The 72,089-nt window shown below is 40.7% G+C and overlaps 2 protein-coding genes across 3 annotated transcripts in view; both read right to left on the bottom strand.

Moving 5' to 3' along the window:
- Positions 1-14,363: 14,363 nt before the first annotated feature.
- ttbk1a (tau tubulin kinase 1a) lies at positions 14,364-64,468 on the bottom strand. The gene is given in 18 exon segments (XM_034087843.1): positions 14,364-15,750; positions 16,129-17,564; positions 30,209-30,387; positions 32,406-32,746; positions 33,677-33,846; positions 34,804-35,014; positions 36,451-36,605; positions 38,937-38,954; positions 38,956-39,006; positions 39,008-39,064; positions 39,675-39,766; positions 39,958-40,027; positions 46,930-47,034; positions 51,348-51,488; positions 52,695-52,768; positions 53,564-53,711; positions 56,703-56,861; positions 63,920-64,468. Coding segments are annotated over 17 exon segments (3,759 nt in total). The 5' UTR covers positions 56,811-56,861; positions 63,920-64,468; the 3' UTR covers positions 14,364-15,347.
- Positions 64,469-70,901: 6,433 nt separating this feature from the next.
- tpcn3 (two pore segment channel 3) overlaps positions 70,902-72,089 on the bottom strand; it is a 26,974-nt gene continuing 25,786 nt past the window's right edge. For both annotated transcript variants that reach the window (XM_034087824.2, XM_034087833.1), the window contains one exon: positions 70,902-71,174. In XM_034087824.2, the coding sequence (XP_033943715.1) occupies positions 71,053-71,174 (122 nt within the window). In that variant the 3' untranslated portion in view covers positions 70,902-71,052. The remainder of the gene's footprint in view (positions 71,175-72,089) is intronic.

Raw genomic sequence — 72,089 nt, 5'->3', positions numbered from 1 at the left:
GGTCACATGCCGTACAACCACTCTTAAACCCCTGGAATCATTATACAAACAAACAATTAAAATAGTAGATAAGAAGTCAGTTTATTCTCGTCATTGCCCAATACTCACACAATATAACTTGTTGAGCTGGAACATGTAATGAGATATGCAAATGCTTGCCTCATGTACAAAATAATACACGGCCTTACCTCACCTCCGCTCAGACATTTTATCACCATACGCACACCTGCAGGTCAACAAGAGCTGCAACAAGAGGAGACTGCATTGTTCAATTAAGGAAGAGTTCATTCAGCCAATCTTCTTTTTCTTTTAAAGCTGCAGTGGAACTCAATCCCGGTAAAGATTAGAGAACAAAACACCTGCAGTTTATTTAAATCTAATTTAAAAACATGGTTAGTGGAAAGTCAGCTCTGTCAACACTGACACAATCTGTACATGGCAACGCTCTGTTTATATGCCTTGACCTGTATCTGTCTGCTTTGTGAATTTGTATTTTAGTTTTTATGTATATGCTTGTATTTTTGTTTAGTTTTTATGTTTTTATATATGCTTGTATTTTAGTTTAGTTTTTATGTTTTTATATATGCTTTTATCATAATATAAGTATCTCTGTTGAATGTTGTTTTACTAATAGTATTTACCTGTTATTTGAAGTGAAATTTTGTTTTTAGGATGACTTTTAACATCTGTCCAGGGACTACAGACGAAAAATAGCCTGTTGGCTAACTCTGGCGCAGTTACAGAAATGTCAATTAATGTGCACTGTCCCTGTCAAATAAATATAAAAAAAAAAAAAAAAATAGTGAGTGTCTGCATTTTGGGGGGGGGGGGGCGCCAGCTAAAATCTTGCCTAGGGCGGCAAATTGGTCAGGGCCGGCCCTGCACACACACACACACACACACACACACACACACACACACACACACACACACACACACACACACACACACACACACACACACACACACACACACACACACACACACACCACACACACACACACACACACACACACACACACACACACACACACACACACACACACACACACACACACACACACACACACACACACACACACACACACACACACACACACACACACACACACACACACACACACACACACACACACACACACACACACACACACACACACTTGGCGGGACTTTGCGAGGCTCGCTGCTGCGAGGAGCGGGACACTGTGAGCTGGCTCACTGGTGTGGGGTCGGCGAGACACCGCGGAACTCAGCCTGGGAAGACACAAACTCCCAGCCAGGCTGCGGGTGTGTGTGTGTCTCAGGCTGGGTTTCGCTGTGTCTCGCTGTCTCACACAGACGGCCACTGGGCTCACATGGAGGGGGGGGGCAGGAGATCCAACAAGCCGTTTAGGACAGAGAGTGAATACACATACTATACAGAGATGCTGTATGAGAAACCAATGTGAGTTTGGAACATTGCACATTATAAATGTATTCTAGTAGACCTCAACAATGGAATTATGATCAGTATAAATGGCCATGACACAGGATCTTTAAAATAGTCTATCAAAAGGCCTACAGTTCCCTCTTCTAACCCAGTTTAACTTATACATCTTGACATATTTCAGCTATAAATCACCAAAACGGCATACAGTGAGGGGTGAAAGTTCACAATGTCAGAGGTAGTAACAGAGCTGTTAGCTGACACTTTTAACTAACATAAGCAAATATTAAGTGTTTCATGTTACACCTTAAATGTGCTACTCATCGTCTTTTCTCACACATTTAGTGCTGATGACTCCATACAAAAAACAAAACAAAAATACCCCTGGCTGGTTCTCCATAATCTATTGAAAGTAATATGATGCATACATTAAACTCAGCTAGATGTACTGTAGTCAGCAAGCCTTTATGAGACAAAAGATCAGTGTTAAAAAAGGTAGAAGATAAATGAACATGCAATGAGAATGTAAACCTTACAAGTGTATTCCCATTGGTATGGCCTAATGAAATATTTAAAGGGGACCTATCATGCAAAATGCACTCTTGTATGTCTTTTATACATGAATATGTGTCCCCGGTGTGTCAGGGAACTCACCAAGTGTCAGAAAATAAAATCCTCTCTCTTTTCCTCTATACCCAAATCTCTAAAAAAGGGGCTGTAACGGATCTGATACAGACTGATCCAGAATTGAATTCTTTTCTACGTCACAAAAGGGGTGCTCCGCTTAGTGGTCAATTCTCCACCTATCAGGGGAATGAGTGGTTGGGCCACGGCCGGCCATTGCGCTCGAAAGCGCTGGAGACGCTGGAGACGCTGTAGTACATATGCCAGGCCTGTAAGTGGCGCTGTAGTCTGCCACAAAAGCAGCGAAGAAGACTTCCCTTGCATGGTTGCCATGGTTGCCCTTCTGTTTATTCTCCGCTGTGGCTCTTTTTCTCCCTCCCCAAGGCAAGCGTTTGCGCCTCCTACTTTAAAACAAATGAATAATGACTCTATATAATCATATGTAAGGGATAATGTGCAGCGACGCGGTCATTATGGGGAAAAGAACACCGACAGGCTGATCAGGAGCCCGACACGAAGCGGAGGGATCTAGATCGGCATGAAGGCACATTATTATTACATGGCCACATTCTCAACAAAGTAACGATATGACTCCCAATATTAATTTAAATGCTTTTATGGATTTAGAAAATTATTGTATTGATTTAAAAAATAGTTGTATTGATTTAAATTGACATGCATCCGCTAAGAAAAATAGTCCGTTGTTACTGTTTGAGTTTGAATTAACGTAGCAACGGCAGGAACTGCTTCGATAGCGTTTTTGAGGAGCTTTTTGATTACAGATTTGAAAACATCGTTGCTTGCTTTAAAAGTAGCACAATTCATTATGTCAAACCTTGGAAAGTATCTAGATATCCCTGCCCTAATGCCAAAGTAACTGGCAACTGAATATGTGTCGCCGTTTGATGTCTATGTCTGGACCGCTGCGTAAAAAGGAGGGTTTCTGCCCCATCACTTCTCTTCTTACTTCTATAAGAATAAAACACGGAGGACGGAGATCTCTTTTTCTCCCCCTCTTCTGACAGCCCAGCAGCTGATCTCAAAGCACGCTCCCCTCTCCTGCAGGGGGGCGTGGTCAGCTGCAGCTCACAGAATCAGCCCTCTGCAAAAACAGCGCTGGAAAGAGCGAATAGAGCGAAATGAGGCATGGCTAAAATGCAGGATCTGTTTGGTATTTTGAAAACTATATTTATATACTTTATATAGGTATGGCCCTAAAATATATTGTTCAAATATAGCATGATATGTCCCCTTTAAATAAATAAAAAGCATCAAAATATAGTGTCAAATGTGAACAGTCAAATCAGCCCCTCCCTGAAACTATTTTAACAAATACTTGAAATATCAAGCCTTCATGAAAGTAGGATTTACTACAGGACTGTTGCACAGCACGGATTTTAGTTATGTGTAAACTATTACTGAGTTTATTTGATCTGTGTTGATAAAACAATAACAAGCTCCTCCAGCAGAGGGAGCCCCCATCTCTTCCCTTTGACAGAAATATAGTAATTTAACAAGGTACAAGTACATGTCCTGTATTCTCAAATATACTTAGCCTAAGTAAAAGTTTAAAGATGTAATCATTAGAAATAGTAACAAAAGTACTCATTATGAAGCCCATTTTAGATGGATATATATTATATTGTTGAATTATTACCCTCGTTATTATTGATGGATTCATGTAGGCCTACGTTATTTTTGAAATATGTGCATCAAATCTGTATGTAATGCTAGGACTTTATTAGTCCCTCACCCTGGAAACTAATAAAGTCCTAGACCAACTCATAATATTAGCCTAAATCATAACTTATTTGTTGATTATATTTTGTTCAAATAGTGAACTGAATCTGGTCAAATAGGATATAGTTTCTTACTATGCATAGAGAATTTACTTTTACTTATGAGAATTTACTTTGACTTATGTTCAAAAATCATTGAAAGGGTAGTTTTTGAATTGATTTCAAAATACTGCTGCTGGTTTATAAAGCGGGCTTAGGCCCAAAATACATTTCTGACTTTCTGCTAAATTATGAACCATCCAGATCTCTCAGGTCTTCAGGGACTGGTCAGCTTTCTGTCCCCAGAGTCAGAACTAAACATGGAGAAGCAGCGTTCAGTTATTATGCTCCAAACATCTGGAACAGACTCCCAGAAACCTGCCGGTCCATTGCAACTCTGAATACTTTTAAATCCAGGGTGAAGACTTTTATTTTTGCCGCTGCTTTTAATTGATATATTCATATCTTAAACACTGTACTTTTATTATTATATTTGCTTTTTAATGCCATTTTCTTAATGTCTTTCATTTTTGTAAAGCACTTTGAATTGCCTTGGAGTATGAGTTAAAGTCATTATTGGGGTTAAAGTCCCCTCGTAGGTGGTTAAAGTCCCCTACATGTGCCGTTTTGGTTTCAAGACCCTGGTTCGCGGAGGACACAAAAAAAGTCCTAGAAAGACAAGGTAAACTTAACTAGTGCATTTAAAAATAAGCAAGAGGAATAGTTTCGTTGAAACCTATGGTACCATGGGGTCAGATTATAATTTTCCAAAGGGGGGTTTGTTTAGCATGAAACACTTTAAATAACTAAAGGACAAGTTAAACAAGAAAGTAGAAAGAAAGGGAGGTGATAGAAAACAATTTCTGCTAAAAAGTTAGCAATGATTGAGAGTCAGACCTAAACATTTCAGATGTGTGTATCTCACTATGTAACTTTTATTCATGTATCTTTGCTTTTAAATTAGTGTTTTTAAATGTCATTTTATATCATTGCTTTTAAATGAGTGTTTTTAGATATCATTTTATAATTTAATGTCTTACATTTTTGTAAAGCACTTTGAATTACCTTGTGTTGAAATGTGTTATATCAATAAACTTGCCTTGCCTTGCCTTATGTTAAAGTACTATTACCACACTGTTGTTGACATATATACTTTGCAAGAAGAAAGAGGCCTTTTTGGCTATATTCAAATTAAGTAAGTATGGCATAAACATAAAACTATATTCTAGGTATACTCATAATACAGAATGGCCCATTTTAGTAATCTAATAACATTAGATTATATTTGATTATAATAATGAATGCAGTACACTTACTTTAATGTTGTAGCTTGTAAAGGTGGAGCTTTTAATTACACTAGAAATTGATGGATAGTTTAAACTATAATTATACCTCATTATAAATAATTAGTTGATTTATATTTTAATTAGGGCTGTCAAACGATTACATTTTTAATCAGATTAATCACAGCTTAAAAATTAATTAAAGATGATTAATCACCATTCGAACTATGTCCAAAATATGCCATTTATTTATGTATATTGTTGTGGGAATGGAAAGATAAATGGAAGAAGGCGGATATATCCATTTAACACAGTATCTATGTTTATTATAACATTTTTCTGCATGTCAAAATGAAAGACAGCCCACACACCTATCAATCATCAAACCGTGGGGTCTTAATTCATGACGTGTTGATTTCTATCAACGGGGGAGTACTTCAGGAAAGTCGACAGAGGGGGGGGCGGCTAGTGGAGTACTTCCGGCCCGTCCACACAGCGGCGTGCGTTGACGCTTCCCCATTCACTTTGAATGGGGTGACGTCACTTTTAGCCGAAATGCATCGTGGGAAGCGACGTGGAGCGTAGCTGGCGTGGCTCGCTGCAAAAGTTGAGCAATGTTCAACTTTTGACGCCTCGGCGAGGCGTCAGCCAATCGAATCATATGCCAGTACAAGCTCTAGCCAATCAAACCGCTGCTTGTGTGTCAGGGGCGGGAGATTCATGTGATTGGTTGTTGGTCGAGTTTCAGACACGCCCGCCGGCAATCGTCAGCGCACGCCGCTGTGTGGACGGGCCGTTCGTGACCACAGAGTGTGAACGTTGTGATCAGCTGTTTTAGCGCAGTTCTCCAGTGAAGGGGGGAGTCTCCCTCCGCAGCCGGTTGGCGTAGTTTTGGCACAGTTCCGTTGTACAGACGTTAACAGCAGCCCTGTCTGTGCACACGGAGACCGACTCTGTCGTCCGGTGATCTAACCGCTAGTGATGGCGCGATGAAGCCTTATGAAGCTTTGAAGCTTTCCAGCCAATTGGTTCGCAAAAGGGTTCATCTCATGAGGCTTCATCACGGGCTTCATCTGAACACAAACCCCCTGCTGGTCAAAGTGTGTAAAACAGGCAGATTGGACATCTCAACAGTGTGCTCTATCTCATTCCGAGTTCCCATTGAGTAAAGCCTTAGAATAACTCTAAACAACGAACATAAAATCATATTTTCATGTTAACAATATTGTTTTTATTCCAGTTGAATGATTGTGATTGAAAATCCTAAGGAGGCTGGTAAACATTGCAAAGAGGGATTTGTATTCCTTAATAATATTCTTAAACGTAACCATGTTGTAGCCGGAGAAAGGCTAAACCATACCAAAGAATACATTTATTAACTACATTATCTCATTTAGCTGTAGCTTTTATAAACAACAACAAATACGTATTGGGCAGTCATTGAACCAGGGACCCTGCGGTCATGAGTCAACTGCTTTCCAGCTGAGCCGCAGCACACACATTAAATCTTCCTGAAAACATTGACACACATGTATTCCTGTATTTATTCATTTATTTGTTTATGTTTTTATTCCTACATTTATTTATGCTTGCATCCATTTATAGGCTACTTATTGACATGTTCCAACCTATGTAAGTGAGGGTCTCTCTTGATTCCATCGTGTCACCGGGCCCGGGACAGGAAGGATAATGTGATTCTTATTATACATCCATGGGTATTATGAGTGTTGTGGTTCAACGGTTCAACCGATCTGAATCGCTTCCTGAAGCAGTCACGTGGTATCGACAGGCAGCGAGGCTTCGTTTGTCATCGATGACGTCACTGGCCCAAAACGATACAAGCCTCGATACATGCTTCACAAAAAGCTTCGGGGATTACTCGACACACGCTCCGAGGCCTCGGCGCAATACGTAACATCACTAGTTTTATGATTGTGGCAATAAATGTACGATCACAGTTTAGTGCCTACGTGTTGTGTATTTTTGTTTTATGTTTTGGACTGCCTCACGAGCCACTACTATTGAGTAGGGAGGCGGGTCGTAACATATGGGGGCTCGTCCGGGATCTGGGTGGAGATGAGGATAGGAGGGGAGTTTCTGCGCTTGGGGGACCTGGAGGGGCGTCGCTTGGCCACTGGAGAAGAGCGCTTTGGGGGAGAGCTAGACATTTTCCTCTTCTGTGGGGGCAAAGGTGAGGGGCTGTAGCAACGCTGGATAGGGGGAGAATATCGTCTGGGGGATGGAGAACGACGACGGGGAGGCGGGGAAGGGGACCTTTGTCTAGGAGGAGAAGGAGATCTGCGACGTCGTGGGGGAGACGGGAAGCGCCGTCTGCGTGGAGGAGATGGAGAGCATCTTTTCCTTGGGGAGGTATCTCTGTGTCTCCTCCGTGGTGACGGTGTTCGGCTGCGTCTCCTCCTCACATCCCCGTTTTTGGCTCCCGGCCCTGCTGTCGGCCTCTTGGGCCCCTCGTTTTCAGAGGAAGAAGATCCTGAATCTGAAGATGTCTGTCGGTTCTGCCTGCTTAAATTCTCTGAGAAAGTTACTGAAAAGATACACTTTTGTGTATAAAAGCAGACCACTACCATGAAGTGCTCTATTTGAGGAGATTTCGTTAGGATTCTGACTCTAAAAAGCAAGTTTTTTGATTTTAAGACTTTTTACAGACACTCGGCAGATTTATGTGTAAAGATTTCGTTAAGAATCTGACTCTTAACACACCATCCCCCCGAGAGCCAAACATACTCACCCCCTGCAGCAGCTCAGGTGTGAACCCCCCATACAGAATGTCAGTCACTGTGTAAAACTTTTTAGTGACACTCTGCAGATTTGTGTGTAATTCTCTCACAAAGGAACTGTAAGATACACTTTGTATGTATGCTAAAACCTTAAAACATTTCTGAAAATAAAATACTTTATCTGAATACATTTTCTTTAAAAGCACTTTTTTGAAATTATTTATTTATTATTTCATTGGAGCAATCCAGTTTTGTTGACATCAATGCTTTATTCTCTTTTCTTGTGTTACTAAGATACTTTTAGTTACACTTTAATGGATGCAAACCTTTTTAACCGGGTAAAATATTCATTAATTTGTAAGGAATTCGTTTTCTTTATGTCTCTCTAAAAGGCAAGTTTGTGATTTTAACACTGTTTCGATGAAACACAGCAGTCTTGATAACTTTACATGACTAACGTTACTTTTCTAAATATATTTTTTTAGAGGCGTTACTTTGATTTCTTTCATGTTATTTTAAACACAACATTACTTTTTTCATATTTTTTCAACATACTGTGATATTTTGTTTTTTTGTCTTTCTCTCCTTTTTCCATTATATTTTTTGAAAAACTACCTAGTGATTTCTAGCAAAATACAACATGCAACTAATACATTATACAATATTACGACTTTTGCGATATTTTCAACACAATATACTTGTACCTTTTAAAAAAAAAATGTATAGGGCTTCAAGATATTTTGCATGTCATGCATAAACACGGTGTCATCTTCCTTGAAACTGACGTGCTGTCCGTTTTACAAACAAGTTATGTTTTCTGCTTCTTCATCCTCTGAATTTTCCTCCCCGTCCCTCTTCCTTCTCATCTCACAGATAGTGTCCTAAATCAGCATACATTCCATGCTTATCTCTACCCCCACATCAAAAGGCCAACTCCAAACGTGTGTGTGTGTGTGTTAATTGTTCTTACAAGGCTAATTACTAGACTCTGAGGGCAGGGGTCAAATACCTTAACTCAAAGACACTATCTTAATCAATACATCAAAGGACTACGCCGTGGGGGTTTTCACTCCAATCTGATTACAAGGCTAATTACTCAACTCTGAGGGCAGGGGTCAAATAACTTAACTTCAAGAGACTATCTTAATCAATACATCAAAGAACTACGCCGGGGGGGGCTTTTCACTCCAATCTGATAACACACACATCAAATAATGGGAGGCGGGACAATTGGAGGCGGGACTTAGCTCATTGGCCAATGGGAGGCGGACTTAGCTCATTTGCATAATTATGGGCGTGTCCATCTGTCACTTTTTCGTGCATACTAATGAGACGAAAGCGGCATTAGTACTACTACTAACTACTACATAATAACTACGGTTAACATTTTTTTAATTAATGTGCATAATGACTCAGTAATGCAATGAAGAAAAAACAGCCTTTGCACACTGTGTAGTTGTGTTTGGCAGTGCGAGCTGTAGGGGAGCTGTGGCTCTGTTGTTCGGGCCTCACTCCTCGGCCTGTGGGTGAGAAGGGTTATTCACAGTGAGCTTTGTGACATTTAATCATCGCATGCTTGATGATCAGCATCTCTGGGGAAAACAACAGTAACAAGTGCCAAATGCAGGATCCCACACCATCACCTGGCCGTGGTGCACGCAATAGGCCACGGGAATCGGCACAAATCAGCTCCTGCGGCTCAGTGTGTTCACTCAGCCTGCACCGCACTGCAAAACTAAAATGAGCTCAGAGCCTGTGAAAATGGGATAACCTGGTTAATTTCTGTTTATCGACGCACTTTCAATATCTGCTGGTGACTGCAGGTGTATGGGAGGAAAACATTTTTTAAATAAACTATTTTTGTATCTGTTACCTTATCCTCCTTGTTAGAGGCGTGTAAAAAACAGAACATTGTTGCTGATATTCCTCTCAAATCTGGAAGTTTTATTAAAGGTCCCTTGTCATGGCCATTTCTACTGATCATAATTCCATTGTTGAGGTCTACTAGAATATATTTATACTGTGCAATTTTCCAAACTCACATTGGTTTCTCAAACAGCATCTCTGTATAGTCTGTGTATTCACTCTCTGTCCTACACGCCTTGTTGGAGCTCCTGCCCCCCCCGCCCTCCCTGTGAGCCCAGTGTGCTCTGATTGGTCAGCTCGCCCACTCTGTTCTGATGAGTCCACCACCGTTACAGCGGAACATCAGTGTTACAGCCGCTGGCTTCCTGGTGCTACTAACTCTGTTTGTGTGTGCATTAGTGCTTGGGGGAAACGATTATTTCGAAAACGATTATTTCGAAAACGATTAATCGGGCGATTATTTGATCAATTAGTCGACTAATCTAACCATTATTTTTCTGTTGTTCAATTAATAAAAAACGTAATGTAAAAAAAACGTAATGTAAAAAAGAAATTGTTCATGATACTGTGTCTCAGGGGATCTTAATATTTAAGAACCTATTAATGTGTTATACCAGATTAACGGGAATAATCTCAGCTAACTGACGATACAAACCATGTTTACCAAAACAAAACACAAGTCTCATAAGAAGCATCTAAATGACCAATGAGCGAAAAATGCTAACGGACATTGGCACAGAACTCAAGATAAAAGTACCCTTATTACTTATCGTAGCTGCACATACAAGATATCCGATTAAAGCTGAGACTCCACAGATTATGTAGGTATATAGTATCATCACTGAGTGATCCGGACTCGCGACAGGGGAAGCAAACACAGTCATCACAACACGTACCTTTACAGAGCTTCTAGGGAGATCGTCTCACCACCGTAGCTGTCAATCTGATCAAAAGACGTGTTCAATAGTATTAAAATGAGAAAAACGCGGCTGAATCGGTTAATCCATAGGTTTTTAACGTCTATGTATAAAAAAATGATTGAATTTATAATCCATAATTCCATTTGTATGTAAAAATCGGAGAGCAAATGCTAGCTGCTAATGGTAGCCACCACAGCTAGCTGCCGCTTTAAATGTTCCAACATAGCCGTTGTGCTTGTGTGATATGCCAACTCCATTAGGCAAAGACTACAAATGACAATATCTTTGCGTTTTGGACTAACTTTAAAATATTCCCATGCTTTTGAAGACCTAGGGCGAGATGTTTTCGTTTGAGGGCTTTGTGCGCAATCCTGTGAGGAGGAGGTGGTAGCCGTTTCAGTCTCCATTGTGTTTGAAGTGCGATTGCGAACTGCTTCTTGCTTTGGGTGACCCACGTGTGTGTAGCGACGCGTCGACGCGGAAATATATCGTCGCTACAGCACTAGTGTGCATAATGTAAATGAGCTGTGCGGTTCCCTCAACGTCATTGGCTGTCCCGCCCTCGTATCCGAAGAGGTGATTGGATCGACGTCCTCCAATCCCTGCCTGCATCCGGCCCATCTTCCGGGGGAGGAGTACAAAGGCCGTGGCCTGAGATCATTCGGGAGGCTCTGTGATTGGGACAGACGCCTCTAGCCTCGTGTTGCATTTTCTCGTATTTCTCGTGCTTCTGTACTTAGTGTGATATTGCTATATAATTGTGTGATTAGGAACCAGGGTAGCTTAGCGGTTAGCGCCTGTTGATGACTAGCAGCTGTGTTTTTGTACAGCCTTTTCCGTTTACTTATACCACTTTAGAAGTGAGGTTTCCTTTTGTGTATTATTCTGTACTGTGTATTAACTGTGAAACTCTCTTTTTCAGTGTTTGGCACTTTGTTTATGCCAGTCTGCACGCTTTATTATTTTGGTTGCCACTGTTTAATTATAATAGATACATACTATTTACCAATTCCAACTGGTGTGTGTTGTTCCTCTCTACCCCTAGACAGGGGCGTAACATACATGGGGGCTCATCCGGGATATTGACACAGAGGCAGGGGTGTGTGTGAAAATAACGGGGACAGAGCTGGGTTGCGTTCGGATAGTTTAAAAATCAGCTCCTAAGTTCTAACCCTATCGTCTATTCCTTGACCTCTGAGTGAAACGTCACAGGGTTAAGGGATAGTGGACAGGAGAATCCAAAAGGATTTAGGAGAAGAGACTGCGGTATTTTATAGAATCCGAATGCACTTTCACTATCCGACGTGTTTATGATGCGCCAGCGGACGTCATTGTGTGCGTCTGCTGCTGTGGGGAAACTATGGAAACTACAGTTTTCTATACAGCGGACTACAACATGGATGTTTAATAAGAACGACGGACTCATCTAGAGACTGCACCGTGCTCTGATGCTGTTGCTTTGCTTTATGAACAACAGAGAAACAGATTCTTCATGACCAAATTTGGAATGGAAATAAAAAAGTGAAACTTATGCTCGTCTCCCTCTCCCTCCGGTCTACATTAATACAAATGATCCCAATACTATGATTGTATGAACTATGAAAATATCTTAAATCAATACAGATGTATTTATTATAAACGTTAGTCCTTAACATCTATCACTGTGTATATCACCATTCAAACATATTTTAAAAGTTGAACAAACCCCACACAGCTCAGTGAAATGTTGACATTATTGGATCATTTCAGTAAAAACTAACGTTCATATTTCTCTTTTTGATTATAATACTGATGAATGTTCAAAACAAAGCACTTTGGCAACTTACCACATACGTTTTAAAATGCTTAATAAGCACCGTAACTTTCATGATATCATTTCTCCGTCATAATCGTTTGTGTCCGTGAACGGCCGACTGTTGAGTGACGGCAAATGCTGCGGCTGCAAGGCATTGTGGGACAGCATTTTCGCTTCTCCTGTTGGTTAGGGAGGTCCAGTGGTTCCTAAGCTAAAGGAGGTTATAAAGGAAGTTTGAAACCTCCTTTCCTTTCATTTGGAGAATTGGAACAGCACTTAACATGGCTGCCACTGAGGTACTTCCGGGTCATTTCACTCAGTTAGGAAGGTTCCTAAGCTAAATGGACTATTGGAATGCAGCCCTGCTGTCAGGCGATCAGCTGTGCAGCGTCATCACAAACGGACGTCACTTCACGTGAAGCTCCGGAGGAAAGGACGTCCCATTGCTCTTAAAACTCATTTCCCTAGAGGCTTCTCAATTCTTACATTTCCCCTCCTCGACTCCCCTCCTCGAGACTTAGTCCCGCCCACAGGAGATGCGGGCGGAGGACCGAGGGGAAGCAGCAGATGTTTAAAGAAATGAGAACTCCTCTCCTCTGAGCGGTCATATTAAAGCGACGTCTGTTCATTATTACGTGGCTGTCATTATCTGCTGTCGAGTGTTTTGTCATAGCGCTGTATTTTATAATCTCTGTTAGATCATCTGAACATTGTTCCCCCACATATTTACTTTGAATTCATTGAGAGTGCGGTATAATGAGACAATACCAGGCTACAGATGCGGACACACACACACAAATATATTTATATAAATATATAAAATGTAAAGTATGAGAGCACTCTCATAATAACGTAACACAATCAGAGACTGGATATATATCCCCCTCTTTCTCTGGTCGCTGAAATGGGGAATTGAAATTACGGGCCAAAAGTTGTATTTACAAGTATTAAAAGTAAGGACATCAAACCAACTGAGACCCGTCTGTCCGCCACATCTACACACTGTACAACACACACCTATATACTGCACCCACACACACACACACACACACACACACACACACACACACACACACACACACACACACACACACACACACACACACACACACACACACACACACACACACACACACACACACACACACACACACACACACACACACACACACACACACACACACACACACACACACACACACACACACACACACACACACACACACAGCTCCTCCTAATAACCACATTTGAAAAGTGGGGGGGACACAAACAGGACTTTGAAAGGTGGGGGGGACATGTCCCCCCTGTCCCCAGTGGAAATTACGCCCATGATGGTAGTAACACTGATATGTTGCTGTTACTGTATCTGATTACTACACTGGACCGATGTGTGGTTGTGTGACTCGATGAAGAGTACATCTTTAATGACTTTATCAGCCTGTATTCAAGGTTTTAGTGTATGAGCGTGATACTATACTTAAAGTACGAAAAGTAAAAATACTCATTACTCACTATGCAAAATGGATAATCTGAATATTATATATATATTGTCTGTAAATAAACTAAAGATGTTTTATGTTTTGATGTGGAGTAAAAAGCATGATATTTACCTCCAAAATGTTGTTGAGTAGAAGTAACCTTGTAAACCATAAGGTGGGGCAAAAAATGCTTATTGTAACAAATGACAATATTGGCAGAAAAGGGTGCATTTTCAAATTAACCCGTTTGACTTTGTATATTAAGAACTTGTAACAGTGTTTTTTTTCATTAGTCTTTAAAATGTTAAACAAATAAAAAACTGATCTTTAGTCATTTAAATGAAACTATGAAATACCAGGTACATGCTGATTCCAGACACCTAAAATTGGGATGTGTGTGTTTATGTGTGTGGGGTTGAGAAAATAAAGACAAGACGCCGGTCCATCCACATGACCAAGACTTTACTTCACAGCTCAGTGCCCATCAACCCCGTACAACATAACATGGGCTCCAACATCCAGCAAACCTTTGCACTGTCAGCAGAATCCAAGCAGGTATAATTTCCTCTCATGGTTAACCCTGTTTTTCTCATGCGTAAAAAACGGGCATAGTGCCAACACATTGGAACAGAAGGTTTAATTAAAGACTTGAAATGTACACTTTGCTTGGCAAGATAAAAAATAAAGATGTCTTTATGGGAAATGATTCTATTATATACAATTCAGAGCATAAATAAAAATAAAAACATCCAGAAAATAGAATGATTAAAGCATGCCCATTGTCACACCATGAGGAGGCGAGCGGCCGAGCTATTTATTTTGTGTTTACATCAAACTCTTCTCTTTATCCAAGATCATAATGAGTACAGGATATATTTAGGTATCTATAATCACATTAACATTATTTATTCAAACCAGTCCAATTTGGTCTCTTTTTTTGCCAGTTTACCCCAATAGGAAGGGAAGCACTATATCAAATAGTTTAAGGGTACACATTTTCGTTTTCCGTCTACAGATTGAATGTATTTGTGATATACTTCACCATGCAATGTGAACCAAGCAGGGTACTGTCAATAGAAGAGTAGTATAGCCGTGGACAAGCTGGGAGTACTGTGTAAATGAAGAGTTTCTGAAACTGGTCCTGTTGGAGGCAACGATTCCCAGCTCCAGAAACCAGTTAAATCAGGGTTTTGAACAAGGGAGCAGAAGACATATCCATAGCACCATGGCAGCCACGCTCCTGTACAACAGTTAGTGAATATTACTGGAAGCCCATGAAGATAGTAAGCTGTCCTTGGAAAAAAAACAAGTGTACTTTAAATGAATTGAAGTGATCGTAGCATCACAGTTTAATATGGAATCAGGTGAGAACCTTTGAGGCGTTGCTTGTCCGAAGACTGATTATACACAAACATGTTTCAGCTGTGAGTCTCTTTGTATTATCTAGCGGGCGCCACCTTCTCCCTGGCGTACAGCTTCCCCTTGGTGGTTGGTTTCGGCCTGGTTCTGGCGGGCACGGTGCCGGGGGAGGAGGTCTGTCCGGTGGTGTCCTGCGAGGCGCTGCGCCGCATGGTGGTTGTAGTCCTGGGCGGGAGCACGGGGACGGTCGGGGCTCGAACCGAGAGGGGCTGCCTGGACGGACAAACTCTCTGAGGGGACGGGCTGTCAGTCCTGCAGTGGTTTGAGCTAAGGCTGCGTCGGGTGCCGAACAGGACTCGAAGCGGCATCCGAGGGCTGCCTGAGGGTCCTGCAGACGGACGGGGACACAAGGAGGACGACCTGGGCGACATGGGTTTCGATTTTCGTTGAGTGCTGAGAGTGCTTAGTCCAATTTTCTGATTCCTGTGGAGATACAGTAAGAGAACATTGAACAGAGTATTTCATTAAGGTGTATTCAGATTCAGATCACTTGACCTATTACTATGACTATTGTCCATTCAATTGACATATAATGGAAATGTGGCTTTGGCACTAGCAATAGGATAAAATAAACCTCTAACAATACAACATACAATTCATGCACACAAAAAGTGTCTGTCTTAATAAAAGTGCAGAGTGGTTTGTTCTTCCACTGGCTTGGGTCCATTAAAATATCAGTTGTATTAAAAATAATGAATTTACAAGACATTCCTACTGGCCAACTTGATTTTGTTCCTTACAACCTCCTTACAACCTACCTACAAAACTTGCATCAACTAAGAGGGAAGACCAGAATCATACCCGTTAGTGAAGGACGCTGCTCCTTTGGTGGAGCTGGAGTCTGGTAGGGAGAGAGGAGAAGGAGCAGCGAGGCCAACAGCTGACGGCCTCTTTATGGGGGTAACAGGTCTGGGGATCCTGCTCCTGCATTCCTTGGAGCCTTGCTCTTCAGTCGTTTTGAGACGGGAGCTCCTCTTGGACTCGTCCGAGGTATGCGTGTCTTCCTCTGAGCCGGCAGTGGACAGAGTCTCCGAAACCCTCCGACGCTCATCGTCCCCGGAGGACAAGGACGAGGACGTCCCGGACAGCATCCTCCTCCTCATCCAGCGACCCTGTTGCTTCTGGACCAGAATTCGGGCTAAGTCCAGCTGCCGGGCTCTCTGCTGCAGCCGAGCCCGAGCTGAGAGGGAGGAGGACTGCTCTGAGCCCGAGTCCTCTTCCGATACAAGTATTGGGATTCGGCTTCGGATTCTGGGTTTTGTGCCGGGCGGGAGTTCTGATCCGGTTGACGGAAGCTTGGCATCGTCTTCACTGGACGATGGCTGTTTCTGAGGCTCCTGTGGTAGATCTGTAAGAGATAGAGACATGGCTTCTGGGACCGGCTCCAAAGACTGGGCCGGGATTGTCAACGGACCATTATCAGTGTTGCGTTGTTTGTCAACCGGTGCAGATTGTTCTGGCACAGCCTCATCCAGAAGCTCTTCCGTCATAGGTGCTCCCTCTTGCTCATCCTCTATGGCCGATGCCTTCATGATAGCCAAGACTTCCCGGTCACTTTCCTTGGAAGAGTGACCATTGGAAGACATGACATTGAGGTGTGATGTCTCTGCAATATGGATGAAAGTGCGCTCGACTTTGGTGAAGGGCGGCGATGCAGGAGCGATGGGAGTGGAAGGCCTTAAGTCTGACCTGAGAGCAGGCGACAAGCGTCCGGTCTCGGAGGGTTCGGGCTGAATCGCCTCCCCGACAATGAGGCGGTCGGCACTGAGAGCACACGGTGTGGCCAGCTCTCCCTCCAGAGCATGATCACACCCAGAGGGAGACTTACGAGTGTCTCCGGGGGAGAAGAGGACCAGGGTTTTGGAAGCGTCCTCCATGTCAGGGTCAGCATCGGCGGCCGAAGCGTGCTCCCTTTGGCCCCTCTGGTCCTCGGCCATAAGTGTCGAAGGCGCGGCATCCTGGCTTCGCTCAGTGCTCTTCTGACTGGCCTCGCTGTTCGACTCGCTCTTTGTGACGTCGTCATCCTTTGGCCCAGGAGTTTCTTCGACTTCCTCTTCTGGCGTGGCAAAGCTCCGGCGCTGAGGCAAAGTACCGGTGAGAATAACGGTGAGGAAGTCTGCCCTCTTGACCTGGAGCTGAGGAAGGATGTGGAAATGCTCCTTCTCGTCGTTCTGGCTCTTCGTCCGATAGTCTGGGGAAGTCGGAGAAGGGATGCTCTGCTCCGTGGGCGACAACACCTGGAAACAAAACAACAACATTCTTTATTAAAACGTAATCTAGTAAAAACAACACATCATGTTGGAGAGAGATCACTCATGAAATCCTAACACCTTTAAGCAGCTTACAGTCATGTGTTACCAGTGAAACCATACGAGTTGTGTAATAAAAACATGCTTCCAAATGTATGCATAATCACACACACAATGTCTTAGCACATCTGTAGGCTAGGAGCAATGACTCAGGAAGACTAGACCAATATATTCAGCCAAAAAAATACTGCCTCTGCACTCTCTCTGCTAATAATAATAATAATTAAACAAATTAAAACAGTGGATTTAGTGAAGTATCAGCCGGGGTAAGACAAGACAAACAACAGGAAATTGACTACAAAAGGACACAAAAGGACACAGGGTACAGATTATAGAGGGCAGGGTGTTCCAGAGTCTGGGAGCCGAGCAGCTGAAAGCTCGAGCACCCATGGTTTAATAGTGGACATAGATTGGGGATAGCTTGGTTAACAAAGGATATGAATGTGGGTCATTTGGAAAACAAAGGGGATGGCACACCCCTTAAATCTCTGTGTTGAGGTCAGAAAATCACAAAGAGTCTTGCAATGACCAACCAAGAACCGCATGCTAGTTAGCTTGCTAGCTCTTAGCTCGCCATGCAGTGAGGGAGAGAACGACGACGTCCCATGCCGGGATTCAAATCGGAATCCCAGCATGGTCATTCATTTGTTGCTACTTCTTCTTCTATTAGTACACACATTAATTTATTTTGATGTCACAATCATTACGCAAATAAAAGTGTGTAGCAATCTTCCTTGCTAACTGTTATTTTCCATGTAAGAAAGACAGCAACACTGATGTATTTCCCCCCAAAACCATTTTAATGTCATTTTGGTTGTACACAAGCTTTTCAAGATTGTCTAGATTACATACATTGATATAAAAGGCACAAAAAAATGCATTGCAGAATTTATCCTTAGACAGCACGCAGTCTGATAACAGGTGATTTTCAAGTGTTTCCCTTCATAAAGATTTAACATACAGCCTGTACATACATACTAAACCCCGCTAATTATCATGCTATTAGAGATTAACTGCAAACCTAATTACTTTCTACATTTCTGTATATATGTACACAGTTATCATTTGGATTTACAAAAAGTTTAAAATACATGCTTTACCTGTAAATTATACAAGCAGAACTGTACAATCATACAGTAAAGTGATAGAAAAGAAACGCCTATATGTACTGTAGCCTACAAGTGAAAGACACTCACGGATCATCACACTGAAAACACTGTGAGCTCTTCAGTCCACTTTAACTCGACAACAGAAACTCTGCTGTTATTGCAAAAACTTTAAAAGAAACATTCAGATATTTGTTTTGTTTTTGTCGTTCAAAGGGTCACCCAGCGAACTACTGGATGGATTGCTAACTAGCTTGATTGCTAACAAGCTCCCTGTACAGGTAGTAGCTAGGCTAGCAGTTCCCCCCTGCTTCCAGTCTTTGTGCTAAGCTAGGCTAAACACATTCTGAATATCCAGAAAAAACTACTTATTTCAGACTGACTAGGATTTATTAAAATATCTGAATGTTCCTTTGAGAATCAACTGTTAGTGACACACAAGTTTCACACTGATCTTATAAACAAACGGTTGAACTAAACATGGAGACGAGCTTTCACCTCTAAAGACGCAATGTGGTTGTGTTCTCTCTATAGACACATATCTGTACAATATCACCCTGTTATTCCATAAAGATCAGAACTATCATATCAAATATGCAATAAAATGGATGTGTACGAGGAGCAAAATACAGAGTGTGATTCATGAGGTATAAATGTTTTGTGGCTGACTCGATCCATGCTTAGTCTTCAGGAGAGTCTCCGGACATAAAGGCTTCAAAATCACAGAGTTGTTCATGTGATGAAAATGTTTTGTAGCATTTGATAAAACATTCAAAATGTTGATTTCTAAGGGGCTAATTCATAGTTTGACCACGGAGCATTACTACTGTTGTCGATCACATCTAAACTCTACTAAATATCAGGAATTTGGTACTCAAGTTAAAGTTTAATAATTGATTTAGCTTGAATCAACTGATACCAAATAAACATATATTTTTCACATTGTAACATAAGGATAAGTGGACACGACTTTCCAAACAAGATTACATTTGACGTGTTCTTTCAGCCATACAAGGTGTCCTTATACAAGAGAATGCTAACAGCACTATATTTAACAGTATGACAGCCTTTAGGAACACTTTTCTTAAAGAGTGTACTACTAGCTTTAAGTATTTTTGACTTGCACTACACAGGTTTGTTCTGAGATATTTATTAATCAGGGTTTTTCTGTTGCAAAGTTGAACCTTTGTAATGGATTGTTATCCTGCAAAGATGCTAGGCCAACAGGCCAGAATCTAGCTCTGCAAAATGTGCATACTTTAAACGGTGTATTATTTGAGGAAGATATTTAAAGTTCACATTGGTTGTAAAACTGTGTCTCTGCAGTGAAGTTGTAGAATCTGATCCCGTTAAGAATGATGTTAAAATCAGCAAAAATGTGAAGTAAAATGTGTTTTTACATTTTATGGGTAGACTCAAACAGCCACATATTGAGAGGAGATGTTTCAGCAGCATCATGCAGCATGACTTCCTCCACTAACAATGTATGTAAATGTTCACATCTCACAGCATAGTTAAAGATGTGATGATAAGAAAAGGCTCTTGCTGCTAGTCAGCTCCGGACTCCACAGCTCTGATCCGTGAGTATCTCCTTTAGTAGCGGTGTGAATTATTTACAAAAGAAATCACAGACGTTTTTCAGTCAGAGGTGTATATTCACTGGGTTTTAGTTGTAATTACAATACAGTGTTGTTTTTAGTCATTTTACAGTCAGAGGTGAGTGTCGTACAAACAGTAGATCTCATGCAAAGAGTGGTGACAGTCGGTAAACAGTCTCTTGGTACGACACACCGTCTTTAACGCTGCAGATCTTTTTTTATTAAAGTGTATCGTCAGCATAAGCACACTCAAAGCCTTCTGTTTCTAACTGAATGTGGCACCGCGCTCATCGTGACACAGGACAACACATCGACATGTATCAGTGACAATCTTGTACGGTAGGTGAATCATTTTGCAGACGTGCAAAATAAAGTTAGCAGCTAGTCCACTTCATACATTCTCTAAGTGGTTGTACTGTAACGATATGCTAAATATAAAACAGGCAGGACATCCTGAACTCAGCATGAAGCAGCATTAAATCAAACTCAAGTTTCTCCCCATCAGACCGGAGCCTCGGCACAGAGGGACATGCTCAGGCTGAGCAAATGTAAATGCCTCAAGCTCAATGAAACAGCAAGTGGTGCATGTTTACTTAATGTAGCCCTTAAACACATCGAGAAAGCAACCGATTCACTGCACAAAATGGCCGTCCCTAGCTAGTCTCATGTAGTGTACTCTTTAACGTTTTTGGAGGACACACAGCTCTGACTTTGAAGGATGTCTTCAAAGCAACAAACCACAGAGCGCTGCTTTGGTATGACGAAAGCAGCGGCCAAATATTAAACAGGGTTTCACAGCTCAACACTTTCAACCATCACCATGGATACACAAACAACTCACATGTTTGTAGAGCTTCTTAAAGTCTCAATTTCTCAGGATTGAACAAGCACTGATTCTTTTAAGGACAATATCGTTCTAGACATACTGGAGACGCTAACCATTTGATGTAAAAAATTAAGACTCTTGTGTAGATATTTTTAAGAGGGTAAACATGATAAATCTTCTCAAACCTGTCCATTCAACGTTGATCTTAGTTTTGATGACATTTCATTTCATGTAAGACATTTCTTTCACTGAAAAAGGGCAAACACTATGTAGCAGTTAAACCTAGCAAATCTAAAGGCTCTGAACAACTAAACAGACTTTTTAAACCTTCATTAAAACAAACTATTTATTGTTTTCCCCTCACGAAAAGCCTACTGGTCTAACATTTATGAAACTTGGTCAAATAGTTTAAGCATGGGCTAAAGGAAGAACCCATTACATTGTGAAGCATATCCGTTTAAGAATCAACTCAGGGCTGTTTCTGTTTTTGCAATGCACTTTTTTAGCTTTTATAAGAAAAGTACATTTTTAAGGACAAAGATCATTCTTTGTATAGGGTTAATTTATTATGACATGTTGGGATGTGTGTGAACGGTTTGATTCCCTAAACCAAGCACCATGACATGTGTGATCACTTACATGTATTCACATCAATCCTTGGATGTAAGATGTTTGCTGATTTGATTGCGTTTTGTCCTGACTGCTCCTCACACAATAAACCATCAAAATACACATTTTGACAATTTCTCTATAAGAAATGAACCAGGAAAGAAACGCTAAGTAACATATTCTCAAAAACCCAACAAACTTCCAGCTGGTTTCCAACACTGAAACAAACTCTGGCTACATTACCTAAGGGTGTCTTTACAATATAGTTGTTACTGACTGTAACGTTGCTCTGTCTAATTGCTTGTTAAATGCAGGATGTGGCGCACTGCGATGTGAAATAAGACTCTCCACTAGAGCGAGTATGTGTTTACAAACTTTAAAGTGGTGATTTATTTTTTCACATTAATTACTTTTCATTCCGCCTCGTCATTTTGTAAAATCTTCAATCAGATTGATTTCCTTGCTTTCAGGCAGCCATTTTTCTCATTTCTGTAGAAATCAACTTGCAATGTAATGCAGATCATTTATTATGTCTGACTTCTCTTTGATATAATCATGTTTTTAAAATGTCCTTTGATGCGAGTTCAAGGATGCTTCAAGTCTCTGCAAGTTGATTTTCACACAAATGACTGAAACCAATAACTGCCTGTAAGAAAGAGAGTTAATCGTTCCAATCGTGTTAACTTCTTTCTAACATCTTACATTTCACTTATTGCATCCGTGTTTTGCATCCATGTAGTGAGAGCCTCCGCCCGGCCTGACCGCCTGTCCGGTCAACTCAGTGATAAAGTGCAACAGTGAAATCCAGCGGTCAGAACAAAGTGATGGAAGAGGAAGCACGATGAAAGAGACCTCTGTGAAGTTATTTTCTGGTCAAACTCGCAGCCATTTGTGAAACAGATACAACCAGTCTGTGGTTGACCATCAACTTTACAACTCTTCATTACGTCAGCTGGCTCAAACAGAGACAGGCAGCCTTTAAATAAACCGTTATAACTGTCCAGGAAACACCAAACAGTAACTATCATCTCAAAGGAGCTCTCGGTCAACAATTACAATATGTCCACCAACAAAAACTCAACATTAACTATCAATGACATTTCTAATGGACCATCCTCCTGAAAGAAGCAGGATCCACATCATCCTCTGGAAGATCTGGATTGAACTCAAACACATCATCCACATGTGGAGCGATGCAGGTGACCAACACCAGGTGACACATGAAACATTGAATCTCCACAACAACCCTCTGAAGCCTCGACCATTCGGGGTTTCTGAAAGCTGGTTATCTTCCGATTATGACTTTAGTATCTCATTATCTCTAGATGTTGACATGCTGATGTTTAGCAGATATAATGTTTACCATGTTCACCATCTCAGTTTAGCCTGTTAGCATGCTAACATCAGCTAATTAGTAAAAACCAGGCTCAGCTAAGGCTTATATCAATGTCACAGGTTATGCAGGAATTTAGTGATAAACTAAAGATTTGGATGGATTAAAGCAGTGCTTCTCAAAGTGTGGTCCGCGGACCACTGGTGGTCCGTGAGCGCCCCCTAGTGGTCCGTATATTGGTAAAATTCCACATTTTAAATTAATTAATCTATTTAAGTTTTCCGCACTCTCGCGGGAATATCTCCGCAATGGAGCAAGGTTAAATTTCACTTTCAATTGCATGATATAGCCCAGCGCAACACCTTCATCACACATTTTGCCACATGTTTGTACCTTGTTCAGGCGATTTGTAAACTGTTCTAGAAAAACGATGTGTTTTTGGATATTTGTGGAGTTAGGTGGTCCGCGAGTGTTTTTTAATTGGTTAAGTGGTCCTTGGTATGAAAAAGTTTGAGAAACACTGGATTAAAGTAATCTAGACAAAAAGTCATGATCAGCAAAGTTATAACAAACCGTCCCGAGGGGATGATGACTTCTGCCAATCCATCCAACAATCCATATCGTTAGGATATTTCAATCAAAAACAAAATGTAAACCTTAATGACGGTGCTTGACAATCACCAACGTGAGAGGGATTATCCTGAGATCATGAATCAAATTTCATGACAATCCAAGTGATGTTAAGAAATGTTGTTTTCAGTTCTGGACCAATTACAGAGAAAACATTAAGTCATAATCTCGAAATAATACAATCACAGCTGCTTGAAGAAGAGATGCAACAATCATACGACAAACTAGGGCCAGATTCTCAAAAAGATCAACAACCAAAATGTTGTTTCTTTTCCCATGATGCTCTAGGCTAGGCCATGTTAAACTGCTAACCCCTTCATACACACTTAGCACTCCGCCTCCATCCGATCAATCATAATAAATTGAGCTCAACAAAGTGTCACATTGAACACAGGGTGCTTTAAATGCAAAGACAGCTCGTCTGCAGGTCATTCTGTGGCTTTCAACAGCAAAGTACAAAGGAATTTCTAAAAAAACAGTCCAAATAAATTGGAAACTAGCTAACTTAAATTAGCAAGTGCTACATTCAGCAAACATAATTGTGAGAGGTCGTCACAGAAGCTTATGTTTTATTCTTATGTGACTCGTATTTGTTTTGCAAGAATATGTTGTTTTCATTTCTTGTGATGAATGTAGTGTGTCCATTTTCTTTTCTTTCTACTTGTCGTGTTTTATAATTTGTATTTGAAACATTGATATATAAAATGTATAGGCCTACTGTGATGTCCTTTATTTTCCTTCTGCTATATTGTTGTGAATTAATTTGGTGAAATGAGGGGGTTTTATTTTAGGTTTTTTTATGAAAGTCATCGTGTATTCACTCTTGCTAATTTGTGTTTCTTCTGCGAAAACGTTTTTCGTTTTTTTCCTGTGAAATATTTGCACTTTTGGGCCACCGTACTTCCACCCAGTACAGTAACAGTTTGTGTCATAAAGGCTGAGTTTAGAGATCACACCTTCAGATAATCCTTTTCACAGAGAAAACTCACACTTTCTCTCTTCACACACATAACGTTTAATCATGGCATCAGAGCGAGACTTTCGGATCACTGGTTTTGTGTCGGTGAAGACGCGTGGCGAAGCGGTGTCGGTGTGTATTGCTCGGTGGACGGGATGATCGGAAGGGGAAGCGCCGACTCCAAAGTCTCGGTGCAAAAAACGTGATCGCCGGGACGACCTGCATTCCTCGACGATCGCTCCTTCATGTTTAAGCATAAAAAGCAGATAAAATAAATAATAAATAAATGCACCAATACTGTAAAGCTTAACAGTCTGTTAGCAGCCTCCGTTTCACTTTCCTCTTTTTTATCGGAAACAATAAGGAAATATTCAGTTTCACATAATTTCCTCCAGGTCTGCGGCATGTGCAACATCAGGTCAGCAGAGAGGCTTTTAGAGTTTATTGCATGGAAAATATTTCCCGTTGTCAGCACTTTTCTCCTCTTCTTCTGTTCCTCTACTTGAAAAGAAGTTAGTCGAGCTACGTGGATGTGTGTGTGTGCATGTGTTGTGTGTGTGTGTGTGTGTATGTGACAATACATGTGTTCCAGCCCAGTGGAGCTGCTGTGTTCAGTCATATGGCTTGTTCTGTTTAATTAAAATGTGCAGTTATTATCTGGCTTTCAGTAATCATTATGTGTTTGTGTATGCAGAGCCACCACAGAAAAACCTGCTCATTTTAAGTATAAGTTTACTTTTTGTAACTTTTTGTTTTTTAAAAAGGTGCATTCCTTGTGTTTTACAACAAAACACCCAAATTAGACACACATTAAAACATGATTTTAAGATTAAGTGGCACTTTAACTAAATCAGTGTATTCTTAATTAAAGATGTGTTCATGTCTTTAGTTACTTGGGATACTGGTTGAGCATTTTAAACCCCTTGTATTGGGTATGAAATCAAATACATTTCAAAGATTTCCCGATTTTTCGGCCCTTAAATGTCACCTCCTTCAGTACAAGATCTTCAGACTGTGCAAATTATAAAGACTTTATATTCTGGTGGGGGGTCAGAAGGCCGCAGGCCACAAAAACTGGTGTGACCGACTCTGCATATACAGTATATGTATGTCCATGTATTTATGTGTGTCCTTCATCAGTATACTTCACGTGTATGTGTTCGATGTAACATGTGTGTTTTCTGAGTCTGTCTCTCAGTCCTCTCAGCTGTTGTTGTTCTTGTTCATGAGCTTTGCTAACATCTGCTGCAGCTGCGTCCTCGACACGTTCAGGACCGAATGTCTGCTGCGCGGGCTGCCGGGCGTCGGCAGGGTGCCCGCTTGGCGCCGGCGTAAGGAGGCGTTGGCGGCAGTGATGTGGGCGGGGCTGCTCTCTGCCGAGCGGCTCCTCTGGATGAAGCTGCCTCCACCGTGGGGATACTGCTCCGTCTCCAGGGTGGAGGAGGAGAACACGTAGGAGGCCAGCCTCCTCAGCTGATTGGGCCGCGGTTGGTGTCTCTCCTCATCCAACTGCAAACAGACCAATCAGAGAGAGGGAGGGAGGTTAGCAAGCAGGCTGTTTATGAAAAATAAATGTATTTAAATGTTAACATTTTTCTACTAAGGCTACATCCCAACACTCAGATTTTACTTCCTGCCTTCGTCTCCTTCCCCTCCCTGACCAGGCGTTAGACAGGAGAGAGCTGATTGGTGCTCTCACACATCTAAAGCCTGCAGCTGATTGGTCAAAGGTTGCGAGGGGAGGGACTTGGGAGGGAAGCTGAGGGAGTGTTGGTGTAAATCTGGCACTACAGTTACAGCTATCAGATACTACGAAGAAGCTATACAAAAGTTAACAGAGAGCCAATAAGATTGTTAACTGTGTTGGGTTGCCAGATTGGTCAGACTAGCATCCCTCTAGCTTGGACAAATGGTGATGAAAATACTTTCCCCCACAAACAAGCACTTTAAAAAGGACACACCAGCACGAACACTGCACATACTGTAGCTCACTAGTCTACGACAGTTTGAGCCTGGACAACTGACACTTTGAGCTTTGGATTTCTGAAGGAAAAATTACCATTGGAGATGCAAAAAGAAAACGGGGAACACAAAAGAGAGATGGAGTCATCAAGCACACAAAACACAGACACACGACGGAGGAAAATAAAGGGAGGAAATATGTCTGAACAGAAGGAAAAAGGAAGAGGAGGAACAGAAAACTGAGTGAGAGAACAGAGGTAAAGGACTATTCCTAGACTGTGCTTACCCCGAAACATCACTTTATTTCTTCTTCTGTTGTCCCAATGGCACCCTCGCTCTTTTCTCTGTCTCCTCAGGTGAGTCAAACTCGACATACTGTGTACTTTTAAAGCGATAGGTTGGGGGGCAAAGGCATCAGTAGTTATGTGGAAGGGGGGAGGGAAGAATTGGAGAGGAGTAAAAAAGAGAATGGCGGTCCTCCATGGTTGGCGGCGGAGAGCTCGCTTTGAGTCTAGCGGTGACAATCGGCACGAGAAATAAAAGCAGAGCTCGCTAGAATATTTCACTAGTGGCGGGTTTGTGCACACGCTTCAGCACGGCCTTAAAGGATTAGGATGTTACGCTGCAGATAAAGGGAGATATCAGTGGTGATGGAATAACGTCCAGCCTGTAAACAGCAGACGCCAAAGTACGGAGGACCAAACCTGACTGATTAGTAAAAATAAAAAAAGGAGTGCATGAATAACTCAAATGGTCACATACATGTAGAAATGAACTGAAAAGCATAAATGGACAAGGAAAGTCAAGATATTCAAAAAACAAATAATAATCCTTAAGAATCAAATGAATGTGAAATTCAACGATTCCACATTCATTTTTCATGACATCAGCTTTGCATATTCAGACTCCCCAGAGGTTGAATCCTAATGACCCCCAGATATTTCCCTCCAGCGCCACCATCAGGACAACATTTCACAAGAAATACACAAGTGCACACACACATACAAAAAAATCAAAGAAATTGAATGTAATGAAATAATCTGGTTTCTGCTCCTCGAGTATTATCTCTTTAGATTTCAATAACCTGACGATCGTTCCTGAAGAGCTGGGCAATATATATTTTTTAATTTGTAAAATTAGTTAGGTTTGATTTTGGATAAAGTTGTCTTTTCCTGGTTTTACAGTACAGTGATGTATTTTTCTCAACATTCCTGCAGTATAAAATAAATATAATGCTGACTTTGCATTTATCACATTTCCTATTGAGTCAGGTTTGGTCATCCATAAGAAGGAGAATGCTTGTCCATTTGTTTTTACCTATTCATATTTAATCCTAAATTAACAATTAAAAGCTGTCAGTTTAACACAAACTCTCATTTAATTTAGTATTTCTTATTACCACTATTTTTTTGTCACAAAGGCCAGGAAGTCCCGAAAGATGATATATTTCTTATCTTGTGCACAAACCCTATCGGAAAGAAAAAAAGACTGTTTTGGGACCTCCTAAACATTATTATTAAAAGAGTTGTCTTTTTAGTAATTTGAGAAGATAACATTTTCACTTTCAGCTACTACACACAGATACTTTATTATATGACATGTTATTAGTTGCTAAGTGATGGAAAAGGAGTTTGGTCTGAAAACTAAGAGGAAGTTTTCCTGATTCACATTTTAAAATCGTTGGATCACCAAAACACACAAGAGAGTGTTCCTTGATGTAGCTGACCTGAACACCGTGGCTGTGCATGAACAAAAGTAACAGTAGCCATATGTTTGGAATCCTGACTTAATGCTAGTTAATATCTGACATGTATCTAACATTGAGAGAAAATAAATCGACCCAGAAAGAGAGCCGATGGACAGAACACACTACGACAATCGAGTTGAACCAATTCCTTTGTCAGCGCCAACACAAACAAAACATAATGATCTACTAACATTTCCCCAAATCAAGACACCAGAATATTCAATCTGATGTATCTTTTAACACATAACAAGAACGTCAGAACGGAATGTTTCACCAAACCTCAAAAAAACCTTTCAAGCCCAGTGTCAGTGTTTTTTGAGGTTCTCACTTATTAGCGGTTATTAAAAAAGTTATAGAAAGATTTGGTGTACGTATAAACTATACTCCAGTATGGTGTGTGTTACGGTAAGATTGTAGTGTGTGTGTGTGTGTGTGTGTGTGTGTGTGTGTGTGATACACTTTTTACACGTCAGAGAACATGAGGAACACAGCATAACAAAAGAAGATGAATAAACATCATCGGCATCCCGACATAGAAACATCATGACTCCGACAGGAAATGCTTTTTTTTCTTCTCATTCACTCCTTCAGAATAAAACCATGATCCAAAGCAAAAATCATGAGCAAAAGCAAAGAGATGGGAAACAGCTGGGCGTTGAGAAATGTGTTTGTGTGTCACAGACAGTCGAGGAAGAATCAAACCGTCAGCACCAAACAGTGACACGTGTAAACCAACACACCCGACCCGAACACCCGAAGGTCAATAAAGCAGACGTAGACAGGAAGAGTCAGCCGCCATTTCATCTTTTGTCGACACCTATGATTGTTGCTGAAATTGTCTGTCCATGTTTTAAGATAAATAGGACTATACTAAAGCACTGGATAGAAACACATTTTAACAATTTGAAGCAACCACAACTCGGCTTTGACAGAAGCTAAGACTCATGGGATATGGTTTTGTAAGCTTTGTTGCATTTGAAATAAGACACAATATGACTGCATGGCCTGAAGACAGTGTGCCAGTAAAACCTTAATACAATCAAAATCGTTTCTTTAAATGTTTCATGCAACACTAACACATTTAGCCTCTCTTAAACTGTTGTCAGTAAACATCAATGCTGCACCAATGACAGCTCCCCAACATGTTCTTTAACTGAGGACATAAGGCTAATAAGTTCACAATGTTTCCAGCTGTGGAGCAAAATAAATATCACAAGAAGAATGTCATCACCATCTCTCCATGCTGGAAGTCAGTAAATACTAAATCTAGGATATGTTGGCTGCTGCTGGTTCAACAGAATGACTGCATGTGACGGATGTTCAGCTGCAGACACACTGAGACACCTTTAAAGGACAAGTCCAACTTGAGTTCAGATAGTTTGCTCTTAGGAAACAGACTAACTGCACTGGCTGATGTTCTGTCAATGCTAATGCTAACTTAGCTCGGGATTTTAGGAGAAATCTACTGACGCCAGAAGCCAATGTTTGTACAACTAGTCATCTGTTGGCACCTGATTTATCCCGTGGATCCAGGGATTGACCTTGGGTTCTTGTTCTCCTAGTGAAGTAAAAAGCTGCTAAATCTTCAACAAGGATAAAAGCCAAAGAAGGGGGAATCTGAAAATGAGCTGATCCTCTGAACATGTTGGATTTGTCCTTTCAGATGCATGTTGACCGACAGATTAATGAAGTGGAGCAGCAGTCATCAGAGTGATGAGTCTGAACAGCAGCCGTCCACTTTCTCCTCTGTCCGTTAACATTGAGAGCCGAGCCCTCCTCTGATTGGCTGGCTGTGTCTCTTACCGGTCTTTGAGGTCCAATGGGCTCCGACTCTCTCCGGCGGGGGCGTCCTGACGGCAGCGAGTGACAGGGCGACTGGGCGGGGCTTCCTCCGCTCCTCCTCGACGCCTCCTCCTCCGTTAGCGTTAGCATCCCTCGGCTACTCTCCCTGGTGTGGGTCTTTGGACGGACCACCAGCTCCCCTGCAGACAAACAAAATGTTGACAAGAGACTGTTAAGTGCCCCGATAAACATTCCTGTTGTCATCTTGCAATATACTAATTTATATAAATAGTTATCACCGCAATAAACCGTATTTAATTTTGTTTTAATTTACATTATTTAATTTCATATTCTGTTCTTGTACATGAGATGAGAGTAACACATGCGTCACTTCCGGGCAAAAATTACGGCTCCGCCCACTTTTTGGGGGAAACAAAGCTGTCAGTTGAATGAATACAAATTCTGAAGTTTTTGCCAATCCGATCAGAAATGTAAGAAAACCGTGGATTTTTGGATCTTCAAAGAGCGGCAAACAATTACATGAAATCATTGGAAATCGACGAGCGGGCTCGATATATGGTTAAATATAGCAGTAGGTGATCGATGTCCAGATGAGAGTAACATAGACGTCACTTTACGGCCCCGCCCACTTTTGGGGGAAACAAAGCTGTCATTTGAATGGCGATCACGCCTGAAGCCACAGAGCTCTTCTGTTACTGTCCTTTCTTCTTAGAGGAAGTACAGAAACACTCTGGATTTGTTTTAATGTTTGAGGAGCAATAAACGACACAGCAGCTTTTTGGCATGATAACACAATTATTTTCCGCCTCGCTCATGAGAGTAACAGCCAGCGAAAATTATAGCCTAGCCTACTGATTTTAATTGAACCATATATCGAGCCCGATCGTCGATTTCCAATTATTTAATGTAATTGTTTGCCTGACTGGCCATCGTAATCGGGCTCTTTGAAGAAAAGTGGGCGGGGCCATAATTTTCACCCGGAAGTGACGAAGGTGTTACTCTCTTCTATTGACATGTATATACTGTATACTTTTTTTGCACTACTTTTTTTTTTGTATTTTATTATATATGTTGCATTGTTGGAGGGGCTCAAGTCAGAAGAATGTAATTGCCATTTCTACACTGTAGCTTTGTGCAAATGACGATACAACCTTTGAAAGTTAATACTGATGCAGACATTAAAGCACAATCATCTAATAGGTACATGTTGGGCATGTCATCCAACAAATACACATTCTATATGTAACATTAGTGAGCAGTATTTTTAGTGCTTTTTCACCTTGAATAAATTAGGGATGGTTTGTTGAGATGATGTACGAGCCAGAACAAATAGTCGAGGATTTATTTAGCGTAGCTTAGCACAAAGTTTGGATGCAGCGGGAAACTATTTATTGCCAAACTCTATCAAACAAATCCAACATCTCCCGGTCAGTCCCAGTTACACTTTTTATGAGATTTGTTGAACACTTGTGGAAATAGAAGGTTAACAAGGACACATTGTGATTTAAGCAGCAGTTAGCGAGACGTTTAGTAATTATAAGCTAACAAGACACAACAACTCTGTCTCAGTGTGTTGTGCTAAGCTAAGCTAACTATCATTGGACATACTGGTAGAAATCTGCCTTCCAGTCGATGAAAATATTGTCATTTAAGAAGCTACTTTTTTTAGGAGCTTTGATAGTTACGTTACTTTTGCTGCAAAATTGCACTTTGAAGGTCCGCCACACTCAGGATGTAATAGTAAATACTACATTCGAAAAAATGTCTTGTCCGGAAAGTTGCTACACTTCATAGTAACGCTTTACCTAAAACCTAGCTGTAAGGCTCTAAATTTAAAACAGTGCGGGTATCAACACAAAATGTTCAAAAGCCTGATTTTGGCACCATTTCTATGGTAATCTTGGTGAGTTTTAATTTATGGATAGTTACAACACAGACTGTATTATAATAAGACAACATTCTTGTAGAACTGTCAGTGATCAGACAACCTTTAACAAAATTAACTGATAGTTAATGATAGATAGGGTTATGAAAAACAAGTTTATCTTTCTCAAAGTACTGTTTTAGTACAACTAAGGTATCTTTTTGGTATTAAAAGCCATATCCAGAAGTGTTGGATCTAAATCCTTACTTTTTTTACCTCTAAAACGATATTTTTTATTATTTAAATCTCCCCAGTGTGTACAGGAGCTTCTACCTGCGGCCCGGAGCCTCCTCCTCTCCTCCTGCTCCTCCAGGGGCCGCAGCTCCTCCGGTTCCTCGTCCGTCGTTCCTGACGTTGTGGGCTGGAAGTCCCGCAGCTCTGTCTCTTTGTCGATGATCACCCACTCTTTGCTGTCGAAGTCCTCCTCCTCGGCCAATGGGACGGAGCGGATGAAAGCGTTGCTGTGCGCCTCCTGGTCCACCGACGCCACCGAGACCTCCTGCCGCCCGCTGGCCAGACGGTCACCACGGCAACCAGGGTCGACTGACAGCATCTGAGCAGGCTGTGAGGAGTAGACGTGACGAGACGGCGAGCCGAGGATATCCATCCGGGACCTGGAGACAGACATGAAGACACAGGACATTGAGTTTGACTTTTGAACAGCTGTATGTTTTGCACATTTTTTTCATGTCCTTCCTTCGAGACAAGTTCAAGTAAAGTCGTAATTTATTGAGACCAAAGCCGAGGCAAGACCTGTCTCAAGTGATGAATGGCAAAACTAAACAAGTCCCAAGTCTAGACTAAGCTATTTCAAGTGAATGAGAGATAGTCCAAGTCCAGTTCAGTCAAGACCTATTTCTTCTCTTGAATGGCAAGATGAAGAAGTTTCAAGTCAGGTCAGTTGAGGTCATTCTGAGAGAGAGAGAGAGAGAGAGTCACAAGGCTTGTCAAAAGAAGTCTCAAGTAAATCTAGATAAATCCAAGTAAAACCAGTTTGAAACCAGTTCAAAGTGAATAAAAGCACGTCATTTCTTACATACGAAAGTTGACTCTAAAGCTAACCATCTTGTCCAAGACAAGACACGTCTTTATAGGAAAACTGCTATTTAGTTTTTCCGATTAAAGTTTTGTCAAGTCTTAAAGCCGGCCTCCATTTTGTTAGACTAATTCTCAGACTCTTTAAGTCGTTTTTTTTACTTGAGTTGTTCCTGTCAAGAGATAAGATAATATAAGATAAGATAGTACTTTATTGAAATGTTTGTGTTGCAGCAGCATAAAAAGACATGGCATTTTGTAAATAGAAATTAAAAAGACGAGAAATAAACAAGAAAGTAGAAAATATGCATGTTGAATTTACAAATGAACAATAACAAAATATAAAGCAAGTTATTATATATACATAAGTATGCGAGGGATGGAATATTAAATATTAAAATTGAATATATAAATGTAAAATGTACAGTGTGATTTTAAGACCAAGAGAAGCTACGGAGCAGAGAGTTGTTTTTAAACCCCTTTCAGTGTTTTCTGTAGTTTGAGATCACCTCGGTCCGTAGCCGTCGTTGCGGCCCTCAGCTGCCGACAGTCGGTCCGACTCGGGGCTGTTGACCCGGCGGTATCGTAGAGACCGACCGCCGGTGGGCGACTCGGGGACTCCTCCTCGAACGGGAGACGCTGGACACGCCCCCCGACCCGACTCGTCCTCCGGACCCCCCTGTGGAAGAACGGGAATTCATGAAAGTCAGTAACAATTACATTACATTTTTAGTTTTCACTTTCTACGCTGCTATGGACAATCTGGCACTAATGTACATTCTAAAAGATATTGAAGTGACGGTTATTTTGTATTGATTGTTGTGCTTTTATTTAGGTTCTAATGTGTGCATGTATAAATGTGTCTGTTGATTGTGTATATATATATATATATATATATATATATAGGTATATACATATTTGTATATATATTTGTATTTTGTATTTGGGATTGTGGGAAACGGTATTTTTCGATCTCTCCGTCTGTACACACAAACTGAAAGATTGACAATGACTTGATTTCATTGAGCTGACACTTCTATACAAAGCGACTTACAAGAAGTGCGTTCAACCATGAAGAAACAAACACAAAATCAAGAATCCTGCCGGTACATGTCCTATCTATAACCCCATCTTTTGTAGCCTACAAGTGTCATGATTTTTGTCAATTTAAAAAGTGGGATATTTTGCTCTGAATTGCAGCGTAGTAAGGCAAGGCAAGTTTATTTATCTAGCACTTTTCAACACAAGGCAATTCAAAGTGCTTTACAAAAATGAAAGACATTAATAAACACATTAGAAACATTAAAAAGCAAAGATAATAAAACATGAATAACACAGGTACATGAATACAAGTCTAGCCACATTCTCACATTCCTCTACCCTAGTCTTCCCGTGAAATTATAGTTATTTTGATATTCCTTTCATCCTTCTCTTTCATCCATTTTGCATCCCCATGCCAACACATTTCCCCCTGTTTCACTGTTACCCGAACCCGTCTTTGACCTTCAAACCACCTTTCTTTTCAATTTCCAGAATTAGGATATTTAAACCCGTTTTAAGACTTCCCTCATGAATCTTTGGCCTTCAAACCACTTTTAGTAGAAGTATAAATCAGCTGTTTAGTAGCATTTCAAACCTTGTTCAGGCTGATCCTGAGTCTGTTGCGGTTGAAGTCCGTGTCTTCCCACGCCTCTCCGGTCTCCCCAGTGTTTTGGGCCCCCGTGTCCCCGGGGGGGCGGCTGGTGGGGGGCGGGGGGGCGTTCTCCTGATCACTGAGGTGTTCGTCCTGCAGAACCTCGTCTGTGTTTTCCCGCCCGAGATCTCCAGGGATCGGCGTGACGATGGCTCTGTGGACCCAAGAGGTTCTGGTATTTAGAGACGAATTGGGAACTTATTAAATATTGCTTTAAAGGTCATTCTGATGCCTGTTAAATTAATATCCTGTATTCAGCATTAGATATTCTATAATCCAGCCAGCCTTTGGTTGTAGTGACAGGGTTCTAGTTTATCCATCCTCAAACATTGGCATAGTGAGTGCAGAATTAAACATATTTACAATTTGGGCAAAATGGCAGAGGCTGGGTTTCAGGTTGAGGAAACTGATTACTCATTGGGAAAGAAGTTTGTGTGTGTGTGTGTGTGTGTGTGTATGTGTGCGCGCCCGCTGTCACTGGCGTTGTTGGTCAATCTGTGATCTGCACCGTCACAGTTTTAAATATTGGGATATGATTTATGTATTTAGGTTCATTTCTTTTGTCCGTTGCAAATGTGAATGTTTCCTGGAGTTCTTATTTTCAGTGATGATGGATTGAATAATAATAATATAACAATTCTCCACCATTAAACCAGAATGTTCATCTCAACATTTAAATGTGAAAGCCAACCTTCAATACATTTTTCTGATTTACAAAAGAGTTTTGTCCACTTGGGGTTTTTTCTGTTTTGTTTCCGCCATTTTCGTAGCTTCCTCTTGGATGCTGGCATATCATCTGGCACACCTTAAGCCAAGAACAGTATTACAAATTAAAAAATAAAGTCTACTTACTTCTGATAGTACCAGCAACTATTTTTGCTACCGGACAGAATTGTTTTCACTTTATTTTTTTAGATGTTCGTCTTGCTTGGAAAAGAGCAACAACTACGACTTTTACTCAAAAATAGCATTCAATTATTTGACACTAACCTTTTCTTTATTCTTCCAAACTCACAATACAGCAAAATAAAAAAATAAAAAATAGGCCTAGTGTCTCCCATACTTCTATTATCAAAGATGATTAAGAGGAAATATTTGTATCAATATTGTTTTTAAGAAAAATCCTCGTCATTCAGCTTTTTAGTGAAGCTTCAAAGTTCAAGGTTAGTTTATGTGTATAGCAGATGTTAACACACAGAGGCAATTCAAAGTGCTTCACATAGGCATTAACACATCATAATTAAAAAAAAAAAAAAAGACAATTCATAAAAGCGATAAAATACTGTCTGCAGCTCAAAGTGCAACGATAAGGCACGGTTCAAGGATGTCAGGATAGGCTGCATTAAAAAGAAAGGTCTTTAACCTTGATTTCAAAGAACCCAGGGTTGGGGCGGACCTCATAATTTCAGGCGGTTTGTTCCAAGCTTGTGGTTCATCAAATCTAAAAGCTGCCTCGGCACATGTAGTTCTGACTCTGGGGACAACGAGTAAACCCGTTCAACACAAATGCTCGTTGACGCCGGAAGCTTCACGTATCGTCTCCTGCTCATCTTTCGGCAGATCTCATGCAGCTGATGGTTTGTTTCTTACCCCACCATGGCGGCCGTGGGTCGGGTGTTTTGCTGAGGCTGGCTGGAGGTGCTGGTCGACAGCGTGACGTCTCCTCCGCCTTTCTCCCAATCAAAAGGCTCGTTCTCGGTGATGATTCGCTCCTTCATGCTGTTCTCAAACACCGACATCAGCAGCTGGGACAAAACAACAGGATACAGTCCTTCAAGTTTCAAGGCTCTTATTGTCACGTGTGCATAGCTGCAGGGTCGATGTGTCAATGCAAATCTGAGGTCACAGGCTCCTCCAACAGAGCAACACAATACAACAGATACAATAGTACAAGAAAATACAAATAAGATAGAATAGAAATAGTGCAAGGAGATACAAGTAATTGGAATATGATATATATATATATATATATTGCAGATGCCCTGTCCAGACTGTATTGATGCGTTCTGTGTTTGTCGTGAGGTGTGTTATGGTTCACTAAAACCCTGTGGGGGGTTGTCTTAAGGGACGGGGCGTTACAGCCGCTGGCTCCCTGGTGTCATTAGAGGCTTCTCAATACTCAAATTTCCCCTCCTCGACTCCTCGACTCCTCGGTCCTCCGGTAGTGACCCGGAAATGAATTTCAGCGCGCCATTTTGAAGGACGTCTCATTTCTCTAAATGCACACCGAGGACCGAGGATCGAGCGTCGAGGAGGCTCTCTGGAGGAGCTATAACCGAGGATACACTGATGGTTCCTCCACGGCTCCTCCGCGGATGCATTTCCGGGAACGGTGGCGGCGTGACGCACGGCCGGACTTATCTCAGCCAATGACAGCTCTGCATGCATCCCCTGGATATTATTTTAGAAACTGCTCTCATCGCAACGCGATGTTTACAGTGAGAACAGCTGTGAGGTCCTGCAGAAAGCAGAGCAGTGTGTAAAATAAATATCACTCAGTATAACAGGCCTACTCTCTTTATTTGCTTTAGTTTAGTAGATATCTACAAACAAAGAGTCGATATTTTTCTAAGAACATTTAGTGCTTCACATACTAAAATACACAACGGCTGTAGCCTGATTATGCTTTAGGAGCTTAGGTGTGTATGGTACAGTGTGTGTGTGTGTGTGTGTGTGTGTGTGTGTGTGTGTGTGTGTGTGTGTGTGTGTGTGTGTGTGTGTGTGTGTGTGTGTGGTACAGTGTGTAGGTATGTCCTGTACAGTGTGTAGGTGTGTGTGTGGTACAGTGTGTGCGCAGATGCGGCGGACAGACAGGTCTCAGTTGGTTGGTGTCCTCTGCTTACTTTTAATACTTGCAAATACAACTTTTGGCCCGTAATTTCAATTCCCCATTTCAGCGACCCAGAGAGAGAGGGGGGGGGGGGGATATATCCAGTCTCTGATTGTGTTACGTTATTATGAGAGTGCTCTCATACTTTAAATTGCATATATTTATATAAATATATTTGTGTGTGTTGTGTCCGCATCTGTAGCCTGTTATTGTCTCAATTATACCGCACTCTCAATGAATTCAAGGTAAATATGTGGGGGGAACAATGTTCAGCTGATCTAAACAGAGATTATAAAATATGACAAAAACACTCGACAGCTGATGCAGCTGTTGCCACGTAATAATGAACGGACGTCGCTTTAATATGACCGCTCAGAGGAGAGGAGTTCTCATTTCTTTAAACGTCTGCTGCTTCCCCTCCTCTTTCCCCGGTTTCCCCTCCTCGGTCCTCCGCTCGCATCTCCTGTGGGCGGGACTAAGTCTCGAGGAGGGGAGTCGAGGAGGGAGTCGAGGAGGGGAAATTTGAGTATTGAGAAGCCTCTATTAACCTCTGTCGTGTGTATGCAAATGAGCTGTGAGGTTCCTTCAATGTCATTGGCTGTCCCGCCCGCGTCTCCGGAGAGGGGATTGGATCGACGTCCCCCAATCCCTGCGCCCATCCAGCACACCTTCCGGGGGAGGAGAACAAAGGCCGCGGCCTGACATCGTTCGGGAGGGTCTGCTGTGCTAATCAGACGCCTCGCACGTCTGTTCTCGTTGGGATATTTACGTCAACGGTGGTTGGCTTGTACCTTGTGATTGTTAGAGTGTTCCTGTTAGCTTAGCATTGTGTAACTTAGCGTTGTGTTGATTGTTTGCTCCATGTACAGCTGTGTTTCTTAAACAGCCTTCTTTTGTTGGTGTGTTCCCTTCTATTAGAGAGGGTTTTGATTTATTACTTTCTGTTCAGCCTACTCCTGTTATTATTATCCAGGCTCTTTTGTTGAGTTTCGTTCCACTTTCTACGGTTTTTCCTTTTGTTTGTGCCAGGCTGCCTGGCTCATTATTTTCTACCTATATATATATATATACATATTATATATAAATCAACACTTGTAATTATACCTAATTCCAGACTGGGGCGTGTTATTCCCTTCTACCCTAGAGAGGACGCAACAGTTGCAAACAGATGATGTTCTTTCATGAATGAAAACTATTGTCCAGGTGATAACGCTAACACACATTGTAAATACTTCTCAGTGTGTACCTGGTAGTCTGGTTTGGTTGTAGTAGTCCAGGGCCAGCACGTGGTCCAGGAAGATGTTAAACTCTGAAGGGCATGTGTTTGAGCAGCATCCGGTGGTCGTAACGCTCTTTGATCTGACCAACTTGTTCCTGGAGAGAAACATAAAAGAACACTTAGGCTGAAGTGACATTATGACAGTTCATGTACATTTCTACCTTTATTTGTTTGACATATAAAACAGGTTTTGATCATCAGGCAAAAGCAGAAAACAAAAACAATGTAGTGACCTGGTACCAGCCTACAACTAAAAGCTCCATCATTGTAACCCTTTAAATGCCAGTTTTTCTCACATAATGTTGTTGTCTTTTTAAACGTCAGTGATTAGCAACATCATTGTTTTGATTACACAGCGAGGCTCCTCGTGGTAACCAGAACATAACATGTGGCAAACATGAGGAAATGGCTCAATCTGGTGCAAAATAGTAGTTACATGTTGAAAGTTGTCGATTTAAAGGGTTTTAATGATAACAATTTTAAGAGAGAGGCGTTAAGTGAATATCTCTAGAGGGCAAAAGGGCTAATTTTGTAGTTACATTTTTTTTACGATATGGTCTTATCTAACATCAATGTAAATATGTTACTATACTACAGTTTTTGAAATAGTATTAGGTTGATATTTACTATGTGAAAATATTCTTGTTATACTGTTGTTGTTGATATTAGAAGTGTTTACAGGAGCATAAATACTGATTTGTTTACCTTATCTTTGATTTTTCGCCATGGCAACTGTCCAACGGCGAACTCCACCAACATGTAAAATAATGACCACAGGTCGTCATGGCGACCCATTCCTGGAGGAACAGAAGAAAAACAAAATGATTGTTTATGTCAGTTTTATCAGTAAATAATAAAATGTAGTAAATTCATCACTGCTAGGTTACACAGATATAAACCTATGTGGGCTAACGTAGGGTATTCCCATCATTCATTTGAATTAAATGCATTATTACGTAATTTTTGAAAGACAACAAACAAAACAGACTGACTTTGTTTTTATGAGCGTTGACCGAAGGCTAGCGAACCGTCCCTCTGAAACCCGCCACAGTCCTCGGCTGAACACAAGACGAAGAACATTTACAGATTATTCACATCAACATTACTGACACCCTTTACTTCTGAATCACTCCCCTGCTGCTTCCGTTAGATAAACACATATCTAACAACAAGGACGTTGGGCTTAATGTAAATCCGGTAGACCGAAAACATCTGACTACAGAACAACAGAACTACAAGGACAAATGTAAAGACATTGACATGTTTTTCTTCTTCTCTGGCTATCGCCCTCATGTCTGTGGTTCAAATGTGTAATGTAAATTCGTAGAATTTAATGCATTGATCTTGTATTTCTTGTAAAGCTTGCACTACTCGAAACCTGAGCAGTACAAGTTGGGCGTGGGGTGCCACTCCACTTTAATGTGTCACGCAAAAAGGCCCAAAATACTAAATGAAGCCGATGTCTCTGTCTTGGTGACAAGTGGTCGATAACCCATTACATTTCAAAGCTGTATTATTTATGTGTGCCAACATTTAACTGGAGTGGAAACCACGTCTCACCGCCTCTGTGAGTGGGTTGCTTCTTCAGTTATATCATTTTAACTAAGCTGTCATTATGAAAAAAACTCCAATAATTAAACTTATATCCAGATATGATTTCCCTGAATCTGTTGGATCATGTTTTCAGGCGTAAACAAAGCAAATTATAACCAAAACATCCAAAGAACACGTCACGCTGCATCTACACAGCCTCCAAATAACACAGGGGTCAATCAAGATGTTTCCATGGTGATATTAATCATAACTGTGTGGGGAACAGGAAGTGATCACATGTCCCTTTGAGGACTGGAGACACGTCATGACTCGAGACGGATATACAGATGTACTGTACGTGCCAAATGTTCCCTTTAACAGTGAGTCATGAAGTTATGACATGCTTCTTTCCCTTCGATGACTAAGGGATTTATTTAAAGCATCCATTGACTTTCCAGTGCTGTCCCCTTAAGTCATTACGTTCGTTCTTGAGGTAGAACACGTTTTCCTCCACATGACACATTTGCAAAGATGAAGTTTTAAATGGTGTTTTCATCCTTGTTCTCTCTCGGTCTTCTTCTTCTCTCATTGTTTCTCGTGGTTAAATTACAGCTTGTGAAAGAAAATGGTTTTAATTGGTGCTACATATTTATTTCTAGCAACAGATTTACACATGAATACAATCTAATGACGACAAACCTTCCTGTTGTTCTGTGGAGATAACATGCGTGTCTATTAATGAGTGGGGATGAAATATAATTTAATGGCAACCATTTCATTAACTCAGTTGCTTATGTATTTATATTTTTCTTCATATATCCTTTGAAATGTTTCCCATTAATTGGTACTAATCTATTTCTTGGTTTCATGTTTGGATCTTGAATGTAATGTCATTGTACCCCTCACTCATCCTGTACAAAATACAATTATATATACAAAACTAAATGTTTCTTATTTTATTTGGAAAAACCCTGTCACTGTGTGTTACGAGTTTTTGTGTGTGTGTGTGTGTGTGTGTGTCTCTCTCCCCCTGATTGTCTCCAGGTGCAGCCTCTCCCTCAGGTGCTCCCAATCCCCAATCAGGGCCTCCATAAAGGACCCGAGGAAGGCTGCTCTGGGCTGCATGTGTGCAGCATGTGTGGTGTCTTTGGGTGTTTCTCAATGTCGAGGAAGGATGCTCCAGAGCCACTATTTCAAGCATACTACGTCATCGAGTGCCGCCGGAGGACTGTTCCAATGTCCAGCATACTTGGAATTCTACTGAGCCCGGTGTACTTCGTAGCGAGAAATTTCTAGGCTGCACATGTGTAGACTCCGCGGTCTTCAAATCCCCACAATGCTTTGCGCACGGACCAATTTCCAAATCTTTGGCGGAAATCTCGCTCAATTTAAGGCGGGCCTCGCATATGACGCACACCTGTTAGCCTGTTCCACCATTCTTCGTTTTCCTTCTGAAGGAAGTGACTCGGAAGACATGTCCTACCAAGCCAGCATCCTCGACATTGAGAAACACCCTCTGTCTCCTTCTCTGTGTGAGACCGGCTAGTTTAAGCTGTGTTTTGTTAATCGTTAGGAGATGTCCTCCAGTGTATCTTTGTGTATTGTTTTACTTCAGTCCCTTTCTTTTATAAGAAAGTTGTTCTTAGTTTACCTTAAGTTTAGTGATCCCTGTTTACGTTTTGATTATTAAACATCCCCTTGTGGCTTCAGCAATCCGTTTCTTCTCTTTTTTTCTCTCTCCCGGTCATTTTACATGTTGTTACTCCCCTGTGGTACCCCTAGTCCAGAAGGGAACGTAACACAGTGGCCGTTTCTCGATGTCGAGTAAAGCTGCTGCAGAGCCACTATTTCAAGTACACTACGTCATCGAGTGGCGCCGAATGCTGGGCATCTAAACAGTCCTTCGGCGCCACTCGATGACGTAGTGTACTTGAAATAGTGGCTCTGCAGCAGCTTTACTCGACATTGAGAAACGGCCCGTGTCACGTCTGTTTTGACTTCCTGTCCCTGTTCTTCTTGATTGTTGTGTATTGGGAAGTTCCGTTGTATTTGGCCTCTTCTGAGCAAAGTGTGAAATAAATGTATTTCAGTAAAAAATCCATGTGTTCCTTCCAGAAGGAGCTTCTCTCCCACACACTCCCGCCCTGCCTGATATGGCTCCATCGGACTCCTTTGTTTACTTCCGGATCTTGTTGAACATTAAAGTATGTCAACATGTCACAGTAGAGGTGGAGCAGAATAGCAGAATAGCGCCCGTTTAAAATGTCCTGTTCCCTGCATGTGGGTCCACTCCGCTCGTCGTGAAACGGTGAGTAATACATGATAAAGGTTTCATCTAATATTAGCAGCACTTAAATCTCTGACGGGGACAAACAGGTGTTTTATTTTTCTGCAATTATATTGCGACCGTCGGCTGGTGATGCGGCTGTGACCCCTCTGTCGCTATAGAAACCACTCACATCCCTGGGTAACCATGGAGATGATGGAGAAACGGGAGGCATGCACGTCAAAATCATAAGTCCAAAGGAAACTGTAAGAAAAGCAAAAACAACACTGAAACGTAAAAAGAAATGAAAATAAAACACACATAAATCACCGAGGTGACAAACTGAACATCGTGCAAACTGTCAAAGCAAAACGTGCGGAAGTGCTTTTATCACTTTTATAAAATCACGTTTTTTAAAGGAAATACAAAAAAAAAGTAAACAATATATTATATAACATATGAGTGCACGATTTCAGAGGATTTTGTTTAAAGGCTATTGTTAACATCCCTATTTTATTTAATCATCAGCAGATTTTATTTTGTTATTTAAATGTTAGATGTGCGTTGAATAGATAATATATTCTGTTTCTATCCCTATCTTCTTATTACCAGTTGGTCAACACTTTATTTACTTGTTTGTTTTGCATTGTTTGAGCAATACTAAGTTGATGACTAAAATAATCACTTTTATTTCAATTACTTATTGTTTTATTGTATGAGATAGACAGATAGGTACTTTATTGATGGGAAATTATTTAGTTAATGAACTTATCTTAATGTTGTTTTATTAACAAATATTCTTTTAGTTTTTCGTATCTGATGATTTTAAATAGTGTTGTGAAAAGAAATAGGGTGAGTGTGGAAATAAGAACTCCAACTGAAGAAGAAAAGCGGAGTTTGAAACATGAGGAGAAACGAGGAAGCAGGAGAAGAGGATCAATATATCGGTCGCTCTTCTCTCTAGCGAGGGTTAGGTTTGAGATTTTAGGAAATGGTTTAAATGAATGAAAGATTGTCAGGAAAACTTAAATTGGGATTTTAACTTGTTCTCATGGATCTGAAAGTTATCTCCAGGCGTAGTTTGTTTTACAGATTCCTAAACTTCATCTGCAGAAAAGAGAGGATATTCTCAAAGGAATCAATAGAGTAAAGAAAAAAAGGAAAGTGAGAAGGAGACGTGGACGAAGGGGAGAGGAAACATGAGAGGCAAGAAGAGGAGAGGAGGAGATCAATACATCCATTTTGAAAGAGACAGTCCTTTGAGAGAGAGAGTTTCAGAGATGTACGGAGGAGTTGAAAGGTTACATATATCTTGTTGGAGGCTGAGAACTGTGATAAGAACTCTTCAAAGGCTTGCCGAGAGAAAATCATGGCTTTAATCTATAATACCTAATCTGAAATTAATCTCAGAGCTAAACGTTATCTGGACAAGAAGAGTTTCAGTCCATCAGAGAGAGAAGCAGCAGAGATACTCAGTGCATCCGCCGCATGATTTATTCATCTGCAGCTACACGGACACACACACACACACACACACACACACACACACACACACACACACACACACACACACACACACACACACACACACACACACACACACACACACACACACACACACACACACACACACACACACACACACACACACACACACACACACACACACACACACACACACACACACACACACACACACACACACACACACACAGTACAGTATTGTTGGTGCTAGCATGCAGAGTAATCCATATCATAAATGTGCTGACTATTGATGCTTCCTCCGAAGGACATACTGGCCTTGAAGCTGAAAGCCACACAAAGTCAGACGGGTTTGAAAGAGACGGACGAACATGTAAATGGACTGCACTTATTTAGCACTTTTCCCATCACAGAGCTTTGACATATACACCCACTTCCTGAGCCTTACATACACACACAGTTCCGCACCATTAGGAGCATTACAGGATTACGTTTCCCTCCCAAGGACACATCCATGGCGACCGCAGAGGATCGAAGCAACAACCTTACAGTCGGAGGTCGACTGCTCTAAGGTCAGCTCCTTGGTTTCTAGTCTGCACATACCACTGATACGTGACTACTGCTAACCTGGTCATGTGACCTGAATCAGCTGGAAGGACTTCCTGTTTGATTAGCGATGATGTCACTATGCACGTGTGTGTGTGTGTGTGTGTGTGTGTGTGTGTGTGTGTGTGTGTGTGTGAGAGAGAGATGATGGAGGAATGAGAGAGAGAAATAGAGGAGAGGAAAGGCAGTATGTAGATGAAGGGAGGGAGAGGGGTACATCCGAGAAACAGAGGGGGTGAAAGGGAGAGGCGATTCTCTCAGAAGATTGGACAGAAGCTGACTCAGCGGGAGAGAGAGAAAGAGAGAGAGGGAGGGAGAGAGAGAGAGAGAGAGAGAGAGAGAGAGAGAGAGGTCTTTCGCTTACTGGCGCATCAAATATTCATCTCACTGCTGCAACACAACACTGCAGGAGGGGAGGGAAAAGAGAGAAAGTGAGAGGAGGAGGAGGAGGAGGAGGAGGAGGAGGAGGAGGAGGAGGAGGGGGAAACATGTTATAAGGTGTGAGGAGGAAAAAAGAAGGGAGGAGGAGAAGAGACAGGAAGAATGGAGGGAGGAAGATAAAGATGAGAGCAAACTACAGAGACAGTGAGGAGGAGATCAATAGACATATAAAGAGAAGAGGAAACAAGATAGACAGAAAGGAGGAGGAGGAGGAGGAGGAGGAGGAGGAGGAGGAGGAGGCTGACAGTAAATGGCTCACGTACTCTCTGATCTAAAAATATCTCAGAGCTCAGTCTGACAGAGACGTCATCAATGAATGAGAGAAGAAGAAGAAGAAGAAGAAGAAGAAGAAGAAGAAGAAGAAGAAGAAGAAGAAGAAGAAGAAGAAGAAGAAGAAGAAGAAGAAGAAGAAGAAGAAGAAGAAGAAGAAGAAGAGGGAGAAGCTCCCAGTGAAACTACAAAGACCAGCAGACCTCATCACTGACAACCAATCAAAACATCAGGATCTGCGTTTTCAAAATAAAAGCCTTTTCCATTCAATTGTAGAAAGAAATCCCATCATGCAACAGGAGGAAACTGCTGTCTTATAATCCGCTTAAACAATAACATCTAATGACTCCTTATTGATCACACACACACACACACACACACACACACACACACACACACACACACACACACACACACAAACACACACACACACACACACACACACACACACACACACACACACACACACACACACACACACACACACACACACACACACACACACACACACACACACACACACACACACACACACACACACACACACACACACACACACACACACACACACACACACACACACACACACAGTTATCTATTGAACTCGTGTACTGCAATGCAGAGAACACACCCTGTCTGTCTGATTTGTTTAGCTTTTCATAATTAATTTTTAACGGCTTACAGGAAACTCAACCATAAAACAAATCAGGAGGAAAAAAGAGAAGCAAATACAGAGTTAGTACAGAATAATAAAGAGAAAAGAGTTTGTTTTCTGATTGGAAAAACTCAAGTTTAATAATAATAATAATAAGGATATTTTGTATTTCTTGTTTTTCTAATTTGATTTGAAGGTCAGGACTTAGATTATGAATTAATGTGAACGTTAAACTTATATTTTATTTCTCAATATTTTATTCACATTGTCATTCATAAAAAACATATTGAGTATTTGATATAAAGATTGCCTTGTATCTCATGAAAGTGAACAAATACATCATCAATTCATATTTGACGTCTCGTATTTATTTAAGTGCCTATTTTTATAATCCTGTCTTTTATTCCAGAAGGTCAAATGTTTTTGTATTTCACATCTAAAATGTCAGAATGATATCTCATATTTCAGACATGCTGATGTCAATATTAAGAAATACAAAGCCATTATTATAAGAAGCTATTCCATAATTTGTAAACACCGAAAGATAAGCGTATTATGACTAATTATATGTTTGTGGCAGAGCGAGTCGTCCATACAGCAACAACAGGAGATCAAAACCTCATACAAAAATCTATTGCAAACGATATTTTACTTTCAGCCTCTCTGGTGCTACTGTTGATGCAGAAGCTGTCAATAAAGTTTCTTACCGGCCGGACCTCTCCGGTGGTGTTTGTGTATTGCCGCGCCAGACCGAAGTCCAGCATGTAGCACTTCCTGTACGTGGAGGGAAGCCGGCCCATCGCAAAGTTCGACTGCAGGAAGAAAAACAGAAACTCATCAGCTCAATAAGTTCTTATTTTTCACGTTTTGTTCAGACTTTGATTGAAAAGACTTTCCCACCACTTTAAACAAAAAAGCTGTACAGAGACGGCAAGTCAGATGAGAAACCTGTAACAATAAACTTGAATAAAGTGGTGAAATTAAACTCTCTGACATATATTAAACAATGAGACACTGAGACGAAGAACACTGAGAGACTGTGAAGTGAATCCCAATGTGTCAAATGTGACGAGGTGTATCAATAAAGTTTAATTATAGGAAACCAGACTGACTGAGTCCTGATCCAGACCGACCGAGTCCTGATCCAGACCGACCGAGTCCTGATCCAGACCGACCGAGTCCTGATCCAGAGCGACTGAGTCCTGATCCAGACCGACCGAGTCCTGATCCAGACCGACCGAGTTCTGATCCAGACCGACCGAGTCCTGATCCAGAACTCCTGATCCAGACCGACCGAGTCCTGATCCAGAACGACCGAGTCCTGATCCAGACCGACCGAGTCCCGATCCCGATCCAGACCGACCGAGTCCCGATCCAGACCGACCGAGTCCTGATCCAGACCGACCGAGTCCGACCGAGTCCTGATCCAGACCGACCGAGTCCTGATCCAGACCGACCGAGTCCTGATCCAGACCGACCGAGTCCTGATCCAGACCGACCGAGTCCGACCGAGTCCTGATCCAGACCGACTGAGTCCTGATCCAGACTGAGTCACATCAATTAGCACGATGATAATAACGATGAAGCTGAGCTGCCTTTCCTTCCTCACCCTTTCTCTTCCTCTTCCTCACCCTTCCTCTTCCTCTTCCTCACACTCCTCTCAGTTTGTCCTGCAGATTTTGTTCCAGCTCGGCTCATTAATATGTAAATGTCTTCAGCACGAACGTCCTGTCTTCAGCGCTATCGGAGGATTCTACTTTAAGCTTCTGAGCTTTAATATGGACTCAGGCTTCATCTTCCATCCACCGCACAACCAAATTCAACTAAATACTTTGTAAGATTTATTACATTACATTGCATTTATCAAATTATTAATAAATAAAAGTCTCTCTAGTTGCCGATCTAGTGTTTATGTATTTATTTTAGTGCTGTCAAAATTATCGCGTTAACGGCGGTAATGAATTTTTTGAATTAATTGCGTTAAAATATTTAACGCATTTAACGCATGTGCAGAATGGCCCGCCCCATACGTGCCACCAGTGGCAGCGCCAGGGTATGGCTGGGTAGGCTACACCCATACCAGCCCCACCATGACAAATGATGTTAAAGTAAGCAAAATAAAGTCTGCCAACTCGCGCGGAGTAAATTGCACAGACAGCAGTTAGTAAGATTGATTTCAGTAGCCACGGTTTTGAAAACTTTTGTCACGTAGTGATCGTCTTCTCAATAGAACATCTTTGATAATGTCTTCTGGCCAATCAGAATCAAGATAACGGCGTGGTGTTGTTGCAGGAAGTCCCAACGGAGAATACTTTTGCTGTAGTACAAGGGTGCACATAACTGGTACGCAGGTTATGTGCGTAATCTGAAATGCGTACCGTCACTTGTGTCACAAAGCGCATTTGCGTACCGACGTATTTGTGAAGCTTTTCCAGAAGGCGGTTAGATCACCGGACGACAGAGTCGGTCTCCGTGTGCACAGACAGGGCCGCTGTTAACGTCGGTCTGTACAACGGAACTGTGCCAAAACTACGCCAACCGGCTGCGGAGGGAGACTCCCCCCTTCACTGGAGAACTGCGCTAAAACAGCTGATCACAACGTTCACACTCTGTGGTCACGAAGTACTCCACTAGCCGCCCCCCCTCTGTCAACTTTCCTGAAGTACTCCCCCGTTGATAGAAATCAACACGTAATGAATTAAGACCCCACGGTTTGATGATTGATAGGTGTGTGGGCTGTCTTTCATTTTGACACACAGAAAAATGTTATAATAAACATAGATACTGTGTTAAATGGATATATCCGCCTTCTTTCGTTTATCTGTCCATTCCCACAACAATATACATAAAGAAATGGCATATTTTGGACATAGTTCGAATGGTGATTAATCATGATTAATTAATGTTTAAACTGTGATTAATCTGATTACAAATTGTAATCGTTTGACAGCCCTAATTTATTTATATCTAAGTCGAAAGTATTAATATTACCAATAAGGACATGATGTGATCAATAACAACCTTCAAACACAGCAGTAGATTACATAAATAAATACATCATCATAACTGTTAATTTATTGTTTATTGTGTTTATCGTTTTTTATTCTGTGATGATTAATTTGACAAAAGGAATAATAACTATCAGAAGGCTTTAAAATACCAATGATTCACACCAAAGTATCCCTTCTTCAAATCTGTTTCTGACACACAATTACATCTTTATCTAGTTGATCAATATGTTTTATATTTCTTTTGTGAAGCAGCCAATCCATTTTATTTCTATAGCCCACTTCCACTGCTTGGATCGAGATGCTTTATCTTTAACTTGTGATGTGTCACTTTGTAAAGCACTTTGAGCTGCATGTGAAAAGTGCTGTATAAATAAAGCTTTATTATTATCAGAAGGGGGAAGTACTGGAATACTTCGTTACTGCACTTAAGTACATTTTTCTGGTATCAGTACTTTACTCCACTACTTATTTTTCTGACGACTTTTTACTTTGACTTCTTACATGTTTAACACAAATACCTGTACTTTCTACTTCTTACATTTTGAACCCAAATACCTGTACTTTCTACTTCTTACATGTTGAACTCAAATACCTGTACTTTCTACTTCTTACATGTTGAACACAAATACCTGAACTTTCTACTTCTTACATGTTGAACTCAAATACCTGTACTTTCTACTTCTTACATGTTGAACTCAAATACCTGTACTTTCTACTTCTTACATGTTGAACACAAATACCTGTACTTTCTACTTCTTACATGTTGAACACAAATACCTGTACTTTCTACTTCTTACATTTTGAACCCAAATACCTGTACTTTCTACTTCTTACATTTTAACCCAAATACCTGTACTTTCTACTTCTTACATGTTGAACTCAAATACCTGAACGTTCTACTTCTTACATGTTGAAGTCAAACACCTGTACTTTCTACTTCTTACATGTTGAACTCAAATACCTGAACTTTCTACTTCTCACATGTTGAACACAAATACCTGTACTTTCTACTTCTTACATGTTGAACTCAAATACCTGTACTTTCTACTTCTTACATGTTGAACTCAAATACCTGTACTTTCTACTTCTTACATGTTGAACCCAAATACCTGTACTTTCTACTTCTTACATGTTGAACTCAAATACTTGTACTTTCTACTTCTCATATGTTGAACACAAATACCTGTACTTTCTACTTCTTACATGTTGAACTCAAATACCTGTACTTTCTACTTTCTTACATGTTGAACTCAAATACCTGTACTTTCTACTTCTTACATGTTGAACTCAAATACCTGTACTTTCTACTTCTTACATGTTGAACTCAAATACCTGTACTTTCTACTTCTTACATGTTGAACTCAAATACCTGTACTTTCTACTTCTTACATGTTGAACTCAAATACCTGTACTTTCTACTTCTTACATGTTGAACTCAAATACCTGTACTTTCTACTTCTTACATGTTGAACTCAAATACCTGTACTTTCTACTTCTTACATGTTGAACTCAAATACCTGTACTTTCTACTTCTTACATGTTGAACTCAAATACCTGTACTTTCTACTTCTTACATGTTGAACTCAAATACCTGTACTTTCTACTTCTCACATGTTGAACACAAATACCTGTACTCTACTTCTCTAATTTCCCAAACAGCTGGTTCCTTTAGTCTGAATGTGTGTTTGGTGGCGTGATCATTATTCTTTAGAGTCATTGCGTGCCTATTGATTTGAACACGATCCGTGTATCCATCACTTCCTGGTCTTCTCTAAAGAAGAGGGACCAATGAAAACGTTGTCATGTTGCCGTTGGTCGGCATGGAAACATTTATTAGCTAACAATGACATTATTGTTCTATTAATATAAAGGGAGGTCAGGTACTCTTTAAAACAGCTGCTAGTTATGGGTACTTTTTACTGAAGTACATTTCAAAGCCCATACTTCTTTACTTTCACTTGAGTAAAGAAATGTAGTCAGTACTTCTACTTTTACCAGAGTATTTTTAAACACGAGTATCTGTACTTCTACTTGAGTAAAGGATGTGTGGACTTTTGTCATCTCAGATTATTAATATTATTATTATCATCAACAACAAAGTGTTCTCCTCGTACCGGTTTGATGTCTCGGTGCAGGAAGCCCACAGAGTGGATGGCCTCGATGGACTCCAGGATCTGCTTCCCGAGCCGCAGGGTGGTGCTCATGGTGAAGGTGCCTCTGGGCTGACTCCTCCGCAGGTCGGCAAGGTTACGCCCCTGCAACAACACCAGGATTATCACTTAGCAACAGTCTGGGAAAACAACAGAGAGAGAAACTACAGGGGGAGTAAACAAGCCGGCATCACTGTAAATGCACCTCAAGTGTTTCAGAAGAAATCTCAGAAGTTAAAACACTGTTAATATAGATTCAAGATTCAAGGCTTTTATTGTTATTTAGGCATAGCTACATATATTTCCCACATATATATATATATTTTTTATATTCTTTAACTTTATGAAATACTTTGGACTGTTTATTTCTTGTGTCTAATTTCTCTTATGTACATTTCCTTGTGTGTGTGTTTTATGCTGCTGCAACGCTAAAAAAATCAATAAAGGGATCAATAAAGTACCCATCTATCCATCTATCCATCCATCTATCCATCTATCTATGTATCCATCTATCCATCTATCTATCCATCCATCCATCCATCTATGTATCCATCTATCCATCTATCCATCCATCCATCCATCTCTCTCTCCATCCATCCATCTCTCTATCCATCTCTCTCTCTCTCTCTCTCTCTCTCTCTCTATCTCTCTCTCTATCTCTCCATCCATCTAGTCATCTATCTATCTATAACAATGAAAATCTGAGGTCACAGGCTCCTCCAACAGTGCAACACAATAAAACAGATAAAATAGTGCAAGTAAATAAAATAGAATATAGTAGAAATAGTGCAGAGTAGTCTATACACAAGTCATTGGAATATTGATATATATAAGTTGCAGCCAGACGAATGTCCTTTCAAACGTTCAGGTGTTTAACAGTCTCATGGCCTGAGGGATGAAACTGTCCCTTAATAATAATAATACATTAATACATTATATAGCACATTTGAAAAACAACGTCATCTCGAGGTGCTTCACAATGCCATGAGGAGGAAATACAATCAAATTAAAAGTTATCTCAGGAACATATTGAGTAAAATATAAAAAAGCTAAGAGCATAGAAGGTTATAATAAAAACAGTGAAGTGAAGGCCAGACAGTAAAACGCAGTGCGGAAAGAAAGTGGGTTTGAGGCTTTTCTTAAAAACTGAGGGTGATGCAGAGATATGTTAATTCATTGATGCTTAAAAACTACAATTCCCATGATTCTTTTAACGTAGGTTTATAATGATAACAATATAATCTGTCTCCGTTGAGTCTGGATCTTTCCTTCACAGTAAAAGCCCCTCAGTGTTCGAGCACTCTGACTCACCTGAAGCTGCATCACCACGTAGTTGAACTTGTCGTTTCTCCCGCAGCCTATAAACTTACAGACGTGGTTTTTACCTGGAAAGGAAAAATGAAAAAGAGTCCCCGTAAAACATTGAAATGCAAAGCAACACCTGGCACACTGTTAAGTATTATAGTGCAACATTTGGTGAAGTGTAAAGAACATATAATGATTCAACACAACGCCGGACACACTGCAAAACATTAAAACGATATACACAACATATATTACAGCTCTCAGATATATACAGAACATGTCTCTGAAGATTGCAGCATTACCCATAATCCCCTCTGTTTCAGCCCTGTTTCCAAAGTGCTGATTCTCTGTCTGTCACTTTAGATGAAAACAAGGAGCCCCTCCCCACGCCCCTCTGAGAGACATTTGGTTACAAAGAACTCAATGGAGCTCTAGAGGAGATTCAGGTGATAAGGTGGGGGGGGGGGCTACCTTGGTTGCTGATTGGCTAATGGTTACTCAAGCCAAAACATCGTTATGACATCATTAAGTGGCCAAAATCTGATCAGCTCATTTTCAGACAGGTTTTTATAGAAATGGATAAAAAAGAGAGAGAATCTTTGTTCCTGAAACCTGTTGATTTGTTACACATGTTGATGTGTCAAAGACAAGAAAAAGTGGATTTTGCATGATAGGTGACCTTTAAGTCTTATAGGTAGAGACACTAAATACATTTATGACCCTGAAAATGATAAGCTTTTGAATCAGCAACGTCAGCTGAGAGTAAAAGCTCTGAGTAAATCTTCCACGACTGCGAGAACAAAATGTATCGCTTAGATTGAAATGTTACAGCGGGCCTGAGCCATGTTTTAAAAAGTGTGTTTGAGGACTCTCACCCTGCAGCTTCTTCAGCACCGCCACCTCCATCTTCAGCACCTGTTTGGGCTGCTGGGCCGACTCCACCTTCAGCGCCACGTTCTCCCGCGTCAGCAGGTCCAAGGCCTCGTAGATCTCCCCGAACCCGCCTCCACCGATCTTCTTCAGCTGGGGACAGGACGCAGGAGGTACAACTTTAAAACTGGGGTAGCAAGAGTTTCATGAAACTAAAAACCATTGCAAGAAAAATTGAGATGCAAGCTTCTGGGTTCAGCTGGAAACTACTACAAGAAACATTGAGGCTTTTTCAGTGAAAACAGCTGTTTGTTAAATAGTTTTCATCCCTTTTTTATGATATGTTTCCCCCCACTTCTTTCTCTGTCTCCCATCTTTCTTTCCCCCATGACTTTGACTTTCTTTTATCCATTCCTTGCAACATTCTCTTGAATCATATGTCCTTGTTGTATTATTATTTATTGTAAAGTCCAAAGTATTGTGTGAGTTGCACGGTAGCAGAAACCTACAATACCAACACTACACATAGCTATTTTCCATATGACCATAAAATCTTTGAATTTCAATTAAATCTTTGTTCTAATTTTCAATCTTTTTATTCTCCCAAACTTCCTTTGCATCTTTAAATGCTTCTCACCTCCTTGATTTGTGATTATTTTTACCACATGGCACTTTAGCTTGAATTTTCAGATAGGTAGATGAGGTTTAAAGAAAGGTTTCACTTCACCTTTTTCCTTCCCTTCCATTTTTTAGTCTTTCTTCCTCTTTTACCTTCTTTTCTCACCTTATTCCCTCTTCTACTTGTCGGTCCCACACGCACACGCACACGCACACGCACACGCACACGCACACGCACACGCACACACACACACACACACACACACACACACACACACACACACACACACACACACACACACACACACACACACACACACTTCACACATATATGTATAAATATATGTATATGCATGTTGAAGCTCTGCGTCGGTTCAGTGGTTCAGACAGTACATGGATCAGTGAAGTGCAAACACCCTGCAGGCTCCACGCTGCGATGTGATTGGCCAAGACAGGAGCTGCATTATATAACTTTTTATTTCAGATTCAAAAGGACGACAGCGGTGGCTGTTCATATGAATTATATAGAGACATTATATTTATATGGATTAGCTCTTTAACTATTAAATGACACACTTTGTCTTTAGTCTGTCTTTAAAATCACAGGTTATCCATCTCAGTTCACGTTTAATAATAATGGATTTGAGTCAAATGTGTTTTATGTTCAAGTGGTAATGGAGCGTCACGTAGATATTGCATAAAGAAAAGCCAGCTGGTGTTTTATCATTTCAGATGTATTCATTTCAGCTGCTTTATGTTGGATTTGTTCTTGATTTATTTTTCCTTATAGAGGCCCTGGTTTTTCCTGTTCCTTTAGTGCAGGGGTGGGAAAGCTCCGGCCTCCAGTCCGTATACGGACCGCAAGACCATTTGGTACGGCCCTTGAGGAAATGCAAAAACACACGCAAAAAAGAAAAAAATTGTGCCTGTTTTTCCTGGCCAAGGTCAGGGTCCTTGAACACAACACGAGCCTAACGTACCATCATCACGTGCTATATGTCTCGTCTGACAGGGGTGCAGTTCTGCCGGGGAGCACCAGAACGCCGCTCCGGCACTTCAGAAAGTGCAGTACCGATAAGGAGCCGTACACATGCCGCAGTTTTTGCGTGGCTGTGTCTTAGTTGAAAGCCCAGTGGCGATCTGCTCATCTGTCATACTGATCAGACAGTCAATAACTTTGTTGTTATTAGCATGGTTAGCTAGCTATGCTAACGAATATAAGAAGCTTTTTCTACAACCAGTGAGGTAAAGGCACATCTTTACATGATCATTATAGTTATACAAAAATAAGAGAATAAAGTAAACAGGAATAAAATACTAATGACAGTAAAAAAAAGTTGAATAAACAAGAATACAGTTTGAAAGGGGAGTGATTTGTAAAATATCCATAAAGAAAAAGAAAATCTGCTTACAGTTCTGTTTCATATGGGTGTTGAGAGATGTGTCCATAGATCTCCTAATGTTGCTCTCAAAGTGCACCAGATTGATGCTTTTAACTTCAACATTTAAAAACAAATCTTCCCGGGGGAGCATGCCCCCGGACCCTCCTAGAGGAGGTTAGGCCCCCCCCTACTGAAATCATGTTCACATGGATAGGAAACTAAATACATTTGCACACATCTTGTGTCCATATCTTTCTGTTTTGGTGGTCACGCCACACCGTGCACGTGCGTGCATCATCATGGTAAGATATCTGGATTAAGAGGTTGCTTTTTCTTTGCACAGCATGAAAGAAAGGCCAAATTAATGGGCTGTGATTTTAGTATTTTTAAGCAGAGGTCAATAATTTGTACGGCCCTCGGAGGATGTTGAACAAATTGAAATGGGAGAGAAAAAAGGTTCCCCACCCCTGCTTTAGTGTGTTATGTTGTATCGTTTTCTTGTGCATGTAAATGGTCTACAAAGGTTACAATCCCAAAGTTCGTTCCAGAGAGAGTTTCTCTCACTCTCGTGCTTCTATTGGCTAGCGCTCCAACACATTGTACGTGATAGACTAAGGAGTGGGACATCTCTAAGCGGTTGACAGAGCCGGCCAGCTAACCAATCAGAGCAGACTGGGCTCTGGTTTCAGACAGAGGGTGAAAAGAGGTGCTGCAGCGCAGGCAGGATGAGAAAAATAAAGAGCTTTTTGAACATTAAAGCATGGAGACATGTCCCAGTAGAGACACTACATACTGATATGAAGCTGAGAATTAGCATAATTTGGCCCCTTTAACTTCTAACGCTGCATTAATTTCTGAGCAGAGACCAGTTTGGAAACTCCTTACTCCTTAACAGAAATTCATATTGGTGCATTCCTGGACGCTGTGAAATATGAGAGTTAGGACTTTTTAGTTAAGAGTCTACATGGTCATTTCTTCCATAACAACATTGATTGCCTTCCTTTTAGGTTTAAGTCTTATAGGTTGGCTTTTTGTCACAGTAGACACTAAATACAATTATGACCCTGAAAATGAGCATCATCTGAGAAGCTTTTGAATCAGTAACGTGAGCTGAGAGTGGAGGGGGAAGGAGTTCCTGACTCACCACTTTCCATCGGTCTTTGACCATGCAGTTGGGCGGCAGGATGTCGGCCTGCTCGGACGTCCCGTTCATGTTGGCGTTGTCCTGGAAGCCGGGGACTAGGCACTGCATCTGCCAGCCAGACAGAACTCGAGCAGCTCCCAGCTTAAAAGAGCCATTTATCTGTTGGGGGGAGGAGGGGGGGGAGACAAAGAGGGGAAGGGAGGCAGAAACAGTCAGTAACTCAAACACACCGTCTACGTGCTGGGAGGCTCCCAGTCTCTAAACCCCAGTGCAGTCCGAGTTACAACAGGCATTAGAAATGGCTGGCTGCCATTAGAAGCCATTCTTCAGCTGGATCAGGCTACAGGCCGGTGGGGGGGGGGGGGGGTTAGGGTTGGGGGTGTGATGGTATTTGCAGTAACTGGAGCAAATATCATGTGTGCAGAGGAAGCAGCCGGACACTCTGCGCTGACTGCTGGACGGCCCGACGGCCAATCGGCTGCTCCGAATCATCAGAGATCACAGCGCTCTGGTTCCTAATCGACCGACTGAACTAACAACCATCAGCATCATGAGCTCGTCCAAGAAGACGTTTTTACTGCAGTCAGACTTGCCAAAGAAATGTCGTTGTACTTTGTACGATGACAATAAAGATATATTCTACTCTATTCTATTCATCATGCTCATCCAACAAGATCCAGCTGAACTGAAAGAGGCTGATCTGGAAAGCTACTCGGATTGACTTCACATTATTTTATTACCTTAAGCTTAAGGTCAACATGTTTAAGGTCAACATGTTTAAGGTCAACACGTTAGGACACTTGAATCTCCGCTTGCTCTCTGATATTATGATGTCCAAAAGGATATAATTTCTCATGTCGCAGCTCATCTAATGCAGAAGAACTTTGTTAGGTTTAGGAAGATCATGGTTTGGGTTCAATTAAGTACCTTTTAATATAGAGCTGTGTTAAGCTGTTAGGTATTACACAACTCTACTTTGTGATAAGAAGATCTCAGGAAGTCCTCCAACACTGTCCAAAAGTCACAATATCCACCTTCCTTGTATACAAATGAGTAATTATTGGCTGTTAGCAATCAACTAGTTTAAGTTAAAAAACATGTTGCTTTTACACAAATATTGTTACTACAGATAAACCAACAAGCTATAACATGTCAAATAGGGAGCTTTGAAAAACTAGTAAGTGGATTTTGTTATCTTTGAGAATATGTTGCTATCCTTATGCTAAGCTTGGGTAAGCCTTATGCTAAGCTTGGGTAAGCCTTATGCTAAGCTTGGGTAAGCCTTATGCTAAGCTAACCGTAATGTCCAGACATGAGAGTGATCTGAACATACTTACTCAAATACAACGAAACACTACAAACGTCAGTAATTCAAGTTCATTAAATCTTTGTTTGACTGGTCTGTTAATTACGAATCATCTCGGCAATCATTTCTTAGGAAGGGGATTTACAGAAAGATGTATTAACATTCCGACAAAATGAATTGTTTCGTCTTTCCTCTATAGGACTTGGGCGCCAATTTCATTTTGAAATGGGGTGACTAAAAAGTATAAGGGTTTACGTTGTCAAAAGAAGATAAGCTATGCAATTGAACTTGGTAATTGGGGTAAAATTGTCCCTGAGTGTTGCTTAGCAGGTATAGTCTTCACGCCCAAGTGAAGTAGTGCTCCAAACAAGCTCCATAAATTAAATGGTTAGACTGGTAGCCTGGATGAGCTCCGGTCACATGTTATTAAATCTTTTTTTTTTTTATTCGAGGCGCTCGTTGGACACCGAGCTTCTGAAGGGTGATCTCTGCCTGAGAAGATGACTAAAGGGGAATTAAAGTCCCACAGGTCTTTTTATATATGTGTCAAGAATGATAAGATCTGAGCTCATATTGGTGGTTGAATATCTTCTGCAAAAAGGGCTATTAAATAGTTATATAAAAGCGTGTTTTCTGATTTGAGCCTTTGATGGGGTTATTGCAAAGACTTGGATGTGGTTAAAGTGGGTTAATTATTGCACTGAAGGAGCTGATGAGTCTACAACCATGAAGTCTGTTCCTTCACACTGAATATGGATTAGTAGAGGAGGATGTGGTGGCAGGCCGGTTCCTCACTTAGCATCACCGCCTGTGGACACCTGTCTGTCACCTCAGCGCTCTGCAACCTAACCTGATAACAGTTTGACTCTGCTCTGAAACAACATGTCTGCCATGAATGGTCGTCAGTTTGCAGTGGATTCGTGGGGAAATTTGAAGTTCGAAGTGATGCATGTCAGTCCCCAAACCATGCTGTTCTGCATGCAATGCCACGGGCCGTCATCAGTGCATGCAGAGCTCAGGCGGCCTGCAGATAAAATGGAGAGTGTCCGCTGTGTTTCCAGTCTGACCAGCTCTGACAGAGGACTGGACGGACTGGGAAGGAGGGGAGGAGGCTTCTCTGCAGCTGCGTTACACACAGATATGTGTAAACACAGCAGCAGCAGCAGAAGAAGAAGCACCTTCATCATCAGCTGAGCAGCCGCCGCCAGCAGCTGGGATCACTAACTCTGGAGAGTGAAACCTGCTGCAGGCCTCAACTCGCTGCTGAGCCGCCAATCACTGCAGAGGGCGGGACCTCAGAGCTCCTCGGAATACACTGCAACACCAAGTTGTTGTTTTTGTTGTTGTCTTTGCTGGTGTTGTTGCTTTTCTTATCTTTCTCAACCTTTTTTCTTGTGCTGTATCATGTTGTGTGTTTCTATGCCGGTCACTTCGAAGGAAGTCTAACAACCAGCCGATCAGAACTGATACATGGCATTCAATATAGTACTATGATGTATTGTATAGTGAAGTATAGTTATAGTTATAATTCTAATAGTAATGAATAGTAGTAGTACAAAGCATACTGTAGTTTTGTATAATCAAAAGCAAAGTATGATATAGAGTTTAACTTATTATATCATGATAGTATAGCATAACAAAGTGAAGTGTTGATATCACATTTAAAGTATCCTATCTTATAGTGAGGTGTGTGTGAGTAGGATAGTACAATGTGCCTGTATTATACTATATAGTCACTATTAGTATCATATATATAGTAGTGTATGTTGTACTATAGATTTACAAATGATATTACAGTAATGTTACTGCTATCAGGTTCGTATAAAACATTAAATCATATCGTGTGTTATGGTATCGAGTGTTTTATAGTATATGTTGTATTGACTAACAGGAATTCAACTCTTAAAAGAACAAAAATAGATAAATTACCGTACTTAATATGAATATGTTTTCACACCTACCTGCCAGGAAACTGGCTTTCCCTACAGCAGCAAATAATATCAAGGAGTCTTGTATTACGATATCCTGATGTTTTGTATCATCTCCTGTTGTTCTATTGTTTCCTAACCGACAGTAAAGTATTGTTCAGTATAATATTGACAACTGGCGTGTAACACAAGTCCAAACGAGAGAAACTCTGAGGTCCCGCAGCGTCTCAGCAGCAGATCAGAAACATCCTTACAGACACTTTCTCTACCGTCACACCTCAGTCTGCTCTTCTTCTTCTTCTTCTTCTCTTCTTCATCACCACCTACAAGTCTACTAGTCTGTTACTGAGGGGGGAGGGGGAGGGGTGATCTGCCAGAAGCCGGTTTTGCATCATTCCAGTTTTTTTTGATCTGATGATTCAGTCAGAGCTCACCATAGTTCTGAGCTCCCGGAAAACCTGACGGCTTACAACAAATCCTGAGCGGGACAAAACCCTTCCTGTTCCTGTGTTAGCCTACAAGCCAAAACAGAGGGCACAGTTTTTACCAGGAGAGGAGACAGAGGAGGAAGGCTCCACCAGTGACATCACGGAGGGGGAGGAGCTTGGAGGGACACGCCTTCATACACCGGGTTAAAGAACAACAGCAAATATCCACGAACCGCACCCTTTACCCACGTGAAGCCACATTCACCAAAACACCTTCAGTTCGCCTGCTGGAATAAGAGGATGAGACCGAGGGATGTGACCTCTGACCTCTAGCACAGTGGTTCCTACACTTTGTGACAGCTATAGCAATATACACATTTACAAAATAAATGTAAATATATATATTTTTTTAAGGTCGTTTGCTAGCCTGGTGGCCGTTTCAAACTGTTTCACTGTTTCAAATGTGTTCACAAATGGTGCCGTATTTTCCCAAACACAGAGGTTATACAGATTATATTCATCAGTGCGAATGGGAATCCCTAGGATTATGGTTGTCATTGACGTTTTAGGATCTTTGGATTTCTAACCCCTAAAGAGCTGCACGACTAGTGAAGTATGCAGCTGGAGTAGTTTGAGAGCTAACTAGATTACTGGAAACACGCTAGCCGTATACAGACAAAATATCTTTCTGCGATTCTTCATAATTCCCTTTTTAACTGCCTCTGATATGTTCTCAGGATTTTTCATGATATAATTCGCTAACAGGACAAGCTGCTTAGTATGATGTCTTCCTGTTCGCTTAAAAAACTGTTTACATTGTGCGAGAGAAGCTTTCATAACACAAGGCTTCATACCGAAGTGTTTTGGTGAATGTGACAGATGGAATAATAGAGAGAATAATATCCACAGAACAGTTTCATATTTGTTATCTGCAGCTCAGAAACACCAGCAGAGTCTGAACTTATTATAAAACCACTCTACAATAATAGCAAGGATACACATTAAAATCCAAAATAATGTAAAAGGTAATATGGTATAAACATTGTAGATGTTCAAATACTTCTAAATTATTGTTTTATTATTTTAGAAAAAAAGTAAGATATTAATGAGAAACTTTTTCTTTCCCTACCCCAAAAGCAAGAGTCTATTCTCTATTAAAACAATACATACATTGTTTTTCAAATAACAACTAGTAACAACAAATAAAGAATACATAAGAATACAAATAATTTTTTTAATTACATTAAATAAGTAAGGTCTTAATTTTCAGGCATTTTAAACATATTTTTTTTCCAATTTGTTGATGTTATTTGTGAATATGAATGTATCTGAAGATGTAAAGGATTATTTACTGTCATCAAAGTGTTTGCCATTAAATCAAGTTCTTATGCTGCGTTCACACCGGACACGATGCGAATATTCGCTATTCACCGCGGCTGTCAACTGTGTTTACTCGCATAATTCAAACAAGACGCGCTGGCTCGGGGGCTATAACTACAACAAAATGAACATATTTTACCGTGATTACATTGTAATACACGTTTATAAATGATGTCGAAGTAACAACATACTGATACCGGTTAGTAAAAACCATGAATTAATGCCTTGACAAGTCTGCAGACAAGACGGCAGGCGAAAAACCTTTTTAAAATGCGTGTTTTCTGAATGGAGATCAGCTAAGCTAACGTTGTATATACTCCGTCCACACTCATAACAACGGCCTATACAGACATAAATAAAGCAGCGACTGTATTCGCCATGACACAGACAGTCTGTGGTTTGTACTTGTTTAACTTTTGTCCAGTTTCTGAACAGATATGAGGAGCTGTGAGCTCTGTGTGCTAACTGCTAACAGCTAACGGCTGATGTTTTGGTTTTCTGGTTCAACGTCAGTTAAGGCAGGCTGAGATCCTCACCGCTGATTGGCTACCACGAGATCGCGTCACGGGAATTTGATGCTCAGGTTGAATTTTTTTTAACTCGAGCGGTTGTCGCGGCTCCCGTCGGAGCGAATTTCTGTCTGTCCGCATCTCTGCATTGACTTTACATGTAATCGCTCCGCCCCCAAACATCGCATCGCGTCCGGTGTGAACACAGCATTACAGTTGGATTTTGGCACAAAAATCATCCCGTATTTCAAACAGTACCATCTGTGTTTTGTTCTGCATGGTACTAACTTTTGTGTAGTAATAAAATGAATTGCTCTAATTAACAATTACAACTTGTGAAGTTAAAAATGGGTGACACCAATTATTAAAATCTCAGATCAGCATAAAAAGTGTGTCGGAAATTACCATCAAGTTAAGTTAAGTCTAAATATGGGACTTATCCTCGTGTTGTTTGATGGTTTTAAGTGTTGTGCTGATTATGAGATGTCTTCATTATTCGCTGTCATCATGTGTAATAAATGTAAGTGATTCAACAAAAATAATTGCTCTCATAAATGATTACACTTGCAATGAAATTGGGGTTTCACGTCTAAATATTTGAACGTTTTAAGTTTGTCAATGTGTTTTTTAAGAGACCTTCCGTTATTCGCTGTCATCCTGTGTTGTAAGTGTTTGTCTAATTTTGGCACTGAAGTTGTTCCGTACATCAGATTTTAATTCTGCATATTTAACCATTGTTACATAATGCTTATTTTTCTCCGCTGCAAACAATATTTGATTTCTCAAAAATAAATTGCTCTCCGTGATTGAAACGTGCAATGTTCAAAACAACCAAGGTTGACAACAAATAAAGTCAGATCAACAGAGAAACATATGTTGTTGAAATGTATATTTGATGGTTTTAAGTTATATATGTGTATCAATGTCATCCATTATTTGCTGTCATCACATGTTATTAGTGTCTAATTTTGGCACTGAACTTGTTCCGTACATCAGACTGTAAATCTGCATATTTAACCTTTGTTACATAATGTCATTTTATCCAGCTCTGCTAACAAAAGTGATTTATTTTTGTAAATTAAAAGATGGAATATTTCAGAGACACACTTCCGCTCTGGTCCAGGTTTACCCCTCCCTCCCTCTCGTTCTCTCTCTGCATCACCCATATTGAATCTTTCCCCTCTGCAGTGCACAGTCATGGGTACACTCTGCGCATGCGCACCATCACATCCTGCTGATCGATAAATCTGGCCCGGACTGACCCGAGTTATGAATTAAAGATCAGCACAGAGACACAACCCGGACCAGTCCCGGTCCAATAAGTGATCATAAGGCCCATAATGCCTTTTGATGCAGGATGAATAAATGCACTTCGGTTAACGCATCACTGCGGGACAAACACACGTACACACACAGACACACACACACACACACACACACACACACACACACACACACACACACACACACACACACACACACACACACACCACACACACACACACACACACACACACACACACACACACACACACACACACACACACACCACACACACACACACACACACACACACACACACACACACACACACACACACACACACACACACACACACACACACAGAGATGCATGTAGTCCCAGACCTGGTCCGGATCAGGCCTACCTGGCGCACCGTCCGCTCCTTTTCCGCCTTTTGGGAATCTTCATCTGGGATTTTATTTCGGCACAAAACGCCCTGGTCCAGAAAACCCACCGTTCCTCTAGAATTGGGGCCGGGGTTTGGGCCTCAGTCTCCCGCAGGACTAAACCACCATTTATCTCTCCTCTAAATAACAGTCTCCCAAATATCAAACAAGGTGCAGAACACACCAGCTGCAGAACCAGGACCAGAAACAAACAAAGAAAAAATAATAATGTCCCCTTAGAGTCCTGGAGCGCTCGTTAAAAACCTGCAGCCCTGGTCCTCCTCCGGTTCTCTGCAGATAAGGTGGAGGAGGAGGAGGAGGAGGAGGAGGAGGAAGATGGGAGGATGCGGGCTGGTCCACCTCCTGCAGGACCGGGATCCGGGAGTCAAACCCGGGACAGAAGCAGATGCATAAACCCGTGTGAGGTGGACCCGGGCCGGCTGTCACAGAGGCGGTTTTGTGGCAGTCAGGTTCTCCGGCTCCAGCCTGTTTGTCCGCACTGCAGAGCCGCATCCACCAAACCAGCGTCACCGCGCACAGACACAACATCCGGTGCAAGATTTCGAAATAAAGCTCACTCTGATGACAGCTGAATTTACTTTAGCAACCTTGACTTCCTAGTTAATCATTCAGAAGTTGACCTTAGTAATTACATTGTATACAAAACGTTATAAATATGATTAAATAGGTTTTATTTTGTCTTAAATAAGTATTTGTTTTCGGGTTCTTGATAAACTATTCTTAATAAAGTTTAAACATTTAATTCTAATATTTAAAATTATTAGAAAGGGTTTTTGTTTTTTTACATTTAATCATACTTTGTGTATATTTAAAATTGGACCAGGACTTTTTTTAAATCTGATTTAATTGAATTTAAATCAGATAAAATATCAGTTAATACGCTATTTTTCGAAATAAGGTGATTGTTAATGGTCTCCCACATGACAGAAAATATTGAAAAATGGCCATTGTGTTTCCCCAAATGTAGGATGACTTCAAATGTTTCATTTCTTACTAAATTATTCCCCTCTGTGTCAGTTGTTCACTTTATTCCCGTTTAAATCATAATGTTTTCTCTTTTACTGCTTTTACTTATTTCTCTACTTTCTTTTTCTTTTGGCTCCAACAACCTATTTTCTCCACAAAGTCTGATTAAGTTAATCCTCTCTGTTACATCATTTTTGATTATGTATCTCCGTAGTTATTGAAAGGTCACAGATAGGTGCAAAATCCCCTTCTTCATGTCTTTTCTACATCAACATGTGTCCCCTCTGTGTAAAGAGACTCTGAAAGTTTCAGGAGAAAAGATTCTCTCTCTTTTTGTCCTGATCCATTTCTATAAAAACCTGCTGAAAATGAGCTGATCAGATTTTGGCCACTTTATGATGTCATAACGATGTTTTGGCTTGTGTAACCATTAGCCAATCAGCAACCAAGGTATATTATTTTACAATATGAATGTCTTGATATTTTATTATATATATTGCAGTATTGATTTAATTTCATGACACAGTGGAAGCTACCCCCACTGTTCAGACCTTTCAAAAATAAATACCTAAACTTTTAAACTTCATGTTTTTTGTATTTGTATACTCTAGGTTTCCCATGAATATTTAACACCAATCACAACAAATGTAACTTAACTTTTAAACTTTATTTGTATTTAAAATCTAATTAATTTAACTGTTTTAACATTATGGTGGGCCTACTGAATTGTATTTATTTGATGTCCTTATAGAAAATATACATGTTACATTGCATTCTATATTTGATCGTTTAATGTAACTATTGTATTTATTTCAGGACTTAAAAAATATCTCAACTGTAAACAAACCACCTTTAATAGGCCTACCTTTCCTGCTTTTTAAAAAAATATTTATATATTTTTGAATATATTTTACTTTAAATAATCTTGTAGACTTTATAATTAAGTATTTTCTTTATTTTATAGAATATCAAGCGGACGCTGGGGGGTGAATTTATTGTCTCCATCTTTACATTGACGCTCCTTTATTGATGATCACAGATAGCAGGCAGCGATGTTCAGTCCCACCCTTCAACCAGCACCTGAACGCCTCACCCTCCCACTCACCGTCGGGCCTTTCCTGATGTTATTCTAATGTTATTCTAACGATGACCAAATAACATCTACCGTGCTTGGTGCTTTTATTCTCAATAAAAGCACCAAACATCCCATCGATTGTTTCCTGGTTATTGCCTCTCATCCGACATCCTGTCTGTGGCCTCACACACACATACACACAGTGTCACACACCCCGAGTCTACAGCATCAAGTCGCTTCGGTTCCCTGCTCGATGTTTCGCTGCCATCATCAGATTTAAACATTTTTTGATGTTTTATTTTCAATTTTTCTTACCTAAATGTTGTTTTATGTCCGGAGCCGAGCAGGATCCTTCTCCTCCACTCCCTCTGCTCCATCTCTACAGCATCAGCATCACTCAAACACACACATATACATACACGCACACACACACACACACACACACACACACACACACACACACACACACACACACACACACACACACACACACACACACACACACACACACACACACACACACACACACACACACACACACACACACACACACACACACACACACACACACACACACACACACACACACACACACGCACTTCCTCGGTGTCTGCATGTTAGAGCCCCCATAGCGCCCCCTGTTGACATGGAGTCTGTGTAAGTACAGTACACACAGGTATTCATGTAGTAAAAGTACACAGTATTTTGACACAACCACATGTTTATCATTGTACAGAAGTAATATTTTATAAAAAGCAGTCAGATGAATGCAACGCAGTAGAAATATCGTGTATACCATCAAATGGAAATACTTACCAGTACAGCAATACACTACATGAGTAAATGTACTTCACTTCTGCTGCAGCTCTTTTAATATAATCAAGAAAATAATCTGAATTTAAATTTCACTTACTTGCTTTTTTGCAGCTTTTGTCCACATCCAATCAGCTGTTTGCATCTGTGGGACCTATTAGAGCGCTTTGCAGGTTTCATTTCACCATAATACAGTTATAATAAGAGAGGAGATGCTCAACACAACTAATGATACAAACCTTTTTATGGAACAAGCCTGTGAATTCAATATTAAACTGACCGTAGCCCATAATAGGCCGACTGGTTTTGTAGTTAACGACACATCTTCATAATTTTAATTCCAGTTTTACACCCACATTAAAATGTTGAACCCATCAATTATTATTCTTTTTTTAATCTAGATTATTATTAATTATAAGATTAGGGTCTTGTTTTTCTTTGATTACTAAATATTTTTAATCAAATTATTTTTGTAATGACCAATTAGCCAATAGTATAAAAAACCTATAGTTATCTTATATTACATATTATCTAATGAGGTGGAAACATTTTATTCAATTTCAATAGAAGAGTTATTAAAAGGGCCCTATTCAACCCAGTCTCATAAAAAAACGTGTAATAACTACGTTGGTCCACAACGTAGGACGTAGTATTTCTACAAAAACGCCTCTGAAATTGTAAGATCCCTACGTTTTTTTCCAACATTCATTCCAATGGCTGGCGTCTATGTCACGTGATCTTCACATTTCTCCCTGCAGAAAAAAAAAAACATGGCCGAACTTCGTTTTATTCTCAGTGTAAAATGCCTATTTTAAAGTTAGTTTGGCCATTAAAATGCCTTTTGATGTCATTTGATGCGAGAAATATGAGTTGTTATTTCAGATTATGTGTGCAGTGGATGCACATGATCTTTAGTTTGCTAGTTATTACCTATATACAGTCTATGGTTATTACGAAGATTACTTCAGGAAATTGTGTCTACAACGTTTTCATTGTTACCAAGGTGGTTGCTAGGGACGCTGCTATCAATATTATTTCTGTTATGTTGTGTAACTGTTTAATGGTGTTATCTTTATTGCTACCCCCTTCCCCGTCAATGTATAGTGTTGGTCCACAGCGCAAACGTATTAGTTTAACAAAATCCGCATCTAAGATTGTGGCATAGATACGTTATTTTCCCCTGTGCAATTCTCCATTTACTCAACAATAACACATAATTATACTTGTGCTTATTTATTTGTTTGATTAATAAACACAAGTTGGAGTCCGTCAGGACCGAGGGTCGGAGCAGCTCATTTGCTTTACAGAATATTACACCCGGAAGTAAGTATTCTCTCCGCTTCGCTTGACAAACCCCGTGATAGTCCTCAAGCTCTGTGATTGGAGAGTGTGCCGAGCGTCGAACAGCACTTGAAATGGGATGGAACCACGGCAGACTGTCCCAAACTGGATTTGAACGGGTCCACCCCGTCCCCAGAACTACACATGCTGGCTATTCTGTTTCGCAACATGTTCTCTATCTATGGCACGTCTCTACTGGGAGTTGTAGTTTTAAAAGACGTTTTCGTATTTCCCATAATAAGAAGTTGCCAGTATTAAACTGTGTACATCCCTGGAGGTTTAGGGGATAGGAAACACTCACATTTAAAACATATAATTAATAAATGGGTGAAAATTGCTTGTGCCCATAATGGGCAGTATTAATATATATACCCACATGCCAGCTAAGGTCAGAAGAGCTTTATTTAACAGCTGGTCTTATGTCTGTGACCCCTCCTGTTGTTCATTGATAAGCCTGAAACATGCACTTGTCAAGGTTCAGAGGCACATTTTGCAAATATGGCAGTAGCCATCGATCATCTTAAGATAAGATATACTTTATTGATCCCAAGTTGGAACATTTGCGTTACATCAGCATGTGTAACAGTTGTAAATATGCAGTTGTGTTTATTTGAAAATCATTTAGTATAATCACACAAATTCTGTGTTTTATATTTAATAATTCTGTGTTCTTTATTTATTGATTGTTGAATACCTGACAAGGCCGGAGATGAAAAACTTGGTGATGGTCGCAGGTTCCTCAACAGTGCATTACAAGACTATCAATATGTGTGTACCTCCACCATTAAACTGTCGTATTCTGCACATTTCTTATACTATTTACATACATTTGATATAAGAGTATAATACATATGTATAATATCAGTTACAATAAGTGCTTCAACATACTGTAGTTAACATTGCTGGAGGTATACACAAAGTTTTCATTCAATGCATAACTACACCGTTTGTGAATATGATATGTCAATAAACCTTAGACAATCTTGAAATCTTGAAAGGGATGTGCAAAATAGTCATTATATACAGTCATTAATGAACTATTAGTAGAGAATAACGAGTAATGAATATACTTTATAGGGATCCTATTAATATCTAATAATAAAAATAATGAAATTCAATAACATGCTTTAACCACTAGGTGTCCCTTTATATCAGCTGTGCACCTTTATGGTGTAAATACAGCCTCTCTACCAATTGGATCAAATATAAAAGTCAGCCGAATTAGTGTTGATACTGCAAGGAGACGTATTGTGTGAAAAGAAATGTAAGATGTTGTTTAATGGCTGATATATTTATGATCCATGTCACGTTTTCAGTGTTGGCGGCAGTTCCTCATGTTTGTCTAGAAGTCTTCTTATACGGGCTCTATAAATAGAGAACTACGGCAGATATGTAATATTTAATGCAGCCGAACCGTGTATTACAATGCCGTTATGTGATGACTTTCAAAGAGAAAAGCAAGCACACTCGGAATAAAGTGTTTTCGGTCTGTTTCCGGTATTTGTTTATGACGATGTGATGTGAGATGTGAGACTGGAATTGCACAGGGGAAAATAACGTATCTATGCCACAATTTTAGATGCGGATTTTGTTAAACTAATACGTTTGCGCTGTGGACCAACACTATACATTGACGGGGAAGGGGGTAGCAATAAAGATTACACCATTAAACAGTTAAACAGTTAAACATAACAGAAATAATATCGATAGCAGCGTCCCTAGCAACCACCTTGGTAACAATGAAAACATTGTATCGATACAATTTCCTGAAGTAATCTTCGTAATAACTAGCAAACTAAAGATCATGTACATCCACTGCACACATAATCTGAAATAACAACTCATATTTCTCGCATCAAATGACATCAAAAGGCATTTTAATGGCCAAACTAACCTTAAAATAGGTATTTTACACTGAGAATAAAACGAAGTTCGGCCATGTTTTTTTTTTTCTGCAGGGAGAAATTTGAAGATCACGTGACATAGACGCCAGCCATTGGAATGAATGGTGAAAAAAAACGTAGGGATCTTACAATTTCAGAGGCGTTTTTGTAGAAATACTACGTCCTACGTTGTGGACCAACGTAGTTATTATACGTTTTTTTATGAGACTGGGTTGCCCTATTCTGCTCATTTTCAGGTTCATATCAGTATGTACTGGGACATCCCTCCATGATTTAATGTTCAGAAAGCTCCTTATTTTTCTCATACTGCAGCACCTCTTTTCACCCTCTGTCTGAAACCAGAGCCCAGTCTGCTCTGATTGGTTAGCTGGATGGCTCTGTTGTGATTGGTCAACAGGGTGTCATATTCAGTACAAACTGTAAAGTCCCCACTGAGACAAATGTAACATTTGTGATATTGGGCTATATAAATGAACTCTGATTGATTGGTCAAGTACTTCGAGATGTCCCGACTCTTTGCCTATCACGTACAGTGTGTTAGAGTTACATAAGTATTACATAATGATGTCACTATGTTCTGGAAGTAAAAAGAGGAGTTCAATGGAGGCATTTCAGGCAGGGGGGAGAGAAACTCATATAACACACTACACTGACCATTTGTTCTAAAAATGAATTTTCTTTTAATAATCTTTTTCCTTTTACACATATTTCCATCATGCCCCGTTTAAATCTCCTCTCCTTTGCTGTATTTGTGTTCACTGTGAAAATTCTGTTCAACATACTTTGTTTATTCTTTTTGTGTTTTTACCACTAACAGGGTACAAAATAAATAAAACATGATCCGTGTAAATATTTTTTATGCGTTTCCACACAGAGCTGCAGTACAGAAATATAAAAAATATAACACTGGATAAACATTTGAGATGAGTATACAACTGTATATAAATCATAGAATCTGCTTCCCTTTATAAGTATTTGTGCATTAATGTCTCTACGCAGCGTTGAACGCCGGGTTTGAAAAGTTCCCGTTCTGATCGTCGTTCTCTGCGAAGTCTTCGGGGTCGAGGTCGGACTCGAACATCCGCTGCAGCAGAGCGTCCACCGTCCGATATCCTGAGAGGAAAGAAGCAGCAACGTTATCAAAACTGATCATTAATATACTGTGATAAACAAAGCAGGAACACAGGACATTTTATTTTCCGTCCCGATTCAATCAGAAACTTAGAAATCCTGACAGGCTTTTATAGAAACCCATTTATGGTCCATTAAAGACTTTTGTTAAATTTGAAAAAATAATGGGATCAAAGGAGACCGCAGACCAATAGAAACACAAATTCAGCATTTCCACGATTCAAATCATAAATATTTATATGAGAAAAATAAGGCAGATGCTATTTACAACCGGGTGTCCGTAGCTAACAATGCTATTTACACCCGGTTGTCCGCAGCTAACAATGCTATTTGCACCCGGGTGTCCGCAGCTAACAATGCTATTTACACCCGGGTGTTCGTAGCTAACAATGCTATTTACACCCGGTTGTCCGCAGCTAACAATGCTATTTACACCCGGGTGTCCGTAGCTAACAATGCTATTTACACCCGGGTGTCCGTAGCTAACAATGCTATTTACACCCGGTTGTCCGCAGCTAACAATGCTATTTACACCCGGGTGTCCGTAGCTAACAATGCTATTTACACCCGGGTGTCCGTAGCTAACAATGCTATTTACACCCGGGTGTTCGTAGCTAACAATGCTATTTACACCCGGTTGTCCGCAGCTAACAATGCTATTTACACCCGGTTGTTCGTAGCTAACAATGCTATTTACACCCGGTTGTCCGCAGCTAACAATGCTATTTACACCCGGTAGCTAACAATGCTATTTACACTCGGGTGTCCGTAGCTAACAATGCTATTTACACCCGGGTGTCCGTAGCTAACAATGCTATTTACACCCGGGTGTCCGTAGCTAACAATGCTATTTACACCCGGGTGTCCGTAGCTAACAATGCTATTTACACCCGGTAG

Source organism: Pseudochaenichthys georgianus, chromosome 1 (genome assembly GCF_902827115.2).
Source record: "Pseudochaenichthys georgianus chromosome 1, fPseGeo1.2, whole genome shotgun sequence".
NCBI classification, from domain to species: Eukaryota; Metazoa; Chordata; class Actinopteri; order Perciformes; family Channichthyidae; genus Pseudochaenichthys; species Pseudochaenichthys georgianus.
This window is presented reverse-complemented; position numbering and strand designations above follow the sequence as displayed.